Source organism: Zingiber officinale, chromosome 2B, assembly GCF_018446385.1.
Source record: "Zingiber officinale cultivar Zhangliang chromosome 2B, Zo_v1.1, whole genome shotgun sequence".
Lineage (NCBI taxonomy): Eukaryota > Viridiplantae > Streptophyta > Magnoliopsida > Zingiberales > Zingiberaceae > Zingiber > Zingiber officinale.
In genome coordinates, this window is record NC_055989.1 from 10,735,005 (window position 1) to 10,807,093 (window position 72,089).

At 38.1% G+C, this 72,089-nt stretch overlaps 2 protein-coding genes across 3 annotated transcripts; one reads left to right on the forward strand and one right to left on the reverse strand.

The window, feature by feature from the left end:
• Positions 1-8,390: 8,390 nt before the first annotated feature.
• Positions 8,391-9,496, reverse strand: LOC122045278 (bZIP transcription factor 27-like). 2 transcript variants are annotated; one of them, XR_006129957.1, is made up of 4 exons: positions 9,100-9,496; positions 8,936-9,013; positions 8,582-8,829; positions 8,391-8,509 (listed from the first exon to the last, which is right to left on the reverse strand). XR_006129957.1 is itself a non-coding variant. In XM_042605421.1 (3 exons), exons 1-3 carry the CDS (start codon positions 9,385-9,387, stop codon positions 8,749-8,751), a joined length of 447 nt encoding a protein of 148 aa, XP_042461355.1. In that variant the 5' UTR covers positions 9,388-9,496; the 3' UTR covers positions 8,391-8,748. The 2 variants fall into 2 exon arrangements, 1 of the variants encoding a protein (XP_042461355.1); XM_042605421.1 differs by having other exon boundaries at positions 8,391-8,829.
• Positions 9,497-15,488: 5,992 nt separating this feature from the next.
• Positions 15,489-16,819, forward strand: LOC122045277 (probable aquaporin PIP2-6). Its single transcript, XM_042605420.1, has 4 exons — positions 15,489-15,847; positions 15,941-16,236; positions 16,320-16,460; positions 16,557-16,819. Exons 1-4 carry the CDS (start codon positions 15,556-15,558, stop codon positions 16,674-16,676), a joined length of 849 nt encoding a protein of 282 aa, XP_042461354.1. The 5' UTR covers positions 15,489-15,555; the 3' UTR covers positions 16,677-16,819.
• Positions 16,820-72,089: the final 55,270 nt, after the last annotated feature.

The window sequence follows — 72,089 nt, forward strand, 5'->3', positions numbered from 1 at the left end:
TCTTTACAATTTTTTTTCAAATTTTTTTTCTTTAACATATTTTTAAAATTATTTCTAACCTTTTATCTTTACAAATTTTTTCAAAATTATTTTCAATTTTTTTTCTTTAACATATTTTTAAATTTATTTTCAACAATTATCTTTACAAAATTTCTTCAAAATCATTTTCAAATTTTTCTTTATCAAAATTTCAAAGTATTTAAAAAAAACTTTTAACTTATCAAATTTTTAAAATTATTCTTAAAAAAAATTAAACTTATTTATCTTAACAAATTTTTAAATTTACTTTAACAAATGTTCAAACTTACTTTCAAATTTTTATTTGACTTTCCAAATTTTTAAACTTCTTTTCAATATTTATCTCCAAATTGTATTTTTATAATCTTTGGATAAGTTTTCAAAAGTTACTTTTAAAATCTAAATATCTTAGAATCTTGCTTAATTTTTTTTAACCAATCCTTATTTTCAAAACCATATTTTTAACATCTTCATTGGTCCAAACTGGTTGTGTGTGTTTCTCCTATTTTTAATGTGTGTCAAAGGAGGAGAGATAATGAATTCAGGGGGAGTTATTAAACTCAGGGGGAGTGTTAAGTAAAAAATTATAAGTAAAAAATTACCTATTATTTATCTTTGCATATGTTATTAACTTAACTGTGAACCTTAGTTGCCAATAATGGGACTAACTAAGAACAAGTCCTTCTGTTGTGTTCTAAGAATTTTGATTCCTAGAATCAAATCAGCTAGGTCCATGTCTTTCATGTCAAATCTTGAGTTCAACATATCTTTAGTGGATTTGATTATCTTATCATTACTCCCAATGATAAGTATGTCATCTACATATAGGCACAAGATGACGTAGTCATTCTCTGTGGTTTTCATGTAGACACATTTATCACATTCATTAATCTTGAATCCACATTCCTTCATGACATTATCAAATTTCTTATGTCACTGCTTTGGTGCTTGTTTTAAGTCATATAATGACTTCACCGATCTACAACCTTATTTTTCTGTATTGGCACAGAAAACCCCTCAGGTTGCTCCATGTAGATTTCTTCTTCTAAATCCCTATTTAGAAAGGTAGTCTTTACATCCATCTAATGTATTTCGAGATTCCATAGAGCGAAAATAGCCAACAATACTCTAATGGAAGTTATTCCCGACACCGGAGAATACATATCAAAGTAATTAAGGTCTTCTTATTATCAGTATCCTTTGATTACCAATCTGGCCTTATATTTATCAATTGTGTCATCTGACTTCATTTTCTTCTTGAAGATCCACTTGCAACCTAGTAGTTTACTTCCAGGAGGAAGATCCACAAGTTTCCAAGTGTGATTTTGTAAAATAGAGTCTATCTCAGATGCAATTGTCTCTCTCTAGTAAGGTCCATCAGAAGAGCTTACAACTTCTGAGTAACTTCAGGACTCACTTTCTAACATGAAAGGGATAAAATCTTATCCATAGGATTTTTCTACCCGAGCTCTTTTGCTCCGTCTAAGCTCAACCTCCACTGGTTCCTCGTCATTATCTTCACCTTATGTTTCATATGCCCGCTTTGAGGAGCTAGCATCCTCTCGGGTCTTATACGGAAACACATGCTCGAACAAAGAGACATTTCTCGATTCTATTATTGTGTTCTTGTGTATCTCCAGTATTTGTGAATCATACACAAAAAACTGATACACACTGATATTCTGTGCATATCTAATAAATATGCAATCAATATTTTTTGGTCCTATCATAGTCTTTTTTGGATCAGGCGCTAATATTTTAGCAAGACACTCCCACATTCATAAATATTTGTAGGATGGTTGTCTTCCATTCCATAACTCATAAGGGATCTTATCTATTTTCTTTCAGGGCATTTTATTTAAAAGGTAATTAGCTGTTAAGACAGCTCCCTCCTCCCCCACATAAACTCTGGCAGTCTAGAGCACAATAGAAAAACATTCATAATCTCTTTTAGAGTTTGGTTCTTCCACTCAGCAACTCTATTTTGCTGAAGAGTATAAGGAGATGTTGTTTCGTGTTTGATCCCATGTTCAGCACATAACTCAGCAAATGATGATACATATTTATCGCCTCGATCACTTTGAACCATCTTAATCTTTCTATTAGGCTGGTTTTCAACCTCATTTTTATAGAGTGTAAATTTCTCTATAACTTCATTTTTACTTTTGAGAAGATACACATAACAATATTTTGTGTTATCATCTACAAAAGTGATGAAGTACTTATTCCCACCACGTGTCAATGTACCTTTGAGGTCGCACACGTCGGTGTGAATTAGCTCGAGTGGTTCGTTGCTTCTTTCAATATGTTAAAAGGGTGATCTTATCATTTTTGCTTCAACACAAATCACACACTTGTGTTTTAGGTCAAGGTGGAATGCAGGTATGCTTTGCATATTTATTAGTCTACGTAGCATATCGTAGTTAACATGTCCTAGTCTACCATACCACAAATATGAAGACTCAAGAATATAAGTGGAAGAGCCTTCATTTTTATTTATCTTATACCTAATAGTCATTACATTGAGCTTGAATATCCCATCAGATACATAGTCTCTCCTGTCAAACATTCCATACTCTATCTTGACTCAAAAATAATGCGAAAGTCATGTTTTCTTAACAGTGATCTGGACACTAGATTCTTCCGAATCTCTGAAACATACAACATATTGTTCAGAGTAAGGTCCTTGCCCGAGGTCATCTTCAGCACCACTTTTCCTTGGCCCATGATGTCTGAGGTTACTGAGTTCCCCATGAACAATTTATCTCCTGTGACTTCTTTGAAGTTATGGAGCAGCTCCTTATTGCAGCACACATGTCTGGTGGCTCCAGTATCGATCCACCATTGCTGTGTGTTTGAACCGATCAGGTTCAGTTTAGAGATCACAACGTAGAGGTCATCCATTTCTGGTCCCTCGTTCAGGTTGGCCTCCTGCTTCTTCTTCGGCTTCCTATACTCTAAAGATTTGCGACCCACTCGATCATAGTTGAAGCACTTCCTAGAGAACTTCTTCTTGCTGATGCCTCCTCTGGGTCCTATCTTGAAAGATTTGGGTTTCTTTTGTCTCGAGCTTTGACCATGCTCGACCACGTTAGCTTTCACAGCAGCCTGAGAAAACAGCTTTCTCTTTGAACTCTTGTTATCTTCTTCGATTCAAAGTCTAACAATGAGTTTTTCCACATTCATCTCCTTCCGCTTGTGCTTTAGGTAGTTCTTGAAGTTCTTCCGGCCGGGGGGCTGCTCTTCAATGATAGTAGCCACCTGGAAGGTTTCACTTAGAACCATCCCTTTTGAGTGGATCTTGTGCAAGATCACCTGAAGCTCCTGGACTTGGTTGATCACCGTCTTGGAGTCAACCATCTTATAGTCCAGGAATCGACCCAGGATGAACTTCTTAGCCCCTACATCCTCCGCCTTATACTTCTTGTCCAGGGACTCTCATAGCTCCTTTGTCGTTCTCTTCATGTTATACACAGTGTACAGCGAGTCGACAAGGTAGTTGAGGATGTAGTTTCGGTAAAGGAACTCAGAATGAGTCCATGCCTCCACTACACTGATGGTCTATGCATCAACATTCTCAGCATACTTGGGAGAGTCCTCGGTCAAGAACCGAGTCAGATTGAGTGTGGCCAGGTAGAAGAGCATTTTTTGTTGCCACCTCTTGAAGTGCAGTCCACTGAACTTCTCTGACTTTTCCCCATGATTGATTGACATAGTTCCAATCGGGGCGGAGGGGGCCATCATGTGTTGAGTCTGTTGCACCTTAATATTCTGTTCGGTGGTCATTTCAACCGAAGCGAATTTGTTTCAAGATTATTGGAGAAAACAATCTGTTGTCGGAGATTTACGGGTATTAGCTGAATTTAAATTCACCAAATTAAATTCACTTATCTATTGAAATGACTTGAGCTGATAATCTCAGACTTCTAGGAGGGATTAGTTTTTGCCAAGTGTTATATGTGGAGTGGCTAAGCGAGCAGAGCGTCCACGTAGCAAAGTCCGAGTGACCGAGTCCGAGCGTCCCAGACCGAGCGTCTGAGTGTCGATCGGATAGTGCGATCGGGATAGCAGAGTAACCGAGCAACCTGAGCGGCTGGGTGGTTAGGCCGACCGAACAAATTAGCCGAGCGAGTGACAAGAGTGGCCAGGCGAGCAGAGAGATCGAGCGGTTGAACGAATAGCCGAGCAACTGACGCGAGTGGCCGGACAAGCAGAGAGACTGAATGACCTAGTGAGTGATCGGTTGGGCAAGTAGAAAGGTCAAGCGACTGAACGCTTGGCCGGTCAAGCTAGTAGAAAGGTTGAGCGATCGAGCGAGTGGCCAGTCAGGCAAGCAGAAAGGCCAAGTGACTGAGCGAGTGGTCGGTCAGGTGAGCAGAAAGGCCGAGCATCTGAGCGAACAGAGAAACCGAGCGGGCGAATGGACCGAGGCCTGTGAGAGTCGTAGATTCCTCGAAACAGATTCGCCCACCTCTGGCTGTGCTTCGATGCTTCCATGAGTCTTCTATTTCTCAGGATACAACGGCTAACCGTGATTCCTACCAAGCACTAGTGGTCACGACGAATTGAGTAGTACCCGAACTATCATGGGCACTCCACCGAACAAAAGTTGCCCGACAGAGGAGGAGGAAAAGTAGGTGGAGAGCTTCTGCTGCTTTCTGTGTGTCTCTCTTTACCTATGATCGTAGCCTCTTTATATAAGAGCTAAGATCAACGACAATGTTAATGATCGATTAATGATCTTTACTCGTCGAGTTGTGAAACGCCAGCATTTCATTCAGCCGTTTTGATTTTGCATTAATCTTACTTTAATGCATCCGTTATACAAGTAAAAGATTTACGTGGCAAAATATTGGTTGTTCTACTTGGGTAAATTTTGCCTTGACCGGTCCGACATTCGGCGCGCGTAGGTCATGCCCGCACACAAGTCAACATGGTTTAGTGCAATTCAAGCCCTTGATTTGCACCTCTCCTGCGCATCCACACGTGAGAGAGAGCCTCTCCCCATTCATTTGTTCACATTATCAATACATGTGAATCAATATAAACCAACCAACATGCCAAGAAACTCTCAATGTGGGACTAAAGTCCCATTCATAATGGAGCAGTTTTCCTCTTTCACCTCTTCTCCATTCACATCACTTATATCCTTATATCCAACAGAAGAGAGCTCAGTTGATCTGCAAAATCTTACCTTTCTAATCTGTATTCGTAGCTCAGCAATAAGCTATGCACTTCTTCAATGGAGGGTCAGTCGCTACGATTTTGTATAGAAATTACAAAAGCATTATAATCCTTCCCAAGATCAATCAATAGATATAACAAATGATCATTGTAAGAAATAGGTTCTCCAATGGAAATAAGCTTGTTGAAAATACCTTTTAATTTTTGAATGTATTTGTTGAAAATACCTTTTAATTTCTGAATGTATTCCATTGCTGAGAGACTGTGTTTCTTCAGATTTTGCAACAAACTCCTAATTTTGCCACACGAGCAAATGACGAGACAGAATGAATCTAATCAAGAGCTAAACAAATATAGCATGTGGTTGAATACCCAACATGTTCTTCAATCAATGATGAGTAAATCCAGCTCATTATCAGACGATTGTAGCATTGCCAACTGGTATACTCAACATTAACAACCAGATTGTTGAGATCAAGAAATTTGGGAGGGCAAGAATGAGTCTCATCTATAAACTCCTCTAATCCATTAGCAATCACTATATTCAAGAGTTGATTTTCCAAATCAAATAATTGTTTTTGTCTAACTTCATAGAAAGAGGTCGATTCATCGAAGGAAGTGTTGGAAGAGGGTTGAAAATAGATTGAATGACAGGAATTTGCTGAGTAGAAATTGGAGTTTGATGAATCATACCCAGATTTGTTTGTGTGGTTGGTGATGTTGGAGAAACGACCATGTTTGCCTGTGGCAGCGGTAGCTCTGATATCATGATGAACTTTCTGCGAGAAGGGCGAAGAAGAAAAGAGACGAAGAAGAAGCGGGGGAGTAAATAATCGAGATTATTATTAAGATTAAGTTTTCTATACATCCCTGAACACCACGGGTATATAATAATACACGTGACAACTTAATTGAATAAAACAAATGAATAATACCTAATGTAATACTTATTCTAAACTTTGTTATCAGGAAAGGAGTGCAAGGGTTGGTCCGTTAATGTCCCCGACCACTCTAGCACTCTCGTGTAGTGATGAGAAAAAATATTAAAAATTTTGATATATCGCATATATCGTATTGAAATATACTGAATTATATAAAAAATTCGGTATACTAAAAATTTTGATACGATATTATACCATCCTGAAATGTTTTAGTACGATATTGATATGCAATTTAATAGTTTGGTATTTGATATACCGTATCGATACCAAAATTTGAGTGTTAATGATTTAATTTATACCATATCAAAAATTGATATACCAAAGTTTAGATGTATCGAACTTTCAATAGTATTATTTTTTTGAATCCGAAGTTTTCAGTATGGTATACGGTATAAGATTTCAGTATCGATATATCGTATTCATACCGAACCAGCTTTACTCTCATAGCCCTCGCTTCCAAGATGGTCACCCCTTTCGTCACCTTCCTTGGCACTGATCTATACTGGCAGCTCATACTCCCACCTGTATTGTCGGCACTTGGCACCCTTGGGCCCGCCTCGAGGCCTAGCCCGAGCGCAGTGATCCATCTGGTGACCGCCTCAACTACCACTTCGAGTTGCTTTCCACCAACCCCGTGAACCTTCGCATGTGCCTCGTTGAGTCCACCATAAGCTCCTCCCGGGGAGGTAAATTCACCATCGACCTTACCAACGACAACCCTTTCCCGCGGACCACCTCCTTCTCCCACCTCGGAGCCGAACCAACCACTTCTTTTTTAGCCTATGTCAGGTTCATGATGTCATCCACGATCATGGATGAGGGACAAAGCAACGCCCATCCAATGGTGGAGGTTAGGGAGAGACGCGTCAATCGCCTATACTAAATCAATATCGCAACTCCGCTCTTGATTATAACTATTATAGATATTTCATATTTAATCAATATTAATTAATATTATATTAAAGCGGCTATGAATTCTAATTTCCATCCTATAAATAATTTATTTCTCATTACACTAGTTAATATTATATTATAACAATTATAAAAGCGTAGCTAATATACTATTATAATAGTCATTTTTAATAAAACACTCAATATTATGCTACAATTTTTAATAAAACGCTAGTTAACAGTATGTTTTAGAATTCACAGCTGCTATCACATAGATAATTTATTTTAAGGATAAATTTACATGTAACCCTTAATCATAAACTTATCTTTGCATATAGTCCTCATCCATATAAATCTTTATTTCTACTCCCTAATCAAATATATTTACCTAATTGTCCATGATACTTTTCGGTATAAAAGTCTAAAAATCAGTATATTTCTTTTTAAATTTAGTACATTAAATTAGAATCTAGTATATTTTCTATCAAATTGAGTACGATTCTTTTTTCACCTCAATTGGATGGAAAATATATTAGATTTTCTTTAAATAATACTCAATTTGATGAAAAATATACTATATTTTTTTTAAATGGTAAATGGTGCTGAATTTACGAGGAATTATATTAAACAAGAAAAAAATCATGCTCAATTTAATAGAAAATATACTCAATTCTAGTTTAATGTGCTGAATTTGATAGGAATTATACTCATTTTTAGACTATTTGTACCGAAAAAATATGAGGGTTAATTTTGATAAAAAAAAATATACTCGATTCTAGTATAAAGTACTGGATTCTAGTGTAAAGTGCTGAATTTAACTCCCTGAATACTCATTTTTAGACTTTTTATACCTAAAAAGTTGAAGGACAATTTAGATAACAATATTTACATGAGGAAGTTAAAATAAATAATACTTTACAGGGAGTAGAAACAAAATTTTTTATGATTAAAAATTGTATGTAAAATTATAATTATGATTAGAGATTTTTTTCTACTTTATCTTTATTTTAGACTGTATTATATTTACCTGCTAAAAATATATATTTTATTTTAAAACAGCGGCTTTTATATTAAAAAGACAGACAACCAATAAAATATTTTAAGTAAAAAATTAATTCTAAAATCTATCTATTTGAGTAAATATCGACGAAGATACCATCTGCGTCTAGGACCGCAACATACTTTTCTCTATCGTGACTCGAGGATGCGAAACGACCACACACAAATTTAATAATCCAAGAAGGAAAAAAAACCAAAAATAATTCCGGACAGGTGGCTTTAAATCGCGAACTGGCATCAACTTTTGCGATCTGTGCCCATAATCACCGTCCGCATGCAGATCGAAAGTGACAGGAATAATTTCAAACGCTCTGTGGTTAATGACAGATTAGTTTAATACAAACACCCCTTAATGGGCAGCAGAGCAAACCAAACGGTTACAATTATTGCAAGCACAGCTCAGCTTCGGTGAAAATCTTCAAGAAAAAAAAATCATTGTCATCATCCAACTCGATCATGTTTTCCTTTTCAGTAAAGGAATTATTTACCTGACCACTCAGGGGATCGCGAAGAACAGATCAAAGACACAAATAGACAGGGTTTGATCTCGAGGAACTGCCAAAACCAGGAACATCTGATGCCAAAGTAAGCACACGTATATAAAATGAAGGAGATAATTTAGTCGGATCGATATACGCAGTTGTTGGTTTGTTCTTCAGAATTGGGCGGATGTTGTTCTTTGGATCTTCCTCTTCTTGCCGACAGGCAGCCCGGCCGAGAGCGCTTGCTTAACCAACTGTTGTTGTCAACAGAAAGCACGCAGCATATCGTTGTTGTGTGTAATTTACAAATGCAAAGATCGATGGGGATTCCGTAGGAAAACAAGGCGATCAATTACCTACCTCCTCATACTTGATCTTTAGCCTCCTGTTTTCCTTCAGAAGATGATCCACTTCCTTCTCCAGCTCGTTCGTGTAGGCCTATGGAATAGATCAGATCGGGAATCGCAGTTATCGAAAACAGGGGGAAGGCGGAGACAGAGAGGGAAGGGGGATCGGGGGCGTGCCTGTTTCCGAGCCCTAGATCGGGCGGCCGACTCGCGATTCTTAATCATCCGTTCCTTGCGGGGATCTACGGCGGCGCTGACATTTCCGGCGTCGGTGGAGTCGCTGGCGGGGCGAGCGTCGGAGCAGGAGATGAGGAAGCAGCGGAGGAAGAGGGGATCGGGCGTGGAAGGGGTGTCTCGATTGTTGAGGCTGTTGAGACTGATGTCCTTCCAGACCTCCGCCGCAGCCACCCTGCGCTGGGTGGGAGAAGGGAGGGAGGAGGAGGAAGAGGAGGCTTCGCTGGCCATGGCGATTTGAGAGAAGAAAAAGAGAGAAGAAAAAGGAAAGAAAAAGTATGCGGCGCTGCTGAACTCTCCTTCTGAATAAGGTAAAAAAAAACCGCACAAGGTCGCAGGGTTTTTTTTTTTTTTTTGCTACATTTAAACATATTTCATTTCGGAACAAAAACGCTCTGTTTTATTAAAAAAAAATCCTTAAATAGACATTCTTTTATATTTTTTATCAAAACCATTTTAAATGTGGCAGTTAACTATATACCTGCCACACAATTAATATAACAGTTAATTAGACAACCACAATACCATTATAACACTATTTAATTAACTATTTAAGTAACTGTTATATAATTATAGCACAGTTGATAGAATTTGATACTGTAATAATATTATATCAATTGTTACAGAATTCTATAAGTAATTGTTATAAAAAAAATTGAAGTGATTTTAATTAAATTGATAAATAAAATTTTAATATAATAATAATAAATTCTATAATAATTTTGATTAAATAAAATATTATATTTTAGCATATTGTAATAATTATAAAATACTTATTAAAAGTTATAGCAGCTATTAAATTTAAATCCTAAATATTAAGTTAAAAAAAACATTTATCAGCGTCGGAGAAATTCTAAAAATGAACTCTGGAGCGGTGCCTTATTTTGGTTGGTTCGATGGATGCCGTACGCAAGTGGTGGGGCCCTTGCTGGGGAGCGAAGCGCGTGGTTGGGCCCTCTCGAGAAAACCAGGAGAATCTAAGTCTAAGCCGGTGACCTGCCGGTCAGGATATTGCTTGATATCTTATCTATTCGCGCTGGGACCGGATAAGAGTGACATGTGCCTAATGATTTGATATTATACATAGGGAATTAGAGTAGCTAGCTCATGAATCATGCTCGCCAGCAACGAGTCATCTCGGTACGATGATTAAAACATGAAATATTATCACATAAAGTCTTGGAGTCGAAACTTAGCAACTTAGCATGACCGAGCATAACCTCTCCTATGTTTTGATCATTTGCACTAATGACTAGTAGTCATCCGTGATTTACCTCCTTCGTATTGACCTAGGGACGGATTGACGGGGGCGCTGGGACGAGCGAATCACCTTTTGCCACATGCTTGCCAGCAACGAGTTGAATCTCGGCAAAATCAATAAATATGTTTTTTTATGTGTTAATCATTATTTTAAAAATTAGTAATCATCCGTGATTTACTTCTTTCGTATTGATCCTGAGACGAATTGATGGGAACGTTGAGAACAAGCATATTTACTTTTTGCTACCATGCTTGCCAGCAACGAGTTTATTTGAAAATTGAAATTGATTTTGGAAGTCAAATTAAATTTGAATTTTCTATTAAATTTAAGATTTAAAATTTAAAATTAATTATGAAAAAATAGATCTTTCATGAAAAAAACCTCGTGGATGTTTCGCACAAGCCTCCATGATCACGAAGAGCCTTTGTGGAAGGCTTTGGTGCCTTTGGCCAGGAGTCTTATCATCGATCATTTTAAAAATATCTAATTTAGATAATAAATTATTCCTAAGTAATTGACTAGCCCGATAATATCAGCATATGTTATCAATTAGGTGTCCTCATGGCGTAACATAGTTGGGGGTACATAGTTTCGTGACCGAAAGATCTAGGATTCGATCCTCAGAATGTCATTGCATGAAGTTAGTGTCCCGACTATGCGCTTTCAGCTGTGTACATGCATTTACCTCCCTCCATATCTGTGGGATCGGCTCTAGGGGGTCGCTGTTGTTCCACATATGTTATCAATTAGGTGTTGGTCCTGGAACAGATTGACGGGAATACCGAGAACGAACGCATTCATCTTTTATCATCATATATTATCAATTAGAAAATACAATCCGAAATCATATTATCTCAAATTTTAGAGGTTTTTCTAGATTCTGTGTTATCCGAAACACTCGATGGGCGGACTGGCGGGCGGCGAGCGATGAGTGGAAGACGGGTGACAGGTGGAGGTGTCATATGGTGTTCGGAAGTGTCCAACGGTGTTCGGCAACCGCCTTGCACGTTTGGCGGGTAGCGTTTGACGTTCGAGGGGTAGAGTTGCCAAGCGGCGGATGAAGGTGGCAAGTGGTGGTGCCAGACGACGAGCAAATGCGACATGACTAGCGTTCAACCGAAGATGATAGGTGGTGAGTGGCAACGGTGAGTGACGGGCATAGGCGCTTTGTGTGAGAGAGGAACATGGACGAGTTACATTTTTCTTTTAAAATTAGTTTTTAAAAAAAATACTTAGATTTTTAATTAAAATTTTAATAAATTGAATCAATATACTTAAGATAAACTAAATAGATCTCACTAAAAAAAATTAAAATATTATCTGAATTTATTTATTTATATATCACCATTATTATTAATAATAATAATAATAATAATAATAATTTATTTTATTTTATTAGTTGATTTGGATACAATTTTCTATATAAGCTATACACTAAAATCTCTAAATAAATAAATTTTTATTGTAATACCTAAAATTTAACGGAAGAATTTTAGATTATGTTTAATAGATTATGCATGATAACCTTAAACCAAGTGCACCTTAACAGTTTAATACTCTTATCTCTATAATGTACTAACAAATGTGTCTAAGTAGTGTTTTAAATATTTATGATTCAATTTTTAATTATGATATATTATAAGATATTTTTCAACAATAGAATGATAAATATAAGATACTTAGTGCTAGTTTAAAAAAATAAGTCATATCTTATCGTTAAATCTTAAATTCTATATCATTGATCCATTGCTAGTGTCTAACCATGACAGGCATCTAACAGCCTTTCGTAATGAATCATGAAAGGAGTAATTTTATATTAATTAAGACACTTTCCTATTGATATTAATTATTGATTCTTAAATAGCTGCTAACAATTAACTTTCAATTGATAATATAAAATATTATCCCTAATGATCACATAGTTAATGATGAGTTTAATTAATACTTTTATAATAATGTTAACCTTGTCTTTTTATCTCTAATTTTATATCCAACTGTTATTATGCGCATAAAAAATGTCTTTTTGACTTTAAGTTATTTTCTTAATCTCGTCCTTAATAGGTGTTAAGCCAAGCCAACTGTCCACGTTGCCAGCGATCATTGTTCCTAATCATTTTGAGGTGCCAACTTCATGAATGTTAGTTTTAATTCATAGCACGTTAATTAAGCATGATTAGCTCAAATAGTTATTAACAACTTAGTGTACAGCTACGATGTCTAGGCCTTCGATCGAACTAGTTTTGGAGGTCAATCATATGATAAACCTAAAAGTGTAAACGGTTTCTCATCCAATAGTAGGCTTGTAAACAAGCGAAGTAAAATAAATTTTAAGATATTCAAACTTATTTAAAAAAGATAATCAAGTTAAACTAAATCGAACCGAATCCATCTATTAAAATGATGGCTCAAACTTGATTAATTATTTTTATGAGTTTAAATTTGATTTGTTTAAATATTATCGGACTTATTTAATTATATGAAATTTTATATTTTAAAGGTGTTTGATTGATTAGTAAATTTATTTATCGCCTTACATGATTTTATAGGTTTAAGATGATTAGCTATAGGACACCTTTAAAATGGGCCAATACATTTTATCAAGAGATAAATCGCAAAAGATATTTGTTCTAATATGAACTGATTAAGGTTTATGGGGTAAGGTTGAGTTGACTAATGCAGAGCATAGTTGTTATCATAGGACAAGAGTTTGAATCTTGACAAAGTCGAGGAAAAAAGTCCTCTGTATCGACCAACTACAATTTCTCAATTTACCTCCTCACAGATGATCATAGGATCAACCATGTGAGACTGATCGTGTGACAGATTTAGGGGGTGTTTTGGTTTAGGGGAATAAAAGTGGAGAATGAGAATAACAATTATTGATTGTCATTGTTGATGTTTGGAGTATAGGAATAAAAATAGAAATAAGGAAACGAATCCTTATAATTGGTTAATGGCTCATTCTCATATCTCTCCCATTCAATGAGTCATTACTCTATTTTCAACAATCAAAATATTCCTTTATTTCAAAAATACCCTTAACCAAAAACTAAAATTTTCCCTTTAATATCAAATATCAAAATATATTTATTTATTTATTATTTCATATCACTTTATCTCTCCTTGTCCTCTATCATCATATTTTCTCTTTCCTCATTTTATCATCCACTCTCTCTCTCATTACACTTTCTTTCCTTTTTTTTCTCATTACACTTTTTCTCTCATTAATCTCTTCCATCACACTCTCTTCCCTCTTTTTTTTTATCACACTTTCTCTCTTCTCAATCTCTCACATCACACTTTTTTTTCTCATCACACTTTTTATCTTATCACACTTTTTCTATCCTCAATCTCTCCGATCACACTCTCTCTCTTTTTTCCCAACACACTTTATCTCTCATCACACTTTCTCTCTCATCATACTTTGTTTCCCCTCAATCTCTCTCATCACATTCGCTTTCCTATTTTTTTCTCATCACATTTTTGCTCTCATCATACTTTCTTTCCTTTTTTTTTTTTCTCATTACACTTTTTTCTCTCATTAATCTCTTCCATCACACTCTCTTTTCTCTTTTTTTTTATCACACTTTCTCTCTTCTCAATCTCTCACATCACACTTTTTATCTTATCACACTTTCTCTATCCTCAATCTCTCCGATTACACTCTCTCCCTTTTTTCTCATCACGCTTTCTCTCTCATCACACTTTCTCTCTCATCATACTTTGTTTCTCCTCAATCTCTCTTATCATATTCGCTTTCCTATTTTTTTCTCATCACATTTTTGCTCTCATTATACTTTCTATTTCCTCAATCTCTCCCATCACACTCTCTCTTCTTATTTTTTCTCATTACACTTTCTCTCTCTTCATTCTCTCTCATCATATTTTTTCGTTCATCATATTTTCTCTCTCATCATGCTCTCTCCCATCACACTCTCTTTACTCATTTTCTCTGATCGCACTTTCTCTCTCTTCATTCTTTCCCATCATACTTTCTCACTTATCATACTTTCTCTTTCATTATATTTTTTTCTCACATCTAATTTTTTCTCTTATTTTTCTTTAAGGATAATTTTTTTTTTAAATTTATTCCGATAAAAAATATTCAACTAACTAAATATTACTTTTAAAAAAAATATTCATATTTATACTTATTTTTATTCTACAATATTATAATTTACATTCCCATTCTCATTGCCTGAAAAAAATCAAACGCTCTGTTAACCTTTTACTATCATAATTTGGACCAATTAAATATCCAACTAAATATTTTGTATTCGCGGATAATGTACGTCGTCAAACAATTAAATGGGCATGCATTATTAATTACGGAGAGAAAAAAATAAACACCAGGCGACATGGACATATACTTTTAATAATTTTCTTCTTACAATAAAAATATATTATTGTAATCCCGAGGAGATGCTTTAAATTATTTTTTAAAATGGCCAATATGACAAGGATTTTTTTAAAAAAATTATCCTCCGGGGAAAACAGGAAAATCTTCACGGAGCGACTAGTGGGGCCTAGGCGGCGATGATCCACGTCACCGTATTGCTCCTCGTGATCCCTCCGCTCCAAAGCATCACCACCCGACCAGTCTCTTTCAGCAACGCCCTCGACCCGCGGCTTCCTTCGGAGACGTAATTGGTGGTAATGTGTGGGTCACGGTGGTATCGGTTTTTCTATACGTGAACAAAAGGACGAAGCGGGAGGATAGATGAATCGAGCCGTTGGAAACGGCCCGGTGGGGTGGGTCCCGACAGGGACGTCCCACCAAGGGGCGCGGCGGACGGCACGTGGTCGCTGGGTCCCAGGCCGCGTCAGCACAAGTCGCCGGTCGCCACCTCGACGACCTTTCTCGACGAACCGAGAGGGAAGGGCAAGCCAATTTCTTTGCGGGAGCGGCGCATATTAAAAAGTGAGCGTGTAATTGGACGGCATCGACATGGCCATGAGTGGAGAAGGATGTGGGTGGGCATGATGATCTCGTTACCCCCACATGTGGCTTAGCTGTCACAGGGCCCCACAGTACGTTACCGAGGGCCTATAAATGTCCACCGCCTTTCTCTCGGCCTTTTCCAACTGCAAGCTAAAGCGGCCCTTTGCCACCGCCGGCGAGAGCTTAGAGATTCGAGATGTCGAAAGAGGTGGCGACGGAGGGGGAGCACCGGCCGGCGAAGGACTACCACGACCCGCCTCCTGCGCCTCTGTTTGATTTTGGGGAGCTCAAGCTGTGGTCCTTCTACAGGGCGCTCATCGCCGAGTTCGTCGCTACCCTGCTCTTCCTCTACGTCACCGTGGCCACCGTCATCGGGTACAACGTCCAGTCCCAGGGACAACAGTGTGGCGGCGTCGGCATCCTGGGCATCGCTTGGGCCTTCGGGGGCATGATTTTCATACTCGTCTACTGCACCGCCGGCATCTCAGGTAGTGCGCGCGAGATCTGCTTTATTGTCGTGGTCGATTTTCGTCGTCGTCGTTTCTAATTGAGCGCTGATGGCGGAGGGGGTTTCGATTAAGGTGGGCACATCAATCCGGCGGTGACGCTGGGGCTGTTCCTGGCGCGGAAGGTGTCGCTGCTGCGCGCGGTGCTTTACATGGTGGCGCAGTGCCTGGGCGCTATCTGCGGCGTAGGGATCGTGAAGGGCATCATGAAGCATCCGTTCAACCAGTTCGGCGGCGGCGCGAACGCGGTGGCCGTCGGCTACTCGAAGGGCACAGCGCTCGGCGCCGAGATCATCGGCACCTTCGTCCTCGTCTACACCGTCTTCTCCGCCACCGACCCCAAGCGCAGCGCCCGCGATTCCCACGTCCCGGTAAATGTTATATTACACACACTTTGCTCGTCTTTTCCAGGCAACTCGGGAGTTCGGTCGACTAAGATTTGGGGCTGCTGCAGGTGCTGGCTCCCCTGCCCATTGGGTTCGCCGTGTTCATGGTGCATCTGGCGACGATCCCCATCACCGGCACCGGCATCAACCCCGCGAGGAGTTTCGGAGCGGCCGTCATCTACAACCAGAGCAAGCCATGGCATGATCACGTCAGTCTCCTCCCGTAATCAGCCAGCTTCTTCCAATTTTTGCTTTTTGTTTTTGACTAATAGATCAAAAATTGGTCGCTCTAATTGTCGACGCAGTGGATCTTCTGGGTCGGTCCTTTCATCGGAGCTCTGGCGGCGGCCGTGTACCACCAGTTCGTGTTGAGGGCGACGGCAATCAAGGCCTTGGGATCGTTCCGGAGCACCCGCAGCATCTGAAGAAACTACCTGGAGCATCTAGGATTGATCGAAACCTGCTCTATCACTCGTGCCTCTGCCTTTTCTCGTGTACTTTTTGTTGCTACTCCGATCGATGTTCAATGGACTCTTTAATTAATTAATCTCGTTGGATCGATACAAAATTTCCAGTGTTCAGTGTGTGTAATTATGGGATAGAACATTCACGAATCAAGAACAAATCTGTCTTTTGTTTGCCACCGAAGGCAACCCTTCTTCTCCATGATCATTCCCACTCATGCCAGCTCTCAGACTCGCAAGGTGGCGTAGCTGTCAATCGATTGCTGACACAGAATCTATCGAATTGGATCAGATGTGGGTCTACCACTCCACTAGCCACCACTGGATCATCTCGATCGACCTACATCCTGTGTGCTAGATCTCAGACTGAGTGATAAAGTGCATGCAGTGCTCAGTGGGTGGTTTTCTTCTTCTTCCATGCTTTCCAGTTTCTTTCTGTTGGGGCGGTGGAAAGGTGACCCACTGAGTAACATGCCTGATCATATTCGTTGTCTTCATTATGTAGAGTCATTCTGTCAACAAGTCTAACATTGGACTATTGAGGAAAGACAAACAGATCTGGAGTGTCGACTCACCTAATTCTATATACCTGTATATTCCACGCTAGAAACGGCCAAGATATATCAGTTTCCTTTTGGATAAATTAAGGAGAATTAATTGGTATCAGTTTCCTAAGCTGCAGCCTTTTCGAGTTTACTATGTGCTTGTGGAGTTCGATTTGTGTTTCTTTATTGAGATAGCAATTGACGATACTTCACGATTATTGTGGCAGAATTCCGTGGCTCCTTGGTATGTGGTTAAAATTATGTTGAGTTGCCCGTCAAAGTTAAAATAGATCAAACGAAATCCAAACAGAATCGGTCTAGTCCAAATGAGATTCGGATTTGCTTGAAGATAAGATAACTACTAAAACTTGGCTTCGATCGTCGATATTATCCATATTTCGATCTTGGATCTCGATATTATCCATGCCTCAATCAGTCGCTGATATCCTCCCTGATTCAGCCTTAGATTTAGACATCTCCTCTGGCTCGGTCTCAGTTATTGATATTTTTATGTCTCAGTCTGAGATCCTGACATCACTACAAAAAAATTAGACATCAAGATCAGAAAATTAATAGCGGTCGATAAAACGGTTGTAAAAATAGAACCAATATAATCAGTCCACCTAAATCGCTTCTAAAATTTGATCAGTAGATCTTTTTTAGAAGCGTTATTAACATTATTGTTGGCCACATATAAGCTGTTTTCGAAACTAATTCTATAAGTTTGTTTTAGAAGTGGTTTAACACCGCTTCTAACGGTAGCATACGATATTTAAAAAAATTATTATCAAATCTCGTATTATTTTTGCAATTCCAATAGTTGTTTCTGTTACAACAACCCTAATTGTTCCAGTGACTTTCTCTAATTTAGCAATCCATCATATTAATTGTACTATAACATTATCCTTCTATATCTGCTTCATAAACCGCGTTTGATTTTGTTTCTTGAGATAATTTCTTGATTTAGTTTTTGCAGAGTGATAATTTTTTAAAGTAAAATTGTCATCAATTAGGATTTTGTGTCAGGACAGGAGATTTGTAAATTTTACCATTGAATCCCTTAATTTGTTTGTTTTTTTGTCTAAGTTATTTATATTATTTTTCAAGTTTATTGTTGTATTTTGCTTACAGCTTGTCTATAATGCTAAGCTTCATTTTCATTTTTTTCCCCTCTAAATTGGAATAATATCACATATTTCTCTTAAGACCATTAACATATATATGATTTTTTTGTTCTTTTGAAATCCTTCTATTTATATATTTGAAATTTTATATTTAGGAATTGTATTTTATGTTTGTTGAATTCTGTGAAATTTTATCTATGAAGTTTCTTTAATTTTGATAAATCTTGCTTCAATGTATAAACTTTTATAAATTATTGAACATGATCAAATCATGTCGAAGGAATGGATTGTTGGGGTTGCAAGGTTGCAAACATAGTCCCATATTGAAAACACATGGAAAAGATCATGGGTTTATAAGAGAAAGATATCTCCATTGACTCCATTGACATGAGGCCTTTTGGGTAGAGCCCAAGAGCAAAACCATGAGGGCTTAGGCCCAAAGTGGACAATATCATGTCATTGTGGAGATATCTAAATTCTTTTCGATCCTACAATTGGTATCAGAGCCCGGACTGCCAGAAGGTTTAACCACCGACTGTGCACAAGAGCTATGGTCTAATTGAACCATGTGAGTACAATATTGACCTCGAACAAAGAAAGTGGGGGCTCCTATGTTCGGATCAAGAGGACCAGACACCAGGCAGGAAGTCCTAGTAGGTCGGGTGGACCGAGGGGCAGGAAGTCCTAGTAGGTCGGGTAGACCGAGGGGCAGGAAGTCCTAGTAGGTCGGGTAGACCGAGGGTCAAGGATCGGACGTGGGAAGCCCATGGTCCTTTGTTTGAGGGAGGGATTGTTGGGGTTGCAAGGTTGCAAACATAGTCCCATATTGAAAACACATGGAAAAGATCATGGGTTTATAAGAGAAAGATATCTCCATTGACTCCATTGACATGAGACCTTTTGGGTAGAGCCCAAGAGCAAAACCATGAGGGCTTAGGCCCAAAGTGGACAATATCATGTCATTGTGGAGATATCTAAATTCTTTTCGATCCTAAATTCTTTTGGTATCTAACTCTGATACCAATTGTTGGTGCAACCTTAGGTCAAGGTTGACCTGGTTGACCCGACTCGAGTTGACGTGACTCGAGTTGTATTTTGATGTTTGACTTGGGAAGATTGTCGGTGCAACCTTAGGTCAAGGTTGACCTAGTTGTGTTGCATGTTGATGTTTGACATTCGTGAGAGAGTTCTATTCTTGATGTGGGACAAGAATAGATGTTTGGGAGATTATTGGTGCAACCGTAGGTCAAGGTTGACCTGGTTGACCTAATTCGGGAAAAGTCCAAGTATGGAGACTTGGCACTGGAAAAGTCCAAGTATGGAGACTTGGCACGGGGAAAGTCCAAACAGGGAGTTTGGCACGGGGGGAAAAATCCTAGTGAGTGAAGCTAGGTGAAGGTCGAAGTCCTGGTGAGTGAAGCCAGACATTCGGGAAAATCCTGGTGAGTGAAGCCAGGTGAAAATCCTAGTGAGTGAAGCTAGGTGAATGAGAAAGTCCTAACTGGGATGTTAGGCAGTGTGGAAAGTCCTGGTGAGTGAAGCCAGGCAGTGGGAAGTCCTGGTGTAGAGAGGAGAAAGTCCTAACTGGATGTTAGGCGTGTGGAAATCCTGAGTGAGGCAGGTGAAAGTCCCGTGAGTGAAGCCGGGCAAGGAAAATCCAGATGGATCGAGGATGACGACTGGTGTTGGAAAGTCCAAGTAGGTCAAAGGATTGACCGGACACTGGGAGGAGTTTAGCAGTCAAGGAGTGACCGGATGCTTGGGATGAAGTACCAATAGGTCAAGGTTGACCGGATATTGGTTCGAAGTCTTGGAACTTGGTTTGGGCAAAAAAAGCTCGGATCGGTCACCGCACCGATCCGGATACTTGTTGCTCGATCGGTCCGGTGACCGACGATACCAACGTAAACTCTCATTGTTGCCATCGACGGCCGTGACCGATCGGGCATAGATCGATGGCGTGAGGAGTGAAGCCCGATCGGTCTATGGACCATCAGAGGTTCTCGATCGTCCACGCACCGATCGTGGCTTGATCGCGACACCGATCGGTCCGGGACCGATCGGTGACAAATAAGCTTCACGCTTAGGCGATCGGCCCGCACGATCAGGGTTCTAGCCGTTGCGACGCAACGGCTAGTTTCTTCGCTGTCTTCTTCGCAGGTATAAAGGGGTCGAGAGTTGTAGCTGCACTTTCTTCTTCTTCCTCTTCTCTTCTGCTACAGAGCTGTTGTTCTGGTGCTTGAGCTTTGTTGAGCTCTTCTTCGCAAGCTTCGCGTGAGCTTCTCGACTGGGATATCCTGCTGTTGTAGGTGTTCTGAGGAGCTGCTGCTTCAACGAATCCAGTCGGCAAGGAGGCAAGAAAACCTGTGTTTTTACATTCATTGTTCTTGTCTTCTTGTATCTCTTGTTGTATTCCTTTCTTGCTGTTGCAAGAATATTGTGGCGAGGTTTCTCCACCCACAAGGAGTATATTGTATTAGCCGGTTTTCCGGGGACTCATCCACCGACGGATTGAGAGGCTTCGTCCACCTTACGGACACGCCGAGGAGTAGGAGTATCATCTCCGAACCTCGTTACATCGACGCGTTGAGGTTTGATCTTCTTGTTTTCGTTTCATTGTTTGTTTTTCCGCTGCGCTGACGAATTGTAGGAAGAAACGCGAGAATTTGGGGTCGGCTATTCACACCCCCCCTCTCTAGCCGTACGAAGGATCCTAACATGGATGACTGCCCCCCATGACAGTCTTGAGTATCGAGTGAGAATCCTATCTTGTAACGTTATGCACTTGGTAATACGGCTCAAGAAGTCACGAGACCATGTCCTTGTTCCAAATGCATAAACTCATTGAGTCATGATCATGAGATAGTACATGAACATTTAATGATAAATGGTATCTTACAAGATTATCACATCTGAAATTTTTATAGAGAAAAACTAATTGTACAAGATCATGATAAGACTGAACTTCAAAATTCGATGCAACAAGTTTATGAAGTAACCAACCAAGAACCCATGGTACAAGAAATTGTTGTTTATAGGAGAGTACTAATACAGTAATTGCACCAAAATAGCAAGCATGCAATAAACAGGTAAATAGATGAGTAAGGTTAAGAAATTGGTATCTCCGGTTAAAGCGTCAGCGTGCCGACTGTCTTTAAAGAATTTATTGCCGCCCACCACACTCGGATTCAACCTCATATCGCGGAACACCAAGCCTCAGAATAGGGAAAAACTAAACTCTCAGTGAGGAGGAGAAAGCACAGACAGATAGAGAAGAAGGAGAAAGCAGACTGCTATGTTTTTTCTTGGTGTGAGGAACGATGAACAGAGGCGCAATATTTATTCACGCTGAAGCATTGCTTTGCCAGCGAACCGGGCATGTGCGTCGCTTCCTTACGCGCGGGCAGGTACGATGCTTCCTTACGCGCGGGCAGGTGCACCACTTCCTCACGCGAGGACCAAACCCAAGTGTGCTTCCTCACGTTCGGGGACAGAACCAAGAACCAGACCAAACTAGAGACTGGCAAAAACAAACCAGGCCGCCTGCAAGCGTGAGGCCCACGAGCTGGGGATTTGCACCCCCCCTGCGCGCGATGATCGCGTGCGTCACACCCGGTTTATTGATTTCCGGCTCGAACCCCCCGGAACCACCTGATTTGGGCTCGGCCCGCGCATGCGTGTAGGTCCCCTTAACTTTGCTAAGCAAGCATGGAAGGGCTCCATATATAAGGCTTTATAACCTTTCTTTGCTTAGCAATGTGGGACTAAATGCAAACATCTATGCATTATAAAAAAAAACAAGAAATAGTTTGAATTAAAACTCAACAATCTCCCACTAATTCAAATTATTTTGGTCGAAAACACAGATATGTTCTGAGGCTTGGTTGCAATGAGCTTTTAGTGAAAATACCTTCCGGTTTGAATTTTCACCTAAGTACACCAATCTTATTCACATAGGTTTGAAGAGAACTCAGTCTTAATCTTAAACCTTTTATATGTGAAAATCAATTGGTAACAACTCATCACGGGCGACGGTTGAATCCTTCTGGGTTGGTGCATTACGGCCATGCCACCGAATCTTGTTTCATAAGTGCTAAGGGGAGTTGCTTAGACCCCCCACACTGCGGCCCCACAGTTACACTTATATAGGTGAGTTCTCCAAGGATGTACTGCCAGCATCCTTTCATTAAGACCTTGAACTCATTAAGAGCTCCTAAGCTCATCCTTACTAGCAGTCAAGCATTTATCTAGGGAAGAGACTATGAGATTACATCTCAATCAATTTGATGCTTACGGTTCACCCTTATAGCTTATTTATACCACATTGAACCTACTTCTTGGGATCTCCAATAAGATAGGTTGGGTTGCCGCTATAGATGAAACCAGGATAGGCCTCAGTCCCATTCCCTTACTGGATCTTTTGATTTTCTCAGAATCAAGTCCTTTAGTGAGTGAATCAACAATATTGTCTTTTGAACTTACAAAGTCCAATGACACCACTCCAAGAGACACTAACTCACGAATAGACTTTAATCTTATTCGTACATATCTCTTCTGTTTCTGGTTATACTTGGAGCTTCTAATCTGAGCTATTGTTGTTTGATTATCACAGTGTACTGAAATAGAAGGTATTGGCTTCATCATCAAGGGAATTTCAGAAAGAAGACTCTTAAGCCAATCAGCTTCAGTTACTGTGGTATCCAAAGCACACAATTCTGTCTCAGATGTAGAACGAGTTATAATCATCTGTTTAACATACCTCCAAGCAACTGCACCACCTCCAAGTGTAAAGACATAACCAGTAACGCCTTTACACTCAGCAGTGTCAGCTATCCAACTAGCATTACTATATCCCTCAGGACTGCAGAGAATCTTCCATACCACAAGCCCAAGGATATAGTGCCTTTTAGGTATCTGAGTACTCTGTCTAATGCATCCCAATGCGTTCTGTCCGGACAGCTGGTAAACCTGCTCAATTTTATTATAGCAAAAGAAATATCAGGTCTAGAACAATTTGCTAAATACATTAGACTACATATTATTTGTGAGTATCTTAATTGAGACACTGCCACACCACTCTTATTCTTGTGGAGAGTTTTTGAAGGATCTTAGGGTGTGACGATAGATTTAACTTGGTTATAGCCATATTTCTCTAATACTCTCTCAACATAGAGTGACTGAGAAATTACTATTCCTTCAATTGAACGAGTCAACTTCAGCCCTAAAATCATGTCAGCACAACCCATATCCTTCATATCAAACTTGCCACTTAAGAGGGTCTTAGTCTTATTAATAATAGAAAGGTTAGAACCAAAAAAGTAGAATATCATCTACATATAAACATAAGATAATACAATTATCACCTTTCATTTTAGCATACACACATTTATCAGAGTCATTCATTTCAAAGTCAAACGATAGCATAGCTCTATCAAATTTTTCGTGCCACTGCTTTAGGGTTTGCTTCAAACCATAAAGAGATTTGACTAACCTACAGACTTTATTCTCATTTCCAGAGACTACATGTCCCTCAGGCTGATCCATATATATCTCTTCTTCAAGATCTCCATTAAGGAATACCGTTTTGACATCCATTTGATGGACCTCAAGATGATATATGGATGTCAATGCTATTAACACTTGGATTGTAGTAATTCTGGTAACAGGAGAATAAGTGTCAAAATAGTCAATCCCTTCTTTCTGTTTGAATCCCTTAGCAACTAGGCGGGCTTTGAATTTATCTACTGACTCGTCAGGTTTTAGTTTTCTCTTAAACACTCATTTACATCCTATAGTGGTACACACAGGAGGTAAATCTACCAACTCCCAAAGTGCCATTAGAGATAATAGAGTCCATTTCACTTTTAATAGCCTCTTTCCAGTGCTTAGCTTCAGGAGAAGCCATAACATCTCTATATGTCACAGGGTCACCTTCTATATTATAGGTGATAAAATCCTGGCCTAAATCCGTAAACACACGTTGCCTCTTGCTCCTTCTCAGTTCTGTATGCTCACTAGATTCATTTAGTCTAGAGTGACTTGAGGAAGGTGTACCTTCTATGGATAATGGGGCCTCTACGGAAGCAGACATATCTCTAGTAGGAATACCAGATATAGAATGAGGTGTTCTCGTCTTCATAGGAAATATATCCTCAAAAAATGTAGCATCATGAAGTTCTACAATAGAATTTGCATCTATTCTAGAAATTTCAGATTTAATAATCAGAAACTTATATGCAATACTATTTTGGGCATAACCCAAGAAGATACCATCTACGGTCTTTGGACCAAGTTTTTTCCTTTTGTGTTCAGGTACTAGTACCTTTGCAAGGCACCCCCACACTTTAAGATATTTCAAACTTGTCCTCTGGCCTTTCCAAAGCTCATATAGACTTTTATCCCTTAACCTCATGGGGACTCTATTTAACACATGTCATGCAGTGTATAGAGCCTCCCCCCACATGAAGTTGGGTAACCCAGAACTGCCTAACATGAAATTAATCATGCCTTCAAGGGTTCGATTTTTTCGTTCTGCTATACCGTTGGATTGAGGACTATATGGAGCAGTTACCTCGTGAATTATACCTGCATCTTGACAAAATTTTTGAAACAGGTTCGAGGTAAACTCTCCACCCCTATCAGACCTTAACCTCTTAATAGATTTTTTGTTTGATTATCAGCTTCAGATTTAAAAATCATAAATTTATCTAAAGCTTCATCCTTTTTATGGTATTAAAATTGACATGTCCTAATCTGTCATGCCATAAATCATAAGACTCAATGTTATATGAACAACCAATATCAGTAGATTTATTTAAGGTAGTATTTTCTACATTGAGTTTAAATAAACCTTCATTAAGGTAACCTTTTCCAATAAAGGCTCCTAAATGTAATATTACAACTTTATTACATTTAAAATTCAACTTATAACTATCACGGACTAATTTTGACCCGCTAATCAAATTTCGACGGACCGCTGGAACATGATGCACCTCATGCAGTGACAGGACTTTTCCAGAGGTGAACCTCAAGTCAACTTGTCCTATCCCAAACACCCTGACTACAGAATGGTTCCCCATGGTCACGGAAGTGCCTTCAATTACCTGATAAGTAAGGAAGGCAGAGCGATCAGCACAACAGTGCACATTAGCACCTGTATCAACTAACCATTCATTGGGTTGATAGATCAAGTTTAGTTTGGGTTTGAAGGTAACAAACCTATTGCTGGTGCCGTCACTAGCAGTCACAACATTTGCTTGTGCCTTGGTGTTGGACATATTGCTCTGGTTTTTCTTCTTAGGGCAGAATTTGGCATAATGTCCAACTTGTCCACGTGCCCAGCACGACTTGGTTCCATTTTTCTTTTGAATCTTTGGTTTGGGTTTCATCTTGTTATTCATTTTTTGATTTTTGAATTTTTTCTTGTCAGATGAGACTACTACGTTTGCCTTTGGAATAAAATCCATAGGCATTCTTTTATCATCATCTTTATGTTGCTTCCGATGTTCTTCTTCGATATTTAAGGCAATCATCAAATCTTCTAGAGAGATTTTACCTCTCCTATGTTTAAGAGTCATGCCAAAATCTTCCCAACTCGGAGGTAATTTTTCGATGATAGACAAGACCTGAAATTTTTCAGGTAATGACATATCTCATTCAGCAAGACCATGAATTTGAACTTGGAATTCATGTGTCTGCTCAACCACAGATTTGCTTTCAACCATTTTGAAGTTTAGGAATTTTGCCACAGTATACTTTTCTAAACCAGAATCTTCGGAGTTGTATTTTTTATCCAAAGATTTTCACAGCTCTTTAGCCGAAGATGTTGAGCAGTATACATCAAATAGTGCGTCTGAGAGGGCAGACATGATCCTCCCATGGCAGAGATAATCCCTTTGCTTAAACCTCTGTAAGGTAGCACTATAGGCAGGTTCCTCTTCATCAGGTGAAGGAGGATCTATGTCTTTAACGCAGAATAGCCCTAGTGTAGTAAGCCAAAATTTCATCCGTTGTTGCCAACGTCTGAAGTTTTGCCCGAAAAATCTTTCCGGTCTGGCGCTAGCCTCATCAGACCCCGTTACCCTATCATTCATCATGTCTATTGATGCTTACAATAAATTCTCTAAAATTGTTGTTTATAGGAGAGTACTAACACAGTAATTGTACCAAAATAGCAAGCATGCAATAAACAGGTAAATATATGAGTAAGGTTAAGAAATTGATATCTCCGGTTGAAGCGTCGGCGTGCTGACTGTCCTTAGAGAATTTATTGCCGCCCACGGTGCAGAGGCTCTCCGGTAAAATTCTCCCAAGATCCGACAACCACTAGCGTCATCCGTAGGTGCACTCCAAGACGAACGTCGCACTCAGATTCAACCTCAAATCGCGGAACACCAAGCCTCAGAACAGGGAAAAACTAAACTCTCAGCGAGGAGGAGAAAGCACAGACAGATAGAGAAGAAGGAGAAAGCAGACTGCTCTATTTTTTCTTGGTGTGAGGAACGATGAACAGAGGCGCAACATTTATTCATGCTGAAGCATTGCTTTGCTAGCAAACCAGGCAGGTGCGTCGCTTTCTCACGTGAGGACCAAACCCAAGTGCACTTCCTCGCGCTCGGGGACAGAACCAAGAACCAGACTAAACCAGAGATTGGCAAAAACAAACCAGGCCGCCTGCAAGCGCGAGGCCCACGAGCTGGGGATTTGCACCCCCCTGCGCGCGATGATCGCGTGTGTCGCGCCCGGTTTATGGATTTCCGGCTCGAACCCCCCGAAACCACATGATTTGGGCTCGGCCCGCGCATGCGTGTAGGTCCCCTTAACTTTGCTAAGCAAGCATGGAAGGGCTCCATATATAAGGCCTTCCAACCTTTTTTTGCTTAGCAATGTGAGACTAAATGCATACATCTATGCATTACAAAAAAAAAAAGAAATAGTTTGAATTAAAACTCAACAGAAATGTTGCATGATGCATTTGGAATGCATGAAGGATCTATAAGTAATGAAAATTACATTGGTGCATCAACGAGTCATACACCGATGGAGTCTAATGTGAAATTTTTTTATCAACTAATAGAGGAAGGGAAACAACTGCTATATACCGGATGCATTTTCTAAACTGGCGTATCTTGTTGAGTTATTTTAATTGATAGTGAATGGAAAATGGAGTGATAAGTCATTTACGACATTATTGGACTTCCTTTGATTGCATAGTTTATTATTTATCTTTTTTGGGGGAGGGGGGGGGGAGGGGGGAGTGAGAACGAATAGGTTTGCAATGTGTGTAACCTTCCAAGATGGGAAAATTTGTAGAAATCATCTAGGAGGTCATATAAAGGTGGAAAAAAAACATTTTGTGGTTAAAATTCCAGCAAAAGTCTTTTGATATTTTCCGTTAAAATCAAGATTGCAACATTTATTCATGTCATCCAAAATGTCTGAAAATATGTAGTGGCACTTTAAAAAACATGTTTTCGGATGGAAATCTAAGACATCCGACTGATTCTCAAGCATGGAAGGAATTTGATAAACGTCATTGTGAATTTACGTCTGATCCTAGAAATGTACGCTTGGGACTCGCCGATGATGGGTTTAATCCATTTAAAAATCAAAGCACTTCACATAGTACTTGGCCTATTGTCTTGATGCCTTACAATTGCCACCTTAGGAATGCATGAAACCTCATTTTATTATTTTATTCACCCTTATTCCAGGTCCAAAAGTACCTGGAAATGATATTGATATATATTTACGTCTCCTATTGACTGAATTAAAAGATTTGTGGAAAACTGGGATTGCCACATATTATGCTTGTGATAAAGAAATGTTTCAAATGCATGCTGCATTACTTTGGACGATCAGTGATTTTCCTGATTTGAGTTGATTGTCTGGATGGAATACATATGCCAAGAATGTATGACTAACTATAAGACAGATGCAGTGTACCTAAAACATGACAAAAAATGATCGTTCAAAGGGCATTGTCGTTTTCTACCACTAGATTCAGAAATTCGAACAATGCCAAGTTATGGCAAACCAGAGCCACGGGAGTCAGATTTGGCACCATTGTCTGGATCTGACGTTCTACAAATGACCTTAAACAAGAATGTGGTTTTTGGTAAGAGTAATGCATCAAAACCAAACGCGAGAATAAAAGCAGGGTCAATTGAACAAATGTGGAGAAAACAAAGCATATTTTTTAGGAGCTAGTGTGCTGCCTAGCCAATTGTTCTTAGAGCAATGTAAACGTAGATCAATGTATTCGCACGATTATCACTCTAATTCAGATTTGACGGACAAATTTAAGAAAATGAGAGAAAAAAACATTAAAGATACTGAATTGCGAGAAGAACAACGACAAACGAAAATAGAGAAGATGAAAAGACAAATGCAAGAAAATGATCAATTCCAAAATTTTACACAAATAATGCTAAGTATGATGTCGAGAAGTGTTGGAGGTTTTCATGGACCCGAATTATTACCGGCACAAGCAATAACATTACTAAAAAAAATAATTGTTTAAAATTATTTGTATAGTTAAGTAAATGATAACAAATTTATTTATTTTGTAGATAATAGCTATGTTTGTAAATATTATGCAACAACAAGTTCCATCAACTGTGAAAGAAAATAGGTGTAGATCCTTTTCATCACCAGAATCAGATAATTACTAGACAGATTGAAAATTTCTAAATACAAATATTTTTGTTAGAGTATATATTTCTGAATTGATGTTTAAAATAAGTTATTATTTAGTCATCATCTTCATCTATTTAAAATTGTAAGTCGTTGCTTGTCTTTTTTTTGAATTAGCAATTGTTTTGAAAAATGAGAGTGATCATATGCTTAAATGTAGAACCGTCACATTAACGATCCTCTTAAAGTCAGTCCCATGAATATGGAGGGAGGTAAATGTAGGTACACAGTTAAAAGGGCATGGCTGGAACACTAACCCCAGACAATGACACCCCGAGGATCGAACCCTGGACCTCTCGACCACGAAACCATGCACCTCTAGTTGTGCTACACCTTGGGGACAAGTGATCAGATGCTTAAGATCTTACAAATCATTGCTCATATCAATTATGCGCAAATCTAGCATGTGTCTGTGTTATAATTTAGATTTGGAATTTGATGCATCGGTCACCTCCTTGTCAGTGATTCAGTTTCAATTTTGAATGGCCTATAGGCACTTGATAAGCTAATTGTTCATGGTTGATCGTTTCTTTGCCTTTTAGTTCATATTCTCTTCTTTTAGTTCCTTGATTTGGCTTCCTGTGATAAAATAGTTGTTATAATGTTGTCATCTGACTATTTCTCACATGGTTGACTAGTAGAGTTGCACGTATTGTTAGAATTGTTTGTTCTGGACCTACTATTTTGTGGTTGCATGAACATGTATTATTTGATTGTCTACGTTTGTCTCTTCAGTTGATTGTCTCTATGATTGAAAGGTGCTTTGTTATGCTTTGAAATTTATTCTATATTCTAATAGGACTTTAAGGCGCAATAGTTTTCTTAAACATGCGAGTGGATGTCAATGCTGACACTTATATGTTTAATGTTGTAGGGGGAGCCAAGCTTTCATTGGTTTGGGTTTATTACATGTATTGGGGCTACTGTTGCTAGAGCCTAGAGCACTTAAGTCGGTATTGCATGGAGTTTTGTTGTCCTCGAAAGGGTGAGTGATTAGTTCCCTTGAAAATTTAGAACAAAAAAGGGGATATGTCCTTAATCATTTCAAAGCAACGTGTGTTAATTTGGGAGTTTCCTTTTGCATGTTAAGATGATAGTTTTAATATTTTAAAGCACTTAATCCCTAAAAAATTCAGTCCATGCAAGTTTTGTTGATATATCTGGCTTTTCGAAGTGGTTTACATGCTAGGTTTTAATTCCAAAATTCACCTTCCACCAATGTGGAGACTTTGCCACCATATATATATTTACTTAACAAGGGTTTTAAGTATCACTTCTCATATTTTTACAGTTGCTTCACATAATGCCAATGACTTATGGAATAGATGTCCTTCATGAAAATAACAATATAATAGTTGAGATTAATCTTCAAGGAATAAAGAGCAAGGGAATTTATGTACCTCTAGTCATATTGATTAAATTTGGAATTTGAACTTGAAGATGCTTTCGTTGCTCCCATAACCACGATCTTCTAACCCATCTCCTCTATATAATCTGGAAAACTTTGTTTGCTCTGTTTGATGGAGGCACAAATATTTATATAGAGGCTAGGTTAGGGATCCAATTACTCACAAAATCCTAGTAAGTAAATTGCCAAAAATATCCCTACTATCAAAGGAATGAGCCGAACTTAAAGCCCAAATAAGTGAGTAATTTTAATAACCCATTATCTTTAATTATCACCTCAATATATATTTGAGCCATATTAATGTCTAGTTTAACATTCTCCCACTTGGCCCAAAAAATAACGTAATTCTTTATAGGTGATAAAACTAAAATGACCATAAACATTTGACATGTCAAATCATGGGTTTAACTTTATAACTCAATTAAAACTCTCTTAATATAAATCATGATAATTATGTCCTTTATACTGGCGAACACTCTCTTTCATGTATTATGATATTAAGAAAAATCTTTAATCAAGTAATTAAACTTAATGAATGAATAAATATTTATTTGAACTTAAATTTATTCAGGTCTAAACCAAAATGAAATGTAAAATATAAAACATAACTTAATGTGCACAAAAATTTATCATCTCAAATGGAAACTACAAAGAGCTCAATAATCCCATCCTTTCTACATGATCCACAAACGACTTAGCCGACAAACCTTTAGTCATAGGATTAGCAATCATGAGATTAGTACCTATATGCTCAATGGCAATTGAACGCTCTTTTACTCGATCTCTCACGACCAAGTACTTAATATCAATGTGCTTGTTTCCACTCCCACTTTTATGGTTCCTTGAAAAAAATATTGCAGCTGAATTATCACAGTAAATTCTTAATGTTTGTGAACTACTATCTACGATCCTCAAACTTGTGATGAAATTCCTTAGTCATAATGCCTGTGCAGTAGCTTCATGGCAAGCTATAAACTCTGCTTCCATAGTAGAAGAAGCTGAAATAGTTTGCTTAATGCTTATCCAAGAAATGTCGCCTTCAGCATCTAGAAAAATGTGTCCAGATGTAGACCTTTTAGTGTCTACACACCTATTAAAATCTAAATCTAAATATCCAACCACTTCTAAATTGTCAGAGTGTCTGTATGTGAGCTTGAAATTCTTAGTTCCTTGCAAATACTACATGACCTTTTTAGTAGCTTTCCAGTGATCTAATCTTGAATTACTCTAGTATCTGTCCAATATCCCTACTACAAATGAAGTATGGGGTCTTGTGCATACTTGTGCATATATTAAGCTGCCAACTACAGATGCATATTGTATGTGTTTCATTTCTTCTCATTCCAAGTCATTCTTTGGACACTGTTTTGACAGAAAACATCCCCTTTAACAATGGGTGCTATGAATGATGAACAATTGTTCATCCTAAATCTCTCTATTATTTTTTCAATGTAAACCTTTTGAGATAATCCTAATGTCTTTGGAGATCTATCTTTGTGAATCTCTATGCGAATGACATAAGAGACTACACCTAAATCTTTCATTTCAAAATTTCTAGAGAGAAATTCCTTAGTCATATGTAGCAATTCCAAGTTATTGCTTACCAGAAAAATGCCACATATATATAAAATTAAAAACATATATATGCTCCCACTCACCTTAAGGTATATACATTCATCAACAATGTTTTCCACAAAACCATAAGAGATTATAATATCATGAAATTTTATATACCACTAATGTGAGACTTGTTTTAATCCATATGTAGATTTCCTTAACTTGCAAACCAAATGACTTTTATCACTAGCAAGAAAACCTTCAAGTTGAGTCATGTACACTTCTTCCTCAAGATTCCCATTCAAAAATATCATTTTCACATCCATTTGATGTAATTCTAGATCAAAATGAGTCACTAAAGCCATGATTATTCTTATTGAATCCTTCTTTAAAATTGGAGAGAAAGTTTTGTGATAATCAATGCCTTCTTTTTGAGTGAAATATTTTGCAATAAGTTTGGCCTTATATCATTCAACATTACTAGATGAGTCTCTTTTGGTTTTAAAAACCCATTTATAGCCAACAGCTGTAGACCCTTCTGGTAATTCAATGAGTCCCCAAACTTGAATATTGTACATAGATTTCATCTCATCCTACATGATTGTATACCAAAGGCTCGAATTTACACTATCCATGGCTTGTGAAAAGCAACTAGGATCATCTCGAAGACTTAAACTTGACTCTTGCAAATAGACCAAATAATCCGAGAGATAGCTGATTTTCTTATCCTTGTGGATCTTCTTACATCCGCTTCTTGTTGAACAATGGGTTCAACAGGAACATTTTCTTCATGGGAATGTTCTTGAATTGGTTGCTCTTCAACACTATTCAGTTGAGCATCTTGAAAACCAATCAATTGATCTAAGTTCAGTGGCCTTACAATAGAATATACTATTTATTAGATAGCTAATAAAATAACTACTAATTATCCTCGGATCCAATTTGTTTATATTTGGATTAGAGATTCGTGTCTCAACAGGATAACCCCATATGTGTAAATGTCTTAAACTAGGTTTCCATCCATTCCATGATTCAAAAGGAGTTTTAGGAATAGCCTTAGAAGGAACTCTATTTAAGATATACACAGTAATTTTTAAGGCCTCACTCCATAAACTAATAGGGAGATTAGAATTACTTATCATACTTCTCACCATATATTTATAAGAGTCCTATTTCTTCTTTTAGCCACACGATTTTTTTGAAGTGTGTCATGCATTGTGTACTATGCAATAATGCCTTCCTTTTGAAGAAATAAAGAAAATCAACCCTTTTGTTGTCCCTTATCTATGTACCTACCATAATATTTTCCATCGCAATCAGATCTTACGATCTTAATCTTTTTACCCTTTTGTTTCTCTACTTCTGCCTTAAAATTTTTAAAAGCATTTAATGCTTCTAATTTATTGTGTAGAAGATAGAGATACATGAATCTGGAATGATCGTCTATAAATAAGATAAAATATCTTTGAGCATTTAAACAAGGGGTAGAGAATGGTCCACAAATATCAGTGTGTATGATCTCAAGAATCTATGTACTCCTAGTGGCACCTTTATTATTCTTTTTTGTTTGCTTACCCTTAATGCAATCCACACAAGTACCAAAATCTGTAAAGTCAAGATTGTTCAACAAACCATCATAAACAAGTCTTTTCATTCTCTCAATGGAGATATGTCTCAATCTTCTATGCCACAATTTAGAAGATTCTTCATTGATGATATTTCACTTAATACCAACAGTATCATGCAAAGTCAAATAATTGTATACATAAGTAGGCTCCAAATCCATTTTATATAATCTATCGGAATTGAAACCAGTACCGACTATTTTATTATCCCAAAAAAGATTAAATATAGTTCTTTTTATAAAATGAAAATCATAACCAATCTGATGAAGTCTGGATACAGAAATCAAATTTCTTGAAAAGGTTAGAACATAAAAAACATTTTCCAAGTCTAAAACAAATCCAGATTTTAAAATTAGTAGGTAGGTACCCACAGTTTCACCTGCAATTGACTTCCTTTGATCTAGAAAGCCCCACATAGTATTAGTTATGTGAATAGTTAAATCAAAATCTATCCATCAAGTATTACTTGGAGCATCAATGAAAAAGGATTCATGACACACAAGATATATGAGAATACCGTTCTTTTCGAGTCATGCCTCAAACTTAGAGCAGTCTTTCTTTATGTGTCCCTTTTTCTTAGAGAAAAAACATTCTCCCTTATTGCCATTTTTCTTTATTGGCACATTAACAATTATTTTCCTCTCTAGGTCACTTTTAAACCTTTTGGCATTTCCCTTGTCATGATTTATTAGATGCCCAGTCTCTAGTTTTTCATGTTTCATTCTCTCCTCCTTCTAAACCCACATGGTCAATAATTCAGTTATTGGCCATTTTTCCTTCTGTGTTATGATATCTTAAAAGGAGTGTATCCTATAGGGAGAGAATAATGGAATTAATGCACTAAAAATGGCTCGGAAATTTCAATCTCAAGTGACTTCAATTGAGTAGCAATGTCCCCCCGCATTTCCATTATATGCTCTCGTACACCTTTTGCATGACCATACTTCATGCCTAAGAGTCTTTTCATTGGGGTGCTTGCCAATGCCTTATCAGATTTCACAAACTGTTCCTCAATAGTTTTCATGAAATCTGTGACTTTCTTTCAATCAGGAATGGAGCCTCTAATACTTTTACTTACATGAGACTTAATAAGCATCAAACTCAAGCGATTAGATCGCTCCCACCTCTCATATGATGCTTTCTCACCAGCGTTACTTGATTTTGTGGGATGTTGAGGCTCATCCACACGAAGCGCCAAATCAAGGTCCATACACCCTAATGTTAAGAGAAGAAGGATCATTATAAAATGTAGTAGGAACTGCATTAATCAAGGAAACATACATTAATGCCCTGATATTAATTCCAAATGTGTTAGTAAATTCATACCTTAATAGGTCACAAACCAGCATATGCTGAATATACAAACCCTTTATAATAAGGCTAGTAAGACAAGTCATCAAAATAATAGTTCCCCACCTATGGGCTTAGGAATAGCAATTTGACACTCAATTGACCACCTTATTCTAATTAAATAAGCAAATAACTACCTCCCTATGGAGTAAAGTACTTACCTTATTATTTAATTGCAAGTTTATAGAATACAAAATCCATACACGTGGGCCTAGGACAATTATTTTAAGATTTTATTTATCACCTTATCCTAATTAAATAACAAAATAACTACTTCCTTGCAGGATAAAGTAACTATTGTATTACTTAATCACAATTTTATAAAGCTTATTTATATCCAACTCTAACATTAAAATGGGTACATACTTTATTATTGACTCCAATATTTTTTTAATGGAGTAACTTTATCAATAAATACCCATATCATTCCTTAGTTGGATACAAAATCATTAAAATTCCTTATGACAAAGATACAATTAAATATGTTGTATGAAACAATCAATAAGTCATACTGATTGGGACTAAACAGAGAAGATTTCGCATGAAACAATGAAATTGATTCTACATATAAAATCAAAACCGCATGAAACAATAGTAAGAACAATGACACAATCATTGTTTCTAACTTTAATTGATTGGCACCGAAACACATCTCAGGTTCTCAAAGAAAATAGGATTTTTGTATCCCGCAAGGCCAATCGACACAATGAAATAAATCCAACAAATCAATTAAACTCAAGTGACTAATCAATTCGATCATACTCCAAATTTATAATATAATAGAGTAATCAATATAGCATGAAGGTTAGCTCTGATACCACATGAAAACAACAATATAATAGTTGAGAGTCAATCTTCAAGGAATAAAGAGCAGCGGAATTTATGTACCTCCAACCATATTGATTAAATTTGGAATTTGAACTTGAAGGCGCTTTGGTTGCTCCTGTAACCACGATCTTCTAACCTATCTCCTCTATATAGTCTAGAAAACTTTGTTTGCTCTATTTGATGAGGCACATGCGTTTATATAGAGGCTAGGTTAGGGACCTAATTACTCACAAAACCCTAGTAAGTAAATTGCCAAAAATATCCCATTCCATCAAGGGAATGAGTTGGACTTAAAGCCCAAAAAAGTGAGTAACTTTAATAACCCATTATCTTTAATTATCACCTCAATATATATTTGGGTCATATTAATGTCTAATTTAACACTGCACTCTATAAATTGTTGCATCATATGATGTTTACATTACTAAGGTGGGATATAGTGAGTTCTTTATATGTTTGTCATGATAAGCACACTTCTAGAATTTGTTTATTTATTCATGTTACTTGTGGTGAATCCTGATGCTAATACTTATCTATGTTACATGAGCTTGATCATGTAGATTTGTGATCCATCTGTCAGTGTGTACAAAGATTACAATTTATGTAAAGAAATAGAAGAATATCTTGCCTCTCAAGGACTTGAAAGTCCTTTATACTCACTTAAGGCAGCACATTTGAAAGATCTATTTGTCACTTGGAGCAAATGCATTTTGTCGCTTGGAGCAAATATCTTTTGATGTTTTTTTTTAGTGGAGAAAACTTGTTATTAAAGATTATATATATTTTAGAGATTGAAGAAAGTATTGTGTTAGTAGTATAGTGTGGAGTTAAATATCATGTGTTATGAATATTTTGAAATGAAATATGAGTATGATGTGTTAATTTGGTAATCTGATAAATATTATATGTTATGAATATAAATTATGTTGGTGAAGTGAAATATGAATATTACCAATTAATTTAATTTAAACATTCGGTTTAGAGATCTATAGGTATAATATGATATAGGATCATTTTTAAATTGGTAATTAGTTATTAACCGCTTTTATAGGTGTCCATCAGAAGCGGTTGTGAGGCTTAAACCACCAGTTAGTTTTACTGCTTCGGTTGCTCTTAGCGACACCAACATCTGCAATGGTTGTTTAATCGATGCAATAGGTGTAGCAGCGGTTGAAAACCGCCGCTATAGGTCTTTTAAAACTACTTTTAAGAATTTTTTTTTTTGGTGCATCACTCATGTCTTGGTCTCAGACGTTGACATCCTCTATGTTTCAGTCTAAGATCCCAGTATCACTCATATCTCAGATTCAGTTGTCGACATCCTTTCTGTCTGTCTTAGATCTTGACATCACCCATATCCTGGCCTTAGTCTTTGACATTCTCCATACCGCAATCTTAGATCTTAACATCATTCATGCCTTGACCTTAGTCACCAACATTCTCTCTATTTCGGCTTTAGTCGTTGACTTCATTTATCTTCTTGGTTACTCCATATCGACGTTATTTCTTCATCCATCCTCGGATTGAACCCATACCAAGCCCTAATTAATGAGACTGTGTTTCCCATAAGATGCAGACATCGATAATGAATATTCCGGAATACGTGACACCTAATGAACGAAGATAAAGTTATACGGTCGTCAGATCTGGTCTCCTAGATATCCTCCTTCAAGTACATGGTGCTTAGTGAATGGAGAGCCAGCAAACATCTATTGGATCTTGTCCCCTCACTAGCCCATATGAGGATGATGAAGGAGAATCCAGCAATGTATATAAATACTCTTCTAATAGTTATATACACTCTAGAGAAGATAAGCGCATGAGGGACTCTCTCATATACACTCTCTTTGATTACACTAAGCTCTCATCTTTTTCTCATTCTTTTGCTAGCTTTCATACCTCAAGTAAACTCTAACTTTAACGTCGGAGTGGTCTGTCAGGATCACTCTCCAGTACCATTATACCCCTCTATTGAAGTGTATTTAAGGACCTCCTCATCCTCTTCGTTTATGAATTATGATCTTCGAGAAGTGTGTCTGTCAGATAGTTCATTAACTGATAATTTGACCCCTATGCTATTTGGTAGAATTAAATAATTATTTATAAATTTTTATCATTTTTTTATTGTTGGATTGATATTCCTATTATTAGTTTGAAATGCAATAGTTTTATAATCTTAATATTTTGTTTTACTTTTTTTTCAACTGTATTGTAGTTAATATTATTTTAAGAAGAACCAGTAATCATTATGGCTTATTCACGTTTGCGTATAATGATAAAATTATTACCGTAATCTTTTATGAAATTTTAATAGTTCAAATTGGGCTAGCACGGGGCAAGCCCATTTAGCAGTGATTCCTTGGTTAACAAGGATAATGAAAGCCCAATAGCGGCACAGTCCGCATAAGTAATCAGTCGGTTTCGCTTTCTTGTTTCCTAATCTTCCTCCCACTCCCACGCTTCCATGAAAGCCTCCGCACCAAGTCAACCGCTATGCGATATATTTGCAAAGCGGAAACTTGTACGGATATACGAATGGGTTCGCTCACTTGTTCCTTCCTGTCCGGCGATCGGTTCACGCCGGCCGAGCTCGAGGCGGCGGCGCAACTTGTCAGCCTGCGCGGAGGCGAGGCGGAGAAGCCTCAAAACTCCTCCTCCTCCTCCGGCTACTCTGTTACATCGGTCGACGACAACGGCACTCGGCTGCTTGCTTCCTCGAAGAAGAGACGACGGTATCGTCTCGTCCGAGACCTCTACTCCACGACGGAGAAGATGGACGACGGGTTGCACCGGCTGTCTCCAAAGAGGAGACGGATTCATAATGAGCTAGAATTCAGAGCTTAGCTCTCAATTCTCGTGATATATCGGTATATCCTATTGATCATGTAAATGAATGCTTAGTTTGTCGTCAAACTTTGTATAGATCTTCCTCTGCGTTGACCTTTTTAATTGAGAGAGCCGAGAAGAAGAGCTGGTGGTGGTGGAAGTCGTCGGCGGCAACACTCGTCCTCCTCCTCCGCCGGCGTGGCGGCGGCGGAAGGCTGCCGTGGATCAGGTTTCGTGACTCGTTGTGTAATCGCGTCGTTTCACGACGAAATCAACACGGAACTTTCTTCCGGGAATTAAACCTCCGATAGCAATTTTTTATTTTTTTAATTGTAGATCTTTAAGTTTTTTATTTTCATATAAAAAATGTAAACTAATCTACTAAAATAAATTTGTAAAATAAAATAATGATAAAAACTCTAATACAATTTAATCGTATTAATTTCATTACGAGCATTTCCGATGACAGATATTTGAAGAGAATATTTTTTTAAATATTTCTCTCTTAAATACCTTTCATTATTAATTTTATTATCTCTTGGAGCATCTCTAATGAAAAATATTTGAAAAGAATATTTCTTTAAATATTTCTGATTGAGAATTATGGGGCATAAATTTGTATTCGATGATTTCTTCTTGTGAGATCCACTAAAATGATGGGTTGTCATTATATTTAATTTTTTTTATTTTAATTAAATCAAAAAAATTTAAAAATGCAAAAACAAATACAACATTTAAGAAGAGTGAAATATTTGATGGATGTGATCTATAAATATTTGGAGGATGAAATATTTTATTGTGAGATTTGAGATATTTAAATAGTAAATTATTTAAAGGGTGATGTGGAAATAAAAATTATAAATATTTGAAAAATATACTCTCAATCAGGATGCTCTTATCAAACTCTCAAATTTGCATGAAACTTTGAATACTTTCCTTTATAAAAAAAACACACCATATTTCAATTTTACCCTTTTAATTTTTTTTTTCTCTTTTCTTTCTCGAGCAATCTTTTCTCTATTGTCTCAGCCCTCCACGTGCTGACCTATTTGGACATGTAACACACCCATTTAGATTCATCTATATAAATATATTAATAAGATTTTAATTTAAATCGTTTAAATTTTTTGACGAGATGAGTCTATCTGACAAATCAATTTTATATTGATGGCCATAGTTAAAAGATTTAATTTGTCTTAAAATGCATTTGATGACTATAAAATTTTAGATAGATTGAAAAGAAATTATAATAAACAAGGTGACAAATGAAATATTTTAGTATCCGTTAAAATTTGACTGACATATTATCAACTGCCTCATAGATTGAAAATGAATGAGTGATAGATTTATCAATCAGTTATAAAATAAAATTCATGGACTGATCAGAAAAGCATTTATTTCCTCTTATTTCCTTATCCATCTATTTATTTATTATTATTATTATTATTATTATATTATAAATAGATTCCAAAAATTAAAAAAAAATCCATTAAAACAAAAACAAAAAAAAAAAGACTTTGGAAATCATGTCAACTGCTGTGAGACCCAGGGCACAGCATAAGCCCCAGACGGCAACCCTCAACAACCCGCAGGGATAGCGAACCGGAAGCGTTGCAAAGTGAAATTGATCGGCCAACGCAGCAAGTGGGCCGACGTGGATTCCAACGGCTACTACTGCGTCGTCATCGCCGACGTAACATTGATCCGCGAGGCACCGCACCGCAACCTCCCTTCCATCTTCATCCCCTTCCTTAAGTCGGTTCCTTTTTTTAGTCCTTTTTATCCCTCGAATTCGAAACCCCCCCTCTGTTCGATTTCATACCGCATCTGGAAGGGCCAGAAGAAGAAGAAGGCATGGAATCCCTCGCCCGATCCGATCCCGATCCCAGCGCCCCCCTTCCGCAGCTCTTCTCCTCCACCGAGCTCGACGCGGCGGAGCAGCTCGTGCAGCTCAGCAGCAGCGCCTCCCTCGCCGCCTCCTCCTCCTCCTGCTCCTCCACCTCCTCCTGGCCCCGTCCCCGGCCCGCATGCGCCGCCGAGGCGTTCCTGCTGGAGGCCGAGGATGAGGACGAGGAGGAGATCGTCTTGTGGCGGAGGACGAAGCGGTACCGCTCGGTCTCCGATCTCTACGCCGCCACGCGGCCCGTCGCCGGAGGGAAGCGATCGAGGAGATGATTCCGTGGATCGCCTAGATAGAACTTTGTACGGGTATGTGTACATAATCTCGATACGGTGAAAGATCTTGATTCTTATCGTTTCTTCTTCTTCTTCTTCTATCGATCGGCCTCTTCTCGTTCCAAGCACGCTCGATTGAATTTGACCAAGTGATCAAGCGTTAACTATTTCGATTCGATCGAGACTGTTCTTTATTCATTTATTTACTCCATGTCGAATTTGATTCAATTGAATCGAATGTTAACGGTTGAATTAGTTCTCGACGATGTATTGATCACTAACGGTTGCTACTTTGGGCATGATCCAGCAATGAAATAATAATCCATGCAGAAATCAAACGAACACTCTTTTTTTTTCTAAAACATCGAAACCTCAATGCGGCCCTTAACAATAAGCATTCACCGACTCCTGAAGAAAGGCGCTGTAAGTATTGCTAAAATCGGCCTATGTCGATTAGAAATTTAGAATAATAACTAAAAATTTTATTGTACGGAGCTGGCTATATAGCCCATTTGCAGTGGGAGGCGAGATCCGTGAGATCGGACCATCACCCAGATCCTTTATCCATGAGATCAGATCGTTTTTTTAATTTAATATGGGAATTAAAAAAATGTTGAATAGGTAATATCGAATTCACACTATCTAAGATTAATATGCATTGTTAGATATTTGACCTCCGTTGTATAGAAGATCATTGAGTTAGGATAAAATATATTTATTTTATTCTAGAGCCAATGATATTAAACTGTTTGAGATAAATGATATTAACGGTTGGCGTAATACTATCTTAAACATTAGCCCTTAAATATTGACGACGTAGTTGGTATTTATATAAATACTTGTTATAATAGATTTTGAGGTTAATTTTTAATAATTATAAAATATATCACTAAATGTCTGACTTGAAAGATGGTCCTGCGAAAATAAATATCTTCAATGATTTATCCTCTATAAGAGGGCTAAGATAATTACTTATCTTTTACTACATTAATATCCTAATATCTGTTTCAGAATTTTCTTTTCAATAAATATTAATATATATATATATTTAATTTTTTTTTTGTTAACTTCATAATTAAACATTTAATTCATATATATATATATATATATATATGAATTTTATCCAACGGTATCTATAACAATGTAGTAGTTATTGCAACGATGCAATAGCTGCTACAACGATGTAGTAGCTACTATAACAGTGCAACAACTACACAATAACTACTACACTATATAGTTATTACTATAACGTGTAGCAGTTATTGTATAGTAGCTGCTATAACGTTATAGTAGTTATACCACATTTAAAAATCAGCACCACAATAATTATTACATGCAATCATAGGAGAGAGAAATGAGAATTTTATTTTAATTTAAGAAGAAAGAGAAAAAAGTTATTTATTTTAATTTTGTTAGGACCAGTTGAGCTAGAGAGAGAAGAGGGTGAATGCCTCACTTCGATTTCTTGATCCTCTTGGCTTTGTGCAACGAAAATTTGAAGGTAATGCTAATTCCTTGTATTTATTTAGTATCCACTTCCTTGAGGAGATAACTAGTCAAATGATCTACACCACAGTCACCCTTCCACTATGGAACCTCTCATTCTCGGAACTGCGCCGAAGGTGGAGAAACCTTACAAGATTTACCATTCTCTCTCTCAAAAGAAATAGCTCACAACAATAACAAGGAAGAAGAAGAGAAGATTACAAACTTTGAAATAGCTTATTCTTTTTTGAGTAGCTTAAAAATCTAGCGAGGAGGAGAGCTTGAGTTGATCTTGAGCACTTGAGAGATGTTGAGCACTTGAGAGCAATAGAATAGTGTTTTGTAAGAGATGTCGCTGTGAATTAATTGGGATAAATCTCCAATCAATTCCAAATTATCCGTTGAGCATTACCAACTCCAAATCAATGGTGCAGATTATTTTATTTAAATCTCAATCGATTGGGCCAAGATCTTAATCGATGGAACTCATCAATCGATCCTCTAATTGATCCGATCTTCTGTTTCTTTTCATGAAGAAGACATCACAATCGACTAGTTGATCGATCTAGGAGCACACTTGTTTTCACGTAAAAACCTGGTCAATCGATCGGCTGATCGATTAGTTACCCTCAATCGATCAGCTTATTAATCTAGGAGTGCTCTATGCTTTCGCATAAAAGTTTCGTCATCAATTGATTACCCCTAATCGATTAGTTGATCGATTTTTGCAAAAAGTGTTCCTCAATCGATTAACCAATCGATTGTTGGCTTCTCAATCGATTAATCAATTGATTGATACACATTTTATCTAAAAATTCAATTTATAGTTAAATCCAAATCATTTCAAGTACCTCATGCCAAATGAATGCTCTGTTCCCTAGACTTTGTGCCTGGAGCTTTCTCATTTCCGGGTCTCCATGCCAATAATCCGGTCCTCGATCTCCTTGGGCTTCTTTTGCCTTGCATCCGGTGTTCTGACCTGCAAGGGCTTCTCTTGCTAAGAATCTAGTTCTCGACCTCCTTGAACTTCTCTTGCTTTGCATTCGGTCTTCCGACCTGCAAGGGCTTCTCCTGCAAACTCGTAACACATGTTAGATCCAACGTATTAACCTAAACTTGAATAATTGTCAACACATTGAAACTTTCATGGCATGATTGCACCAATAATCTATCCATTTTTGATGTTTGACAATCTATTTAGGTTTAAGCTTATTTCTAATATATAATAATAATAACAGAGTAATACCAAAAATAGCAAAACATCATGTTATTATTAAATTATTAAGTGAGCATGAACTTTATCTCAAATAAGCATAAACTTAAACTTATATCTCTCCTTTTGTCAAATATCAAAAGAAATTTGTAAGAGTTCTCTCTCAATATGTATATTAATTAAGAACAATAGGCACCAGGGGCACTCCCCCTAAGCTAAAGAACGATAGGGGTACACTCCTATGTAGCATGCAAACAAAATACGATGATAACAAGACAAAAGACTGCATTACAAACATAAATTCATAAAAGTGACATATCATATATAGAGAGCGACATGTCATAACAAGACATAAAAATCAATTGTGTCGCCCTCAGCAGGAGTAGGAGCAGGAGCAGCAATACCCATGGGAACATCTACATTAAGTGGGACATTACTCTTTGGAGGGGGAAGCTGGGAAGAGTGGCCCGACAACTAAGATCACACTAGATCAGCTAGAGAGTCAAAGCTCACCTGCATAGCTATCACGCCCCAAGTAGTCCCACCGATAAAATTTCGACAATATCTCCCATGTACGGGTGACAATATGAATCTCAGAATACATATATCAATCCATTGGCCCACACGGTCGGAACAATACAATACAAACACTATAACAATCCACGCAGTTTAATATACAGCCTTCGGCTGTCAACAAATTTACTAAAAGAAAAGACGATCTAGAAATCATCGTAGATATATGTAAACTCCTACTCCACTACAACGAAGAAAACACAATCAATGAAATAATGGAAATATCGCGGCGGAAAACATAAGAAGCAAACCCAAAGAGTTCAACATAAAGTCCTTAATACAAGAACTCACATCACTGGTATCTAACGACATAGAACGAATACAAAACATCTACAACCGAAAATCGTCGCAACAATGGGGGGCTAACGACTGGAATCTCCCGACGGCCTCAACCTGAAAAGTAGTAATATTACGGTGTGAGTCCAAGAACTCAGCAGGTAACCAATAAATATGTACAACAACATATAACTACCAGCAATAACTTATGGTACAGTCTCCTAAACCATAGAACCTATAGTATAGTCTCCTAATAGTTTAACAGGTATGTATAGCTGAATAAACTGTAGTAACTAACAATAAGCATGTAATACAGTCTACAACAAGAATAATAAGAAATGCATAACTGAAATAAACTGTACTCACCTGCAAATCCTCTGAGCTGTAACTGTGAACATACACAGGTAAAAATAGTCAGAGTAAAAGGATGTATCCTGTATGCATGCCAATTATGTGCAATCATCAAAATGCATCATCCAATATGCATCAATCACAAATAATGCAATCTGTGCATATGATGCAAATGACATGTCCTGGTCACCCCTGACGCCAGTCAGCCATCTCACACACAATGGTGAGACCGAGTGGGTAGGGCTGTGACACCGTGCATTCTGCCATCACTACCTTTGAAGAGTGATCGAGTGGACGGGATGCTGTCGGAGTACACCTATCCTCCTACCTCAAACATAGTGAGGGAGCACAATGCTCTCATCTCCCGGTACGCGATGACGGGGAGGGATCCCGGCGTGCTACCACGCTGCAGTCACACTACCCATGAGCGTCCCAGCGGAGCACCACCGAGCAACCTACCATACACACCCTGAGTGCTGTGCCACTATCCCTGCAGTGGCCACGTTGTGTGCAGGCCCATGTAGCCGGCCGACGAGCTCAACAATAATGGAGTCGTCAATCGCCCAACATGCAATCATGCAGGATGGTGCATGATGCTACAGTATGTCATACCTGAACATAGTCTTCTCTATATATGTGTGTGCCAAAAAGGTAAACGCATATATATAACCATGATATAAGCAGCATAAATCTAAGAACATCACATATAACAATGATATAAGTATCATGAATCCAAGGACACGTATCAAACATGTATAGCAGATAACCAAAGAAGCATGTATCAGGTACCATCTAAGCTAAATCCAGGGAAGTGCTAAATCTATCAATTACTACTAGTTATATGTATACTACACATATCATAAGATAATATCGAAAAGATAAGTCAAAGGGTATCCGCCTCAAATAGAAGGTACAATCAAGCAATCCAAAGTCGAGACGCCCGTCTCGAATCAGAGTCCTGCGTCAAACAATATATATATTTTATTTAGCTAGATCCAAAAGAATAGCTAATCACATAACTATAATCACATAACTATTTTAAACCCTAATCACATAACTATAAACCCTAATCACATAAATATAAACCCTAATCACATAACTATAAAGTCCTTAATACAAGAACCCACATCACTGGTATCTAACGACATATAACGAATACAAAACATCTACAACCGAAAATCGTCGCGACAATGGGGGGCTAACAACTGGAATCTCCCGACGGCCTCAACCTGAAAAGTAGTAATATAACGGTGTGAGTCCAAGAACTCAGCAGGTAACCAATAGATATGTACATCAACATATAACCACCAGTAATAACCTATGGTACAGTCTCTTAAACCATAGAACCTATAGTTCAGTCTCCTAACAGTATAACAGGTATGCATAGCTAAATAAACTGTAGTAACTAACAATAAGCATGTAATTCGGTCTATAACAAGAATAATAAGAAATGTATAACTGAAATAAACTGTACTCATCTGCAAATCCTTTGAGCTGTAACTGTGAACATACACAGGTAAAAATAGTCAGAGTAAAAGGATGTATCCTGTATGCATGTCAATCATGTGCAATCATCAAAATACATCATCCAATATGCATCAATCACAAAGAATGCAATCTGTGCATATGATGCAAATGACATGTCCTGGTCACCCCTGACGCCAGTCAGCCATCTCGCACACAATGGTGAGACCGAGTGGGTAGGGTTGTGACACCGTGCACTCTGTCATCACTACCCCTGAAGAGTGACCAAGTGGACGAGATGCTGTCGGAGTACACCTATCCTCCTATCTCAAACATAGTGAGGGAGCGCAATGCTCTCATCTCCCGGTACGCGATGATAGGGAGGGAACCCGGCGTGCTACCACGCTGCAGCCACACTACCCATGAGCGTCCCAGCAGAGCACCACCGATCAACCTACCATACACACCCTGAGTGTTGTGCCACTACCCATGCAGTGGTCACGTTGTGTGTAGACGCCCATGTAGCCAGCTGACGAGCTCAACAATACTGGAGTCGTCAATCGCCCCGCATGCAATCACGCGGGATGGTGCATGATGCAACAGTATGTCATACCTGAACATAGCCTCCTCCATATATGTGTGTGCCAAAAAGGTAAACACATATATATAACCATGATATAAGAAGCATAAATCCAAGAACATCACATATAACAATGATATAAGTATCATGAATTCAAGGACACGTATCAAACATGTATAGCAGATAACCAAAGAAGCATGTATCAGGTACCATCTAAGCTAAAACCAGGGAAGTGCTAAATCTATCAATTACTACTAGTTATATGTATACTACACATATCATAAGATAATATCGAAAAGGTAAGTCAAAGGGTACCCACCTCAAATAGAAGATACAATCAAGCAATCCAAAGTCGAGACGCCCGTCTCGAATCAGAGTCCCGCATCAAACAATATATATATTTTAATTAGCTAGATCCAAAAGAATAGCTAAATAAAATCCCTAATACTAAGTTAGGGCAAAACCCTAATCACATAACTATAAACCCCACTTAAATTAAATCTAACAATTGACTAGGGTTAATTGTCTTAACCCTAATCATTCTATTAGACAAAATCTAAGCCTAAATAAATCTACACATGAACAACTAATTGTAGGACCGTTGGGCCGGCTAGAAGGGGGGTTGAATAGCCTTGCAAAAATCAAAACGCAAACACCCTTCTCGAACTCTTAAACTAACACTTGTAAAATAAGAGAAATAAATAAAAGCAGAAAAGTAAAAGGCACACCGAGATTTACTTGGTTACAACCGGGAAGGTTGTTAATTCAAGAAAGCGTAGCACTAGTATTTCCTTCAGGCGGAGAAGCCTTTTACAGCAATGAAGCGCACAATAGAAGCTTAAAACAGAAAAGCGTACAAGTGTAGAAAGAATGCTTGAGTTCTCAGTTAATTGACAGCTTCTGGACCAAGACTATATTTATAGTCTTGGTCGGGACGCCTGGAAGGGTTCCGGGCGCCCTGGGGGGGATAAAACTTTATCCCCCAACGTCCAAAACACGAAAGACGCGTTCTGGTCAAACTTCACATTCCGGGTGCCCCGGACTGTTCCGGGCGCCCCGGACTGCTCCGGGCGCCCCAGACAGTTCCGGGCGCCCCGGAGCAAAAAGTCAACTCTAGTTGACTTTTGCGTCCGGGACCTCTGCTCCGTTTTAGTCCCGCCTCGGTCCGGGTCTTCCGCTCCGGATCCGCTTACTTGGGTGATCTCTGCCATCCGGAAAAGGGCTCACCCGAACTCAACTTCTGGTTTTCTCAAGCGGGCTTCCCTCCGGCTTCTCGTCCCTCGGAATTGCCGCGTGTTTCCTTCTCGTCCGCCAGCGTACTCATCCGCAGTCTTCGTCCCTCGGTCGTCGACCTTCTCGCTAGCTGCGTCTCTTGCTCCCCGAGCAATCTTCCGCTCCGGCTTTCGTCCCTCGGAACCACCGCGTGCTTCCTTCTCGTCCGCCGGTGTACTCTTCCGCAGCACCTCGTCCCTCGGACTGCCATCCTTCTCGCTAGCTGCGTCTTCCGCTCGACTACCTGTGTTCCTAAGCTCCTGCACACTTAGACACAAGGTTAGAAACAACGCAGGACCTAACTTAACTTGTTGATCACACCAAAACAACCTTGGGGTTCCAACAATCTCCCCCTTTTTGGTGTGATCAACCCAAGTTAAGCTAGGGTCAAAACTAGACATAAAATTAAAACAAGTTATTGCAATAATGTGCAACAAAATTAAATTTAAAAAATTTTCAATTTTCAATTTCTACCTCCCCCTAGACTTATACTAATTCTTCTCCCCCTTTGATCACAAAAAAATGGGGTTTAAAAAGAACTAAGGGTTAAAGACTTAGAGTAAAAAAAAATTTCTTAAAGACTTTTATGCAGAAATTTTCAATTTCAAAATGGTCTTTTAACTTAAAGAAAATTGTCTTATGAAAATTTTTCTAAATTAACAAAAAATGAGAATTTTTCTAAGTAACTTAAGCAGAAATTTTTTCTAAGTGAAAACTTTGAGAATTTTTCTAAGTGAAAATTTGACTTTGGCAAAAAGTATTTTTCTAAGTATAAAAAATATTTTGAAAAAAATGTTTTTTTTTAAACTTTGAAAGCATTAATTAATTCTAATTTTAATGCTTTGACAGAAAGTTAATTAAACATTTATTTCAATATTTTGGCTTCCAGGTCGTGGCGAGGCACTAGGCCTTCTTGGTTATTGGAGCAACAACCACTTCCTTAGACAAAACCTCATACAGAAATTCATTGTTTAATTTTCTCACTGAAAAGCGCTAATTTTAATATTAATTTTAAAACTTAGACTAAGCAAGATTTAGGAACCCAATAAAGGTTCCAGCCTACTGGATTGATTAAAAATTTCTTAGGGACATATTTTCTAGAGATATTCTTAATTTGTCCCGGGTGATATCTATAATACTAATTTAAATTTTTAAATTTTCTAGAATTAGATAAACATGCATGGTTTTTCAAATTATCTACTTGAATTTTCAAATCATTATTTTCAAGTTTCAATTTTTCATTTTCCAATTTTGATTTATCTAATTCTTCTAGAGGGCAGGATTTAACTAAGATTATTTTTAATTTTTTATTTCTTTTTCTAATTTACAGCAGTCTTTAGTTAATAACTTAACAAATTTATAAAGTTTATCGGGAGGAAGTGAACGTACCTGACTTATCTTGTCGAGTTTGTTTTCCGTGTCTCCCCCTGAACTGCTGCTTTCTTCTGACGAAGCTCCCCCTTCATCGATGCTCTCGATGCTCATTTCGGAAGTGCTTGACTCGCAATCGTTGTCTTGATGACTTGCCATTAGAGCAAGTCCGGAGAATGCCTCGACTTCCGACTCCGACGACGTATCATCCCACGTCGCCTTTAGGGCTTTTCGCTTTTGGATAGGCTTCTTACCCTTTTCCTTGTTCTTGTTCTTCAGCTTGGGGCAATTGTCCTTGACATGCCCTTCTTCGTCACAATGGTAGCAGCGGATCGTCCTTCTCTTCTTCCCCTGTGGATGGTTAATAGATCTCGATTTACAAAGCTTCTTGAATCTTCTTACCATCATTACCATTTCCTCGTCATCGAGAGAGGATTCCGACTCTGGTTCGTCTCTCGAAGCTTTGAGGGCGACGTTGTTCTTGGGCTCCTTCATTCCTGCACATCTTGACTCATGCACTTCAAAAGTAGAAAAAAATTCTTCTAACGAGATCTTTTCTAAATCTTTAGAAATATAAAAGGCATCTACTAGTGATGCCCATTTTGAATTTCTAGGAAATGAATTTAGTGTGTACCTTAGCGAATCTCGGTTACTTACCGTTTCTCCGAGATTCGACAGTCCGGTGATGATTTCTTTGATTTTCGAGTGCAGGTGCACGACTGTCTCATCTTCCCCAAGTTGCAGGCTGGTGAGCTGATTCCGAAGTAGATCTCTTCTGGCGAGCTTGGCTTCGGAAGTCCCTTCGTGCAGCTCGAGGAACTTTTCCCAAAGTTCCTTTGCCGAATGGTATTGTCCGATTCTGTTGACTTCTTGAGGTGGAAGAACGCTTAGCAGATGGTATTCTGCTTTGCCGTTCGCCACGAATTCAGCCTGCTCCTTTTTTGTCCATTGACATTTTTCCTTACCTTCTGGAGCTACAAAACCGGATTCCATTGTTAAAGTTAATTCAAAGTCTGTGGTAAAAAATACCTGCATCAGATTCTTCCACGTAGCGAAATCTCCTCCATATTTCGGCGGGTGGATGCTTGGTCCGGCCATTATCTTTGCTTCGATTGGCGGTTAGTCCTCCTGAAGCGTCTTGGCTTTGATACCACTTGTAGGACCGTTGGGCCGGCTATAAGGGGAGGGGGGGTTGAATAGCCTGCAAAAATCAAAACGCAAACACCCTTCTCGAACTCTTAAACTAACACTTGTAAAATAAGAGAATTAAATAAAAGCAGAAAAGTAAAAGGCACACCGAGATTTACTTGGTTACAACCGGGAAGGTTGTTAATCCAAGAAAGCGTAGTACTAGTATCTCCTTCAGATGGAGAAGCCTTTTACAGAATGAAGCGCATACAGAAGCTTAAGAAAAAGCGTACAAGTGTAGAAATGAATTGCTTGAGTTGATTGAAAGCTTTTGGACCAAGGCTATATTTATAGTCTTGGTCGGGGCACACTGAAGTGTTTCGGGCGCCTTGGGGGGATAAAACTTTATCCCCAACGCCCAAAACGCGGTTTGACAAAGTTCTGGTCAAACTTTCGGTCCGGGCGCCCGGAAGGCTTCCGGGCGCCCCAGACTGTTCTATGCGTCCGGGACCTCTGCTCCGTTTTAGTCCCGCCTCGGTCCGGGTCTTCCGCTCCGGATTCGCTTACTTGGGTGATCTCTGCCATCCGGAAGAGGGCTCACCCGAACCCAACTTTCGGTTTTCTCAAGCGGGCTTCCCTCCGGCTTCTCGTCCCTCGGAATTGCCGCGTGTTTCCTTCTCGTCCTCCAGCGTACTCATCCGCAGTCTTCGTCCCTCGGTCGTCGACCTTCTCGCTAGCTGTGTCTCTTGCTCCCCGAGCAATCTTCCGCTCCGGCTTTTGTCCCTCGGAACCACCGCGCGCTTCCTTCTCGTCCGCCGGTGTACTCTTCCGCAGCACCTCGTCCCTCGTACTGCCGTCCTTCTCCCTAGCTGCGTCTTCCGCTCGACTACCTGTGTTCCTAAGCTCCTGCACACTTAGACACAAGGTTAGAAACAACGCAGGACCTAACTTAACTTGTTGATCACACCAAAACAACCTTGGGGTTCCAACACTAATCATGTAATCCAAATTACACCATGATCTACCACCAAGATCCATTATCTAAATTCAACTAACCAATCATACTAACCATCTCATATTCCAAATTTACTATGATCTACAACTAAGATCAATTACCTACTCCTTACCTTAATTCACAGCTGAAAAGGTTGCTGGAACAAGGTGAGCTGTTGAACAGAATTGCTGCCGGAACCAAGAACACCCCACAGCAAGACCTCCCTGCTGGAATCCTTTCCCCTACTGTTCGGATCAAGATAACATCAAGAAGTGGAGATCCTAAATTCAAGCAACAACCTAATTTCGGAAACCAAATCTTACCTTCAACTGAGACTGCAATCACAACAAGGAAGGGAAAGTTCAAGATCTAATCCAGCGACGTCAGTAGGAAGAATCGAAGAGTAAGGCTCGAAGCTAGGGCACAAATCAGAGAAATAGAAGGAAGAAGGTTCGGTCGCTTAGCCTTGGAGCCCTAATTGCCTCTTCACGCTGGCGATCGGGTGGATCTCGCTCGATCCAGTGGCATCAGCAATCGGTGCAAGGAGATACGAGTGTCTACATCCCGGAGATGAAAAGCGTCGGTCGGATCTGATCTAGACTCAGCTGGTTTCCGTCGAGCTCCGATGACGTGCTCCTCTGGCAAGATCAAATTGAGAAGAACGGACATAACAAATGATCCACAGCAAAGAAACTCATGCGGCAGCCCGCGTCCTATGGTCGGTAATCGCTGGAGATGAGAAGGCAGAGAATAGAGAGAGAGATCGGAGCGAGAGGAAGAAGGAAGAAGGAAGAGCTCAGCGACGGGGAAGAGAGGATAGTTCGGGATCGGTGATGGGTTGGGGGAAAGAAAAAGGAAATAAATAATAAATAAATCCAACATTTCCTCATTTAAATGGGTATCCCAAACAGGCTTTATCCGAACCCGTGAATTCGTCCCTTTAAAACCCATTGTACGAGCTCCGAAAAATTTCTAGAAAATTTCTAAAAATTTCGGAAAAATTTTATAAGGCTATTTCTCAAATAACCCTATTTATTTAAATTTTCCGATATCTCACATTCTCCTCTACTAATAAAAATTTGGTCTCCAAATTTCGCTATAACCAACAACAAACACTAGAAATATAACCAAACAGTATAAATGTTGAAAGGAACTCTAACACACATACCTCAAGTAAAAAGATGGGGGTATCGAGCTCGGATCGTATCCTCAAGCTCCTAAGTAGCCTGCTCGTCAGAATGATATTGTCATCCGACTTTAACCAGTCGAACATTCTTGTTCCGTAGCTGACGCTCTCTGTGGTCCAGAATCCATACCGGAATATCCTCGTAAGTAACGTCAGGCTGAATGTGAATTGATATATTTGACAAAACATGTGCTGGGTCGGATACGTATATTCTCAGCATAGATACATGAAATACATCGTGAATGCCAGCTAGAGATGGTGGTAGCGCCAGACAGTAAGCTACTGCTCCAATCCTCTCTAAGATCTGGAACGACCCAATATAACGTGGAGCTAGCTTACCTCGGAGACCAAATCTCTTCACTCCTTTCGTGGGTGAAACTCTCAGAAATACATGATCACCAATAGAGAACTCCAGGGGTCTCCGTCTCCGGTCAGCATAACTCTTCTGATGGTCCTGAGCCTCTGACATCCTCTGTCTGATAGTACGAACCAACTCTGCCTCCTACTGAGCTCTCTGAGGTCCTAGCAGCTGGGTCTCCCCAACCTCCTCCCAAAGGATGAGTGTCCGACAAGATCTACCATACAATGCCTCAAACGGTGCCATCTGGATATCCGAATGATAGTTGTTGTTGTAGGCGAACTCCACCAATGGCAAGCGATCCTCCCAACTGCCTCTGAAATCCATAACGCAAGACCTCAGCAAGTCCTCTAAAGTCTGAATGGTCCGCTCTGACTATCCATCTGTCTGTGGATGAAATGTCATACTGAAACGGAGCTACGTGCCTAAAGCCTGCTGCAGACTCTGCCAGAATCGGGACGTGACCCGTGGGTCTCTATCAGATATAATGCTCAACGGAACTCCATGCAATCTGATAATCTCTCGACAGTATAGCTCTGCTAATCGATCTAGAGAATCAGTCTTTCGGATCGCTAAAAAGTGTGCGGATTTGGTTAATTGGTCAACGATTATCCAAACCGCATCATGGCCTCGTCGAGTCCTAGGCAATCCTACCACAAAATCCATAGTAATGTGCTCCCATTTTCACTCTGGAATAGGGATCCTCTGAAGTAATCCAGCAAGTCTTTGGTGCTCAGCCTTCACCTGTTGACACACAAGATATCTAGCTACAAACTCTGCGATGTCTTTCTTCATACCGTTCCACTAATAGGAACGCCTTAAATCGCGATACATACGGGTTCCACCTAGGTGGATAACAAATCTAGAACGATGAGCCTCCTGAAGTAACTCCTCCATGATCAGGTGAGACTGAGCCACACATAATCTGCCTCAAAAATAAACAATACCCTCGTCATCTCGTGTAAACTCGGTCTGTTGCCCGGAAGCTATCTGGCTGCCAATGAACTGTAAATGCTGATCTCCGACCTAGGCCTTTCGAATCCTCATCTTGATCGATGACTGAGCAACCATGGTAACCAGAATACCCTGCTATGTCCGTCCTTGCTCCTTAAGGCCCAACTCGGAGAAACCCTGAATCAAGTCCGTGATTATAACTCGGTGGCAAGCTAAAGTCCCTTTGGACTTCCTGCTAAGTGCATCGGTAACCACATTAGCTTTCCTCGGATGGTAGCTAATAGTACAATCATAATCCTTCAGGAACTCCATCCATCTCCTCTGTCGGAGATTGAGTTCCTTCTGTGTGAAAATATATATTTGAGACTCTTATGATTAGTAAGAATCTCAAAAGAATACCATAAAGATGATGTCGTCAAATCTTTAAAGCAAAGATAATAGTGGCTAACTCTAAATCATGTACTGGTAATTCTTCTCATGCTCCTTCAACTGACGCGAAGCATAGGAAACTACCCTGCCGTGCTGCATCAGAACAGCGCCCAAGCCCTGTAGAGATGTGTCTATGTAAAGTACAAATTCATCCTCTCCGGAAGGTAAAACTAAAACTGGTGTCGATACTAATCTCCGCTTCAGCTCCTGAAAGCTGGTCTCACAGGCCTCTGACCAAGTGAACTTCACGCCTTTTCTGGTCAGACGTGTCAATGGCATAGCAATACTGGAGAAACCTTCAACAAATCGTCTGTAATATCCAGCCAATCCCAAGAAACTACGGATCTCCTGGACTGACTTCGATTACTCCCAGCTAATGATAGCCTTGATTTTCTAAGGATCTACTGAAATACCTCAGCTTGAAACTACATGCCCCAGAAAACCAACTGAAAATAGCCAAACATGCACACTTGCTGAACTTCGCATACAGATGATGTCGTCAAAGAGTCTCCAAGACTATGCGAAGATGCTGCGCATGTTCCTCCTCGGAATGCGAATAGATCAATATGTCATCGATAAACATAATAAAGAACTGATCTAGATACTCCATAAAGATACGGTTCATCAGATCCATAAATACCGCGGGAACATTGGTAAGCCCAAATGACATTACCAAAAACTCGTAATGTCCATATCTAATACGAAATGTTGTCTTCTGAATATCAAAATCTTTGACTCTCAGCTGATGGTATCCGGACCGCAGATCAATCTTATAATACACCGATGTATCTCTGAGCTGATCAAACAAATCCTCAATCCCTGGTAAGAGATACTTATTTTTGACAGTCACTACATTCAGTTGTCTATAATCGATGCACAACCTCAGAGTACCATCCTTCTTCTTGACGAATAATACCGGAGAACCTCACGGAGAAACACTAGGGAGAATAAATCCCTTATCTAACAACTCCAGGAGTTGAACCTTTAGTTCGTCCAACTCTTTCGGTGTCATACGATAAGGAGCTTAACTCGTCTAGTATCTGGCGAAGGTAGAGGTGGTAGCACTGCCAAATGCTGCTGAGTTTGAGCTTGAGCCTGCCATTGAGTTGGTACTGGATACTGAGCCAGAGATGGGCTTGTGGGCTGCAGTATGTACTGAACCGGTGGTTGGGGCTATAACTGATACTGCACCAATGGCTGAGGCTACAACTGATACTACCCCTAAGTCAGATACTGAGGTCCCGAAATAGAACTCTGAGACTCCATTAGGACACCAGAATGCTCTTGACCGTGTATGCCATAAGCAGCTGCAGTGGGAGCTGTCCTCTGCTGACGATACGAAGATTGGGCTTTCGACCCTCCTCGCTGAGTCCCAGACTGACCAAATGGTCCTCCCGAAACAGAAACTCCGGAAGCTACATGTTGTGCCTTCAGCGAACAGTCTCGGCTCAAGTGCCTAGGCAGTTTGCAATAATAGCAAACTGACTGTCCCAGGGTGCATGCAGAGGTGATGTGATCTCGGGATCCACATCGGGTGCAGTGAGAGTCACCGGTGGATAGTTTCCGATTCTGCTGAGAATATCGGGAACGTCCTGATGAAGATCGTCCTGACTTCTGGGGTCGGCTAGATACCCAGAAGTACACTGATCCGTCTGAGTACGACTGCTCTGCTGCTGTCCTGTAGTTTGTGGCTGCTGGATCTGTTCGGAAGTACGTTCAGTCTGCTTCCTCTTCTTGTCTGCATTCACTCTATGATGAGCAGACTCAATCATAAGAGCTCTATCCAGTGTCTCTGTGTATAATGAACTACCAAAACTGACAATCTTCACCTGAAGATGCCCGCCCAATCTCTGGACAAACTGAAGCATACGAGATCTATCCTCGGCAACTAACTCAGGACAGAATCTGGCCAACCGATTAAATTCGACATTATACTCTATCACTGAGCGATTATTTTGCCGAAAACTCAGAAAATCCTGCCGACGTGTCATCTGATACATACGGGGAAAATACTGACTCTCAAATGCCTCCCTAAATCTCATCCAGGTAATATGCTGCTCGCCTATAATCGAGCGCTACATGTCTCACTAGATCTCTGCCTTATCTCGTACCTCAAGTATGCAATAGTAGGCACGACTGGAGGGGGTGCCGGGTATACTGAAGGTGATACTGTTGGTTGCTACTCGGAAAACCTAAAGGTTCCACTGTACAAAATTTTTTTACAAAGGTCTGAACCTTTTCCTAGCTACCATGTGTTCTTTTAAATTAAATTTTGGATCGCCTGCGGAACTTAACACGTTTGATCCAAAACTTAATCTATTTGTTCTTTTAGGTTTTGACTTGGATCTCATGCGAAACTTAACACGTTCGACCAAAATCACCTTAAGTTATTAATTCCATTAAATATTAATTTCCATAATTGGTTCCCAGTACTGACGTGGCGAGGCACATGACCTTCTTGGATATGGGAGCAACCACCACCGACTAGACAAAACCTTTTATAGAAATCTAATATTTAATTTCCTAAAATAACTTTAGGTTAACCTAAAAGAACAATCAAATCACAAAGAAAAATAAAACAAAAGAACACAACTTCGAAAAACATATTCGAAATACTAGAATCGTAAGCCTCTTGTATTTGGTATTATTTCCATAAATAACTAGTATGATGCGGAAAAGGAAAAACTACTAGTTATACCTTCTAGAAAGACCTCTTGATCTTCTACCGTATTCCTCTTCTAACCTCGGACGTTGTGTGGGCAACGATCTTCCGAGATGAGAAACCACCAATCACCTTCTTCTTCCTTGCAAGTTTCGGCCATCAAAACATCTTCTAGGATGAAGAGGTTCGGCCACCACCACCATGCTCCAAGGGATGCTAGAAAAGAGGCTTCTTTTCTCTCCTTCTTCTCCTTCTTAGATCCGGCCACCAAAGCTATCTCCACCATGAGAAGGTTTCGGCCACACATAGGAGAGGAGAGGAAAGAAAGGGCCGGCCACACCCAAGGAGAAAAGAGAGGAAAAATAGAATAGAGTTCTTAGCCTTGAAGCCTCCTCTACCCCCTCTTTTATAATCCTTGGTCTTGGCAAATAAGGAAAATTTAATAAAACCTTCCTTAATTCTTTTGCCATTGAAAAGGAAAATTTATTTAATTAAAAATAATTTTTCTTTTCAATTTTGCAATGGCCGGCCACACCAAGAAATCTCCAAGCAAATAAAATTTTAAACACCAATTAAAACTTCCTTATTTGCTTCCGGAAATTTATAAAAATTTCTCCAATAATTTAATCCCTTCATGATTGGTTTATAAAAAGGAAATTTAATAAATTAAAATCTTTTAAACATGTGGATAAAAAGAAAGTTATCTCTAAAAATTAAAATCTCTTTTAATCTACAAATAAGGAAAGATATCAAATCTTTTCTCAATCTTTTGTAGAAACTAATAAAAGAGAATTATTAATTTTTAAACTTTCTTTTAAATCATGAACATGGTTAAAAAGGAAAGTTTTCTTAAAATTTAAAATCCTCCTTTAATCAACAAATAAGGAAAGATTTCAAATTTTAAACTCTCTTTTAAACATGTAGATGATTTACAAATAAGGAAAGTTTTTACCAAAAATTAAAACCATCCTTTTAAACTACAAATAAGGAAAGAGATTAATCTCTTCTCTTAATCTTTTGTAGAAAACTATAAAAGGAAATTTTTAATTTTTAAACTCTCTTTTAAAATCATGATATCCACATAAGAAATAATTTTAATAAAAATCCTTTTTAATATTCTAGTGGTCGGCCACCTAAGCTTGGGACCCAAGCTTTGGCCGGCCACCTACATGGCTCATCCACTTGGTCTTGGCCGGCCCTAGCTTGGGTTCCAAGCTAGCTTGGCCGGCCCCATTGGATGGGTAAGAAGGTGGGTATGCGGTGGGTATAAATCTCTATATACTAGAGGCTACGATAGGGACCGAGAGGAGGAATTGGTTTTGGTCTCCCGATGAAATTAAGCATCCCGTGTTCACCCCGAACACACAACTTAATTTCATCAATAATAATTCATTCCACTAAAGAACTATTATTGAACTACCGCACCAATCCCAAATTACATTTTTGGCTCCTTCTTATTATGAGTGTGTTAGTCTCCCTGTGTTTAAGATAACAAATGTCCACTAATTAAGTAAGTTACTAACAACTCGCTTAATTAATATCTAGCTCCAAGAGTAGTACCACTCAACTTCATCGTCATGTCGGACTAAGTCCACCTGCAGGGTTTAACATGACAATCCTTATGAGCTCCTCTTGGGGACATTCTCAACCTAGATCACTAGGACACAGTTTTCTTCTATAATCAACAACACACACTATAAGTGATATCATTTCCTAACTTATCGGGCTTATTGATTTATCGAACTAAATCTCACCCATTGATAAATTAAAGAAATAAATATCAAATATATGTGCTTGTTATTATATTAGGATTAAGAGCACACACTTCCATAATAACTGAGGTCTTTGTTCCTTTATAAAGTCAGTATAAAAGGAACGACCTCAAATGATCCTACTCAATACACTCTAAGTGTACTAGTGTAATTATATAGTTAAGATAAACTAATACCTAATTACACTACGACCTTCCAATGGTTTGTTCCTTTCCATCTTGGTCGCGAGCTACTGTTTATAATTTATAAGGAACCGATAACATGATCTTCTGTATGTGACACCACACACCATGTTATCTACAATATAAATTAATTGAGCAACTACATTTATCATAAATGTAGACATTTGACCAATGTGATTCTTATAAATGTTTATACCAAAAGCTAGGCTTTTAGTATACACTCTAACAGATACCACTAGTGGTACAGTCGAGGTATGTACCTCTGAAGTCGGAATCGTTGGGGTTTGAGGACCTGACGCGCCCACAATGTCCTGAGGAGTCTGTCCTTGACGGACAGGCTCGTCTCTAGCAGATCTCTCCGGAGACTCAGTCTTAGGAGAATCTATCGCCCTCTTATGTGGTCGCCCACGTCTCGGTACCGGAACACGTATATGTGTCATATCTGTAAACAAAATATTACCCAGATATCACTACAGGTATGAAAACTATAAATTACCTAATTTACCTATTTGCCATCTGGAGATGTCCTGTCGCTGCTTAGTCCCCAAAATAGAACCTCATCAAAATAACTCAGAATTTCAAAACAAGAAAATCGAAGGAAATACGTACAATTCGAAAATATCTAGATAAACTCGTAAAACTCGTAAAAAGATAAGTATCAGAAAATCGCTCTGATACCAAAAATATTGTCACGCCCCAGGTAGTCCCTACCGATAAAATTTCGACAGCATCTCCCCTGTACGGGTGACAATATGAATCTCAGAATACATATATCAATCCATCAGCCCACACGACCGGAACAATACAATACAAACACTATAACAATCCACGCAGTTTGATATACAACTTCCGACTGTCAACAAAATTTACTAAAAGAAAAGACGATCTAGAAATCATCGTAGATATATGTAAACTCCTACTCCACTACAACGAAGAAAACACAATCCCTTCCTGGGCGCTCGGATCTCCGGGCGCCCAGACCTTGATTTCCAGCAGCTTCCTTCTTGCAAGAAAAAGTTAGTCCGAACACTTATATCTCCTGCAAAACAGATTATTAGCACTGTTCATAGTTTAACAGAAGGAGTATTAATTAGATTCAGTCTCTCTGAGACCGGAATCTAGTCAAGATCTCGACTTAGAGTTCCGAAATGGTTATAAGTCGGATCGGCACCTAAGTTTCCTTCCCGGAAATGCGTCCTCATAGTCACTCCCCTCCAGTGACTTACCTTTACTTACTTGCCAGACGTCAGGTCATCCCTTCGACTCATCTGGACTTCGTGCCAGCTATCCGGTCAACCCATCGACCTAGATGGACTTCGTGCCAAACGTCCGATCAGCCCGTCAACCCATTTGGACTTCATGCCAGCTATCTAGTCGACCCGTCAACCTAGTTGGGCTTCATGCCAGACATCAGGTCAGCCCGTCGACCTGTCTGGACTTCTCCTGCACACTCAGTCAGAGTGTTAGATAACAACAAAACTAACTTAACCTATTTTTTTATTCATCAAAACCTAGGTTAGACCGTTAGTGCTAACCGCACCAACACTGTTAAGGAGTTCCTTGAATCTCCCATGTAATGAACTTACTATTTCTCTATCCTTCATTATGAAATTCTGGAGTTGATTTATTAGGATATCTTTCTTTGCAATTCTTAAATCCTTTGCGCCATCATTTAACTCAATGAGCTTATCCCACAAATCCTTGGCATTCTTAAAAGGTCCAACCTTGTTGAGTTGCTCTGAGCTTAACCCACATTGAAGAGTCACGATGGCCTTAGCATTTGCTTGAGCCTGCATCTTTTGTTCAATAGTCCACTTTGATAATTCAAACACTTTTCCATCATCGGTTGGTGTCGTGAATCCCTCCGTGATTGAGAACCACATGTTAATTTTAGTCATGAGATAGTGCTCCATACGACTCTTCTAGTAAGCAAAGTTGTTGCCTTCATAGAATGGCGGTCGTGAAGTGCTATGCCCCTCTTTCAATGACATCTTGCAGCTCTAAACTTGTGCTTCTTTGGAAGTGAATCCTTAAAAGATACTAAGCTCTGATACCACTTGTAAGGACCGGTTGAGATGAGGGGGGGGGGGGGTTGTTGGTGCAAGGTGCACTAGAATCGAACTAAATTTTTGATGTTGTCAAAGGTTCAAGTTAAGTCCTGTTGTGATCTAACAAGTTAACTAAGTATGAAGGGTGTTTACTCAATCAGAAAAGTCTTAACAGATCATCGAAGCCAGGCAGGAAGCCCCAATGGGTCGAGAGGACTTGACACTTGCAAATAAAGTCAATAGGTCTGGAGGACCGAACATCGAGAGAAAGTCTTGGTGAGCCGATCCGATACTAAACAGCAAAGTCCAAACAAGTCTGGAGGACTAATATTTGACAAGTAGGTTGAGGTAAGCAACTGGAGAGGAGCGACAATGAAGTTGTATTCTGGAAAGGAACTATTCTTACGTCGCTGATACAACGGAAGAAACCAGGAAGATTTTCAAGTTGAGATCAAGACAATTCTACTGTCATTTACTACTCATGCATCTTATATTACTATTATAACTTTATTTTATAGGAATATTTTATTTAACACTGTTTTACAGGAACCAGCCTGATCGATCGATCGAACCCATGGATTGGTTGATCGAACTAGGTTGACATGGAGCAGTTATCATATCGAGCCAAAGCAAAAAATAGAAGCTAGGATAATCAGTCGATCAAACTCAGGGATCGGTAAACCGAATAATAAAAGTATTAATGGTGAATTAATTTAAAATCTCAGCGAACAAGGAAAGTGCTCTGTTCGGTAGACCGAATAAGGTGATTGGTCGATCGAACAATTAATGCTCTTAATTACGCAAAGATCGAATCTCAATGAAGAAAAAATGACGCATGTTCAATCAACCGATAGGGAGATCGGTCAACCGAAAAGATCAGTTGACCAAATGACTTTTCGGTCGATCAAACAAGGCTTATAAAAAGGGAGCTTAAGGTTCGAGGTAGAGATCAATCGAATTCCAATTCACTCTGTGCTAAAGCTCTTGTTCATGCTTCTCTGCTACTCATCTTCAAGCAAGTTACTGCTCCGATAAAGTGTTGACAATCTTCATTGCTATTCTTTTCAGTATACCTTTATTTAACTTACACTATACTTAATTTCAAATAAGATAGTAGGCTGTTACTATCTCATACTTTTTATTTGTACAAATTACTTTTTTTCTAAATATTTCGGAAAGAAGAGTTATAGTGAATTGTCCAACGGTGCGATCAACGATCGTGGGTCTTAGAGTAGGAGTCATACTCCAAATCAAGTAACCACCTGAGTCATCTTTATTTCTCATTCTTTTTCTACTGCTTTACTTTAATCTGTTTCTTTCAATAAAATAAAAAGTTTTAATGAGTGATATTCAACCCCCTCTATCTATCGCTTCTTTTCGATCCATTAGGGGTGAATGACTCACTTTATTGTCTTGATCTTCTTGGTTTTGTGCAGCGAAAACTTGAAGGTAATTCTAACTCCTTGTATTTACTTGGTATCCACCTCTTTGAGGAGGTAACTAGTCGAAGGATCCACATCACAGTCACCCTTCCACTATGGAACTTCTCATTCTCGAAATTACGCCGAAGGTGAAGAAACCTTACAAGATTTGCAGCTCTCTCTCTTAAAAGAATAGTTCACAACAACACCAAGGAAGAAGAAGAGAAGATTACAAACTTTGAAATAGTTGCTTCTTTTTTGAGTAGCTTGAAAATCTAGCAAGGAGGAGAGCCTGAGTGATATTGAGCACTTGAGAGATCTTGAGCACTTGAGAGCAACAGAACAGTGTTTTGCAAGAGTTCCTTTTGTTTTTCGCTCAAAAACTCTTTTAAGTATCTTCGAAATATAATCGTTTCTCATGAAGATGTCACCGTGAATCGATTAGGGTAAATTTCCAATCAATTCCAAATTATTCATTGAGTGACACCAACTCCAGATTAACAGTGCAGACTATTTTATTTGAATCTCAATTGATTGGGCCAAGATCTTAATCGATTGAACTCATCAATTGATCCTCTAATTGATTTGAGCTTCTATTTCTTTTCGTGAAGAAGACATCACAATTGAGGAGCACACTATGCCTTCACATAAAAGTCTGGTTAATCGATCTACTGATTGATTGGTTACCCCCAATTGATCAGTTTATCGATCCAGGAGCGCTCTGTACTTTCGCGTAAAAGTCTGGTCAATCAATCGACTGATTGATTAGGGTTGATCAATCCAGGAGCGCTCTATTTTTGTAAAAGTGCTTGTCAATCAATTAACCGATCGATTGCTACCTTCTCAATTGATCAGTCAATTGATTAATACACATTTCATCTAACAATTCAATTTATAGTTAAACCCAAATCATTTCAAGTATCTCATGCCAATTCACTTTATAGATGAACACCCTGTTTCCTGGACTTTATGCTTGGAGCTTTCTCATCTTCGGGTCTTTATGCCAAGAATCTGGTCTTCGACCTCCTTGGACTTCTCCTACCTTACATCTGGTTTTTTGATTTGCAAGAGCTTCTCTTGCCAAGAATTTGATCTTCGACCTGCAAGAGCTTTTCCTGCAAACTCGCAACACATGTTAGGTCCAATGTATTAACCTAAACTTGAATAATTATCAACAAATTGAAACTTTTAGGGCATGATTGCACCAATAAATTTAAGAGAAAAGAGAAAAAAGTGATTGCATGCAGCTGAGAGGGATAAAAAAGGTAAATCTATATGATCAAAATCTGGCCAACTAGAAAAATTAATTATATATAATTAATAATATTTATATATAACAAATTACTAATTAGCCCTTAATTAAATTATTAATTATTCTCACCTTTTTTAGAACTTAAAACTAGCTGGAAAATTTATTGGGAACTTGAAACTAGTTAGAAAATTTATTGAGAACTGTTAATAACATTTATCCATAAAAAATAATTAATTAGTTCTTAATTATACAACTCTTTTCAATGATGATTTTAATTAGTTCAGAAATAAAATTGATGTTAAAATTGAAAATCACAATATCAATTCTATTCTTCTTCTTCTTCTCTATAAAAATTATGGAGATCGAAAACTTCAGAAATAGGGATTCTTTGATGGTAGAAATTCTTGGTTTTGATGACGAAAGTTTGTTCGAGAAAAATTTAGAGCATGAACACCAATCCAACTCAAACGAAGTCGACAGTACCCAGATTGTGGAAGGATTCTCGAATAATTTAAATATTGAAGTCAGACCTTCGCTTATTATGATATTTGATAGTATTGATAGTATGTTCCCAGCTTATCAAGAACATGCCAAACTCAAAGGCTTTAGCGTTGCGAAAAGAGCAGCTCTCAAGGTTAGTGGAGAAGATAAATATGCAATGATTATTTGTGATAGGAGTAAAAAATGACGGCTTGAAATTTTTTTAAAGAGAATAGATTACCCAGCTAGAATTAATTGTGATTATTTGTAATTGACTAACGAGAATTACATTTTCATGTAACAAATGGGTGACTCCCTTGCATGACAAGAACCACTTGAACATGTCGAAAGTATCCTGATACTTTTCAAGCCTCAGCGTAGTATCATCAGCTGTTATAGTCTTGTTGAAAAACTCTGAAATCGACTTTGCTATATTCAAGATGAGTTTCTTAACCACAACTTGGTCTCCCATATCTTTTGGTTTGCCATTGCAAACCATGTAGAAGAGCAATTGAGATTCTTCATCTTCGATTCCTTATCTTTGTGTAGCCATTTTTCTGAGAGATAAAAATAGAGCACATGAAACAGAAAAGAATACGATTCATATTCTTAAGAGATCTTTACTATCAAAAATAAAAATATAAGGGCTGTCTAATCAGAGAAGGAGACGGTTGATATACCCTAATAATAATAATAATAATAATAATAATAAGTGGAGAAGTACTTTAAAGCGAGCGACTTAAAAATCATTATATTATATTATAATACATATAATACATAAATATATATATATATGAAAAACTAAAAATAAATCATTTTGTTTTTTAATTAGTATTAATTTTTTTAAAAAATTATTCTAATATGATAATTTTAAGATAATAATAATAATAATAATAATTGATCTGTGATATCATCTCACGAGACAACAGATTTACTCAGTAACCATTGATTACACATCATACATTATAAAAATTATAATGTCCTTAGTAATAATCAATTCGTGACTCAATCTCAAAAGATGAGAGACCTACTCGGAAACCATTTATCATAGAAATTACAATGTCCCTAGTAATAATCAATCCGTGACACCATCCCACTATACGAGAGACCTACTCAGTAATCATTCATCATAGAAATTACAATGTCCCTAGTAATAATCGATCCGTGACACCATCCCACTAGATGAGAGATCTACTTGGTAACCATTTATCATAAAAATTACAATATTAATGTTCCTAGTAATAATCGATTCGTGACACCATCACACGAGACAAGGCTGTCACAACCTCTTTCGAGGCCCTAAGCAAATTTTTAATATTTCTTATAAAAAATATTAATTTATTTTATATTAAACTTATTTTGTATTAAACTTATTTATTTAATTTATTTTTATTTTTTTAGATGAAAAAATATTAATTGAAATTTTATATTTAACATTCATAATTTTTTTAATTGATAAAATTGTTAAATTATTTAATTTTTAATGTGATACTATTGCTTTATTGATTTTAATTTTGAAATATTTTTGTTTATGATGATATTATTTTAATAAATATTATTAGTAGTATTCTATAAGTTATCTATTTATGATTTTTTTAATATCAAGTATTGATTTTAATTTAGATTTCTTATTTCTGAAGTATTATCTTCTTATGAAAATTTAATTGGTTTTCATTTAAATTTTCAATTGATTTTTTTAGTTTTGGTTTTAAATTTAATAACAAATTCATCTTATATGTTTTTAATATTCGGAATCAATTTGATGTTTTAAAAAAAACTAATATATGTTTTGTATTGAATTGAATGAATAAAAATTCTTATTTTTTGTTTTTATCTAAAAGAGAAAGAAAGAACCCAAAATACAGATCATCAATGAGGAGAAAAATGACATCGTTTGAAAGTATTATTGACGAGGGAGAAGAAAAGTACGGGATCATCTAGTGAAAGTGAAAAAAGACACGAGAACATTGATGAAGAAAAAAAAAGGTACCAGATTATCTATCCTTATTAGGGTGTATATTTTTTACAGAGCAGAAGAAAATAATCAATTAAATTTTAAAAAATAATATATACTATTAAAAAATCAATAATAAACAAAATTAGAATAATTTAAAATTGATATTTTTTAAAATTGATCTACACTTAAGGATGAATATATATATATATATATAAATTAGGGGCCCCAATTTTATTGGGGCCCAAGGCATAAGCCTTAATGATCTATGCATTGAGTCGACACTGTCACGAGATGAGAGACCTACTCGGTAATCATGTACTATACATCATAGAAATTATAATGTCCCTAGTAATAATCAATATGTGATATCATCGCATAAGATAAGAGACTTACTTGGTAAATATTCATCATACATCATAGAAATTATAATATCCCTAGTAATAATTGATCCGTGATACTATCTCATGAGATGAGAGACTTACTCAGTAATCATTCATCATACATCATAGAAATTACAATGTCCCTAGTAATAATCGATCTATGATGCTATCTTACAAGATGATAGATCTACTCGGTAACCATTCATCATAGAAATTACAATGCCCCTAGTAATAATCGATCCATGACACCATCTCACAAGACGAAAGACCTACTCAGTAACTATTTGTCATACATCATAGAAATTGCACTGATCCTAGTAATAATTGACACCATCTCATGAGATATGTTAATTAATTTCATTTTTGTATTTTCTCTCTCTCTCTCTCTCTCTCTCTCTCTCTCTCTCTATATATATATATATATATATATATATATATATATATATATATATATATATCGGTGCTATGTTTTAATTTATTTAATTTTTTATGTTTGATATGTTATGCATTTTATTTATTTTTTAAATTAAATTAAAAATTTAATCTTTCAATTATGTGGTATACATAATTAATATCAATAACTAGTGTTCTATTCTAATATATTTTTGGGAAGTATGTATTGACTAAAAAAAGGTAGATCCGCTACCTTAGCGGCCCCCCTAATGCCCACCCCACGGATATGGAGGGAGGTTCATGCAGGTACACAGGTCATAGGTGCATGGCGGGGCAAACCCCAGGTCGTAAGTTCCTGAGAATCGACTACTGACCATTACGCCAGAGATACCATGCGCCCACCGTCTGTGCTACGCCTTGGGGGCAAAGTATGTATTGACTAGAGAATACAAAACATCATCTTAATTGCAAAATAACGATTAGATATTAATCCTATTTAACCGAACTAAACCAAATCACTATCATGCCATTTGCCTATACGATAATGCCACAAAGAACATCGATCAAGAAAATTTGAAGCAGTGAGTAGTCCATTCCTCCATCGCCTAAGTGCATAGAGGTGTTGTATCTTAATCTCAGGGAGGAACAAAAGAAGCTGACGGAGGAAATGAAAGATCTGAAAGGCAAGATGAAGGAGTTTCTAATTAGGAGTTGCAAAGAAGCTATAGAGGAATACGTCAAGGACATGTTGCTGGAGGAATTTCCTCTGCTGAAGACGTATGCGATGTTTTTAGAATGTATGAAAGAAGAAACTACTCGTAAACCTATCTCTATGATTGTGGTTTCCGATAGCTCTTATGCGCAGTGATTTGATTTTGAGTTTACATTGTGTTGTTGTTCTATTTTTTACACTGAATAAAAATATGTTTTATGCTATCATCCAGCCTAGATTATTTATTTCGAAATTGAGCTTATAAGACATATATCAATCTGACTAAAAGTCCAAAGTTAATATTTGACTCAAAATGAACAATCAAATAGATCTTATCCAATCAGTACCTGGAATTGTTATTTATGAGAAAAAAATTGTAAGTACAAATTCTGGATTGACTCAGATCAAAAATAAGGGCAAGGGTAAGGAAACGATGGAGGCGGCCCTATCAAACTCTCAAACTGCAATAAATCTAACACGACAGAACATTGAAGATCAGACTATTAAGAGAATGGACTTTTTAGAATCGTTGCACTCAAGATGAGTTTCTTAATCACAATATGGTCTCCCATATCTTTTGGTTTGCAATTACAAACCATATAGAAGTGCAATTGAGACTCTTCATCTTCAATCCATTGTCTTTGTACAACCATTTTTCTAAGAGATAAGAGTAGAGCACGTGAAACAGAAAAGAACACGATTCAGATTCTTGAGAAATCTTTACAATCGAAAATGAAGATATAAGGGTTCAGATTAAATTATGTATTCATAAAGGATTTAATCAATGCATGTCTTTTAGAAATACATGTCATCTTGGAAATGTAATTAATCATTAATATAGAGAAATAATTTTTAAAAATTAAATATTAAAATAAGTGGAAAAGGATATAATTGACTTATAAAATATGATATTATTTGCATACCCTTAATAATGACCCTAAAAATTACTAAAAAGTGCATTCTAGATGACAAGATTCTAGCCATTTAACACCGTGCTTAAAATAAAATTAGATTTTAATTACGTCAGATAGCACACATCGGATTTTACTTATGGTCGCGCAGTAGGCGTCAGACAACATATTAATTTCGTATATCTATTTGTTATGTTGGGCGACACGTACGGGGGTCTCTACGCATGAGAGGCTCCCACGCGTGCCGCCCAGCATAACATGGGTGCATGTCGTGGGCGCCTCTCACATGTAAGAGACACCTCCAATGGTCGGAGACGCCTCCCATGTGAGAGGTACCCATAGTGGATGTATATATTTGTTACACGCACGACTAATGTAACATGAGTTTTTTTTTTTTCGATTATGTCAATCAGATTATATATATATATATATATATATATATATATATATATATATATATATGCCAATTTCTGTTGTAGGTAAAGTTGTTTGCAAAAATTGATTTTAGTTCTTATGACCTAAAGTTGTTTGACATTTAAGATGCATAAGAAGTTTGTAATTGACAATGCTAAATTTAAGAAGCTGTTTTTTTAAAAGATATGTAGTCTTGATATTGTTATTTTTAGGGCGCCCTTATTTTTATGTGGGCTATGAAAAATTTGGATAAGTTCGTTATAAAATTTTCAATGTGGAGGCATTTTTCATTTTAAAATTTAATTTGGATAAAATAAACACTTTGGAAGAAATCATTCACTTTGAGATACCTTATATTAGAAATATAAAAAAATAATAAATTATAAATATTTAAGTGACAATCATAGCCCGGAAGTATTTATATTACAAATATACTGCATATAAAAGGTTGAATATTAAAAAAATTAAAGAATAAACTTTCTTATGTATTAATTGAAAACAAAACTATTCAATTCGTAAGAATAATAATTTAATGATAATTTATCAAAAGGTATATTTAGATTTTTAAATTAATCAAAAGATGTATATTATTTTATTATTGATTAAAAGATGTATTTTTTTACCATGTTTTTCCCATTCTACTCTCCTAATAAATTTGATTGTTTTACTTTTCTATTATATATATATATATATTTTGCAATATCTTTTTTCTTTCCTTTCATTTATTTTCTCTTATCTCTTTATAATGCTTTTCCTATGCGTGCATATATGATAACGCGAATTTAAAAGGCCTCCTAAGAAGTCGATTCTTTAGCGGATTCTTCTAAAAATATTTTAATACCCCTAAAAAGTCAAAATAAGCAATGGATAGTACCATTTAACTCCTTATAACCCTATAAATCTACAGGAACTGAAATAGTTACAATCGAATCTTTGTAGGTCTATTAGTAAGTTTTGACTTCTCAACGTTGGGCTTGATATGGAATCATATCGAGCTAAACATGGGTCTGATATAGAATGATATCAGGCCCATGTTAGGCCTGATATGATTCCATATTAGGCCCACCGTGGAGAATTTTGACGATTTTATCTTATTACATTATAACACCTCTACGAAGCCAAAATAAACAATAGATAGCGTATTTGAACTTCTTGCAATCCTAGAAATCCATAGGCACTGAAATGAATACAATCGGAGTTCTTTAGGTCCATCAGTGAGTTTTGACCAAATCCTTGAGAAGCCAAAATAAACAATGAATAGCACCATTTATGTAAAATACCGGAAATAGGCGAGTATTAATAAGGGAATTTTCTGAAATTTTTGGGAATTTTTCGGAGACCGTATGGACGAGTTCACGGGGATAAAACGAGGCCCCGGAAAAGCCTGTTTAGACTACCCATTTAAGCGAGGAAATGTTTATTTCTTAAATTTATTTTTCTTTTCATTTTTTTTTCTTTATTTCCTCTGCTTCCTTTTCTCCCCGCGCGCGCCCGACGCCCTCACCCGCGTGTCGTGCCCTAACCGCAGCAGTTCTTCTTCCTTCTTCTTCTTCCCTCTCGCGCCGCTGCCTTCCTCCATTCACTCTCCGTCGCGCCGATCTCCGATCGCCAACCGCCCGACAGTGCCGACGTCGTTCTCTTCTCGGCCGATTCACCTCCGCCGGCCACCAGATCTCGGTCCCTCTTCCGATTTGCCGCCGTTGTGTCTCGGCCACGCCTTCTCCACCTGACAGCGCCGACGACGCGCGAGCCCTTCCTTCGGTCGTTGAGCAGAGCTGCGCCTTCTCTGCCCTAGTGCCGGCGCCACTGCCGACTTCCCCTGTGCCCTAGCGCCGCTGTCGTGCCACTGTCGATCCACCGCTGGCGCACCTGTGCACTAGCATTGTCATCGGATCATTGATCACCTCCGACCAGTGAAGAGGAAGTTAGGTAAGGATTTTTGTTAATGTCAACAGTGATATGGATTGAGGTATACTACTATAAGGTTTTCTATTTAGTTGGATTTGGAATTTGTTTTCCAATTGGCAGTGGACGGTCTGAAGTTGCTGGATTCCGTTCTTTCCGTTGTGAATCGGGTCCGTTGCCATCACAGACGACTGAAGGAGAGTTAGAGGTAATGGTTATGGTTTGGGAACATGGTTTGGAAGGGAAATTACTGATTTGGGCTTGCTTGATTTGTTTCCAGCAGCAATTTTCCTTGTCTGTGGATTTACAGAAGCGACTGAGAAGTAAGGTAAGCAGTAGAGCATTTGATACATGCTACAGATCATGGTCTTGATTCGATTGTTTAGATGGATGATTATGAGTAGATTGAGGTTGTGTATATTGATAAGGAAGCTAACCCTAGATGGTCTATGGATTAGGAATTTTTTTAGCTATTTGTTTAAAAATTAACTTAGCTAAACTGTACAATTTACTACAGGACTTGGATTCAGGACGAGCACATCGACATAGAGGTTGATTAGCTCGATCTATTGGAGGCGGGTACTTTGACTTATATCTTTTGATATGCAAAATAATGTGTTTAACATATAGCATGATTGTGTTTTCCATTTGTTTCGGTTGGTCACTACATGATCTATTACATGTTTGCTTGTTTACTCGTTATGCAATGCATGTTATTATTTACCTGATCATACATGCTTTAGGTAGTGACCCAACCACATGATACATTATGTTCAGGACCTAGGGTTTATTTGATACCCTATCTATTTGTGTACCTTCCATTTGATTCATTATCTTGTAGTACACATTTTATATTTATGTATGGAGCATGCTATGCTATTCGTGATATTGCCATGTTTAGTGTTATGCATCATCTTACATGATTGCATGCTGTGCGATTGTCTGCTCCATTATTGTTGAGCACATCGCCAGTTACATGTATCTGTACACACCACCACTCATGAGTTAGTGATATATCAGACAGGTGTGTGGCAGTTCTGCTGTTTGGCTTCGTTGGTTTGGTGACTCAGCGTGGTAGCTGGCAGACAATTCCGCTCTGTTTGGCTCCGTTGGTTTAG

Excerpts from the sequence above, each read along its gene's own strand:
- LOC122045277 (XM_042605420.1), top strand. The coding sequence starts at position 15,556 with ATGTCGAAAGAGGTGGCGACGGAGGGGGAGCACCGGCCGGCGAAGGAC. Across the intron at positions 15,848-15,940 it reads CTGCACCGCCGGCATCTCAG|GTGGGCACATCAATCCGGCG; the intron begins GTAGTGCGCGCG and ends GTTTCGATTAAG. Across the intron at positions 16,237-16,319 it reads CCCGCGATTCCCACGTCCCG|GTGCTGGCTCCCCTGCCCAT; the intron begins GTAAATGTTATA and ends GGGCTGCTGCAG.
- LOC122045278 (XM_042605421.1), bottom strand. The coding sequence starts at position 9,387 with ATGGCCAGCGAAGCCTCCTCTTCCTCCTCCTCCCTCCCTTCTCCCACC. Across the intron at positions 9,014-9,099 it reads GATCTAGGGCTCGGAAACAG|GCCTACACGAACGAGCTGGA; the intron begins GCACGCCCCCGA and ends TCTATTCCATAG. Across the intron at positions 8,830-8,935 it reads TAAAGATCAAGTATGAGGAG|TTGGTTAAGCAAGCGCTCTC; the intron begins GTAGGTAATTGA and ends TGACAACAACAG.